General features: G+C 38.8%; 6 protein-coding genes and 2 pseudogenes across 8 annotated transcripts in view; 7 read left to right on the top strand and 1 right to left on the bottom strand.

Annotated features, from left to right (window-relative positions):
* LOC143534946 (clathrin light chain 1-like) overlaps positions 1 to 1,710 on the top strand; it is a 3,808-nt pseudogene extending 2,098 nt beyond the window's left edge. The window contains exons 2-3 of the transcript XR_013135631.1: positions 878 to 1,031; positions 1,122 to 1,710. The product of XR_013135631.1 is annotated as a clathrin light chain 1-like (transcript). The remainder of the gene's footprint in view (positions 1 to 877; positions 1,032 to 1,121) is intronic.
* Positions 1,711 to 2,556: 846 nt separating this feature from the next.
* LOC143534920 (putative serine/threonine-protein kinase) lies at positions 2,557 to 7,452 on the bottom strand (annotated as a pseudogene). The gene is made up of 7 exons (XR_013135625.1): positions 7,386 to 7,452; positions 5,941 to 6,048; positions 4,919 to 5,031; positions 4,630 to 4,840; positions 3,857 to 4,094; positions 3,591 to 3,740; positions 2,557 to 3,014 (listed from the first exon to the last, which is right to left on the bottom strand). The product of XR_013135625.1 is annotated as a putative serine/threonine-protein kinase (transcript).
* Positions 7,453 to 18,074: 10,622 nt separating this feature from the next.
* On the top strand, positions 18,075 to 23,167 carry LOC143534919 (uncharacterized). Its single transcript, XM_077029287.1, has 12 exons — positions 18,075 to 18,503; positions 19,862 to 19,946; positions 20,040 to 20,170; positions 20,261 to 20,363; positions 20,861 to 20,875; positions 20,966 to 21,111; positions 22,054 to 22,240; positions 22,336 to 22,410; positions 22,481 to 22,594; positions 22,693 to 22,737; positions 22,949 to 23,047; positions 23,144 to 23,167. Exons 1-12 carry the CDS (start codon positions 18,217 to 18,219, stop codon positions 23,165 to 23,167), a joined length of 1,311 nt encoding a protein of 436 aa, XP_076885402.1. The 5' UTR covers positions 18,075 to 18,216.
* Positions 23,168 to 27,647: 4,480 nt separating this feature from the next.
* LOC143534918 (CBS domain-containing protein CBSX5-like) lies at positions 27,648 to 31,349 on the top strand. The gene is made up of 2 exons (XM_077029286.1): positions 27,648 to 28,122; positions 30,470 to 31,349. Exons 1-2 carry the CDS (start codon positions 27,815 to 27,817, stop codon positions 31,251 to 31,253), a joined length of 1,092 nt encoding a protein of 363 aa, XP_076885401.1. The 5' UTR covers positions 27,648 to 27,814; the 3' UTR covers positions 31,254 to 31,349.
* Positions 31,350 to 39,060: 7,711 nt separating this feature from the next.
* LOC143534917 (E3 ubiquitin-protein ligase AIRP2-like) lies at positions 39,061 to 42,430 on the top strand. The gene is made up of 5 exons (XM_077029284.1): positions 39,061 to 39,262; positions 40,439 to 40,589; positions 40,692 to 40,758; positions 40,866 to 41,124; positions 41,900 to 42,430. Exons 1-5 carry the CDS (start codon positions 39,171 to 39,173, stop codon positions 42,108 to 42,110), a joined length of 780 nt encoding a protein of 259 aa, XP_076885399.1. The 5' UTR covers positions 39,061 to 39,170; the 3' UTR covers positions 42,111 to 42,430.
* Positions 42,431 to 43,839: 1,409 nt separating this feature from the next.
* LOC143534945 (allantoinase-like) lies at positions 43,840 to 48,782 on the top strand. Its single transcript, XM_077029311.1, has 15 exons — positions 43,840 to 44,105; positions 45,251 to 45,344; positions 45,534 to 45,654; positions 45,789 to 45,862; positions 45,961 to 46,037; positions 46,128 to 46,164; positions 46,300 to 46,385; positions 46,499 to 46,558; positions 46,659 to 46,795; positions 46,900 to 47,026; positions 47,135 to 47,290; positions 47,594 to 47,704; positions 47,790 to 47,900; positions 48,016 to 48,114; positions 48,364 to 48,782. The coding sequence occupies exons 1-15, from the start codon at positions 44,013 to 44,015 to the stop codon at positions 48,487 to 48,489; spliced, it is 1,509 nt and encodes a 502-aa protein (XP_076885426.1). The 5' UTR covers positions 43,840 to 44,012; the 3' UTR covers positions 48,490 to 48,782.
* Positions 48,783 to 55,142: 6,360 nt separating this feature from the next.
* LOC143534916 (stem-specific protein TSJT1-like) lies at positions 55,143 to 57,638 on the top strand. Its single transcript, XM_077029283.1, has 4 exons — positions 55,143 to 55,375; positions 56,140 to 56,380; positions 57,208 to 57,328; positions 57,424 to 57,638. The coding sequence occupies exons 1-4, from the start codon at positions 55,176 to 55,178 to the stop codon at positions 57,621 to 57,623; spliced, it is 762 nt and encodes a 253-aa protein (XP_076885398.1). The 5' UTR covers positions 55,143 to 55,175; the 3' UTR covers positions 57,624 to 57,638.
* A 1,264-nt stretch (positions 57,639 to 58,902) lies between these two features.
* On the top strand, positions 58,903 to 62,692 carry LOC143534944 (monothiol glutaredoxin-S17-like). Its single transcript, XM_077029310.1, has 4 exons — positions 58,903 to 59,179; positions 60,432 to 60,506; positions 60,612 to 61,319; positions 62,040 to 62,692. The coding sequence occupies exons 1-4, from the start codon at positions 59,015 to 59,017 to the stop codon at positions 62,553 to 62,555; spliced, it is 1,464 nt and encodes a 487-aa protein (XP_076885425.1). The 5' UTR covers positions 58,903 to 59,014; the 3' UTR covers positions 62,556 to 62,692.
* The last annotated feature ends 8,061 nt before the right edge of the window (positions 62,693 to 70,753 follow it).

Here is a 70,753-nt window from a genome sequence, read left to right as displayed (position 1 = left end):
TGACTTACGGGAGTGTATTGAAGTTGTTGTTGACTTTTTGTTTAAGTAGATATTAGTTTGATTTTGATTGTGTTATTTACTTATTTGCAGCATGTTAATCATTTAGGTTGAAGTAACAGATGATTAATATTGAAAACTAGATTTGTAGGAAGTATGTGGCAGGATCAACACATACTTCTTATAAATCTAGTTTTCAATATCAATCATCTGTTAAATCTAAACAAAACAGTAATGTTTATTTGTGCATGGCTTGCGGCTATAGTTATTGATGGCCATTAATCTGGTTTGATAATCTTGATAAGTCTTGGCGATCATTAATCCGGGTTGGGGATGAACAACAGTAATACTTAATCACAGAATGCCTTGAATCATGAAAATGCCTTGGGTCTCTTGGGCGTTGAAACAGAACTAGATAAAAGGGATTAGGGAATTATCTTAAATCGAATCATGAATTCTCTTCAATACTTCTAAGCATTGATGTTGTGGGTCATGTCTCTTTTTATAAACTTGAAGAAACCTTTCTATTAGTCACATAACAAGAAACTATAAGAAGTCTTAATACTTAAAAATCTCACATTCTTAACGAAGAGATCAGGCAACTAAGTAGCCTTAATACTTGAAGCTACTCTAATATCTATTTATTAACTAACTTATCTTAGTTACCGACTTAGTTGAATAAACGAGAAGTTTTACAGAAGTTTGTAATATTACTAAATCGTTCAGTGGCGATCACAAATATACAGTCCCTGAAAATGTATAAAATACGGCCGTAGAATACATTTTTTGTCAACTGCATAAGCTCACATAATCACATGATGGTATCCAATCTTGAATGTCTGATAGATCTTCCGATGGACATCGCTTTTTTCATGTGCAGGCTAAATGCAATTCGACTGGAGGAGAAGGAGAACAAAGAGAAGGAGTTAAGAATCCAGATCATTCAAGAAGGCGAAGAGTATGTTAAAGCTTTCCATGAAAAGAGACTCAAAAGCATCGAAACTAACAAACTCACCAATAGAGAAGGCGAAAAGGTAATTAATTCTTTTTTTAGAATTTTTTTTAATCTTTACAACATTGTAGTTAAACTGAACTTCATGTGTCGGTAACATTGTTTGTAACAGATGTACGTAGCCAAGCAAGAAACATTCCACAAAGAAGCTGACAAACAATACTGGAAAGCAATCGCCGAGCTGATCCCTCGTGAGGTTCCCAACATCGAAAAACGAGGCAAGAAAGATAAAGACAAGAAACCATCCATTACAGTCATTCAAGGACCCAAGCCTGGAAAACCAACCGATCTCTCAAGGCTGCGTCACATCTTGGTCAAACTTAAGCACACTCCGCCCGCTCACATGGTCCCACCACCGCCACCTGCCAAAGACGGTAAGGAAGCCGCCAAAGATGATAAAACAGTTGCTAAAGATGGAAAAGATGCGACTGCTACCGCTACCACCTAACGAATGGTACTGCTGAAGCTCCCGCTGCTGCACCAGTTGAACAAGCTGCCGCCTAAATACAAAATCTTTTTATGATTAAAAGATTTTAGGATAGTTTTTTTCGTATAATTTTCTTCTATGTGTGTGGATGCAGAGATTTAAACGATTTTACTATGTTGCTGTGTTTCGTAGAACCGCGTATTTGTGTCAAAGTTTGTTATTACTGTTTGTTTTTATTTTGATGTTAATGATGCTGAGACATGGTTTAATTTCTTCCACTTGTCTGTGTGGCACTTGTAATAATTTATTTTTCTAGCGTTATAAACATGACAGATTCAATTTTTATTCAAATTTAAGTCGGTTTTTGTCGGACATGCAAATTTCTTGACCCATTCTAGGGTCGTCCAAACTGCTTGAAAAACGCTCGCTCGTATTTTTGCTCGATTGTAAACGAGCCATTTTGCTCGGTTTGGTTTGTAAACGAGGCAAGCAACGAGCAAAGGTCTGCTTGGTTCGGTTCGGCTAGAATATTTTTATATATAGTTATATATAACCAAATACATAAATACATAGACAACAAATATAACATATACGTATACAATTTTTTAAACCCTTTTAAATTTTTCTTATTCCGTCAATTTTATGATTTTATTAGTTCGATTCAAGTTTTGAGAATATTAAAAGTTTGTTTACATGTTCATTATATCTCACTTCAAACTTCTTTCTCTTAAAAATTTATAGCCTATTATACGTTTGTTTAAAAACTACTAATTTGTTTACAAAATATATCATTTATAGAACTACAGCCTTTAAACTTGTTTCTTAGTGAAAATTTTAAAGTAAAAACGAAATAAAAAAATGCTCGAAATCGCTCGACGTTCTATCGAAAAATGCTCGATTCGATTTTGGCTCGTTTCGATTTTGGCTCGTTTCGGTTCTCGCCCTGTTCGAATTTCAGCCGTTCGGTTCGGTTGTAAACCAGCCAAGCAACGAGCAAGCCTTCGCTCGATTCGGCTAGTGAACAGCCCTAACCCATTCACAAGAACTAGTTATTACACTCTAAAATCTAAATAACCCGAAAATAGGCAATGCTACTCTCATACTAATTAAACGATAAATATCGAGTAATATACGAACATGGAAACCTAAACTGTATATAAAAATTTAAAAATATATATTAGCCGTCGGCTACAAATGACAGTTAAGACAGTTATCGCGTCTTAACTAACTTCTGTCATTCTATATACTGATTCTGCTTATTACTAGAGTTCATCTAGGAACCACTTGGGTAATGGTGGAAGGGAAAGAACTTATTATGCGGCTCGTGGAAGCACCCGACACCTCTTTGTTGTCGCTAGAATCCTGGTAAATTGATGGCGCTGTAATTTCCTTTTCGTTAAGTTTAATGTTTCTTGTCAGCATGTTGACAACTTGACTCATCATCGGTCTTCGGTTTGCAGTCGCTTGAGTACAAAAAAACGCCACTTTTATATACTTTACAACATCATCCTTAGGATATGTTTTAAGGCTCGGATCCACGAGTTCTAATAGTCTCCCCTCTTCGTAGAGCTCCCATGCCTATGAAACGAGATTTATGTTTTTTAAATTATATATATATTTATAGGGTAAGGATCCTAAGAGAACTACTTGAAAATTGAGAACTTTGAGAACCATTTGGACCACTGAAAAACCTCTAAAAAATATTTTAAAAAAACTATAAAACAAAAAAAAAACAAAAATTTTAAAAAAGTAAAAAAACCAAAATTCTTATATTTAATTCCGGTTTCATAAAAAAAAACTCATATTATACACATGAATATAATTTCATTTAATCTCTAGTTACGTAATGTACACATATGCACATTATCATTTACCTTAAAGTGTACATATGTGTATAATAAAAAAACATGTATGTACATACTATACATATATGTATAATTTAGCTAAACCGAGACTTTTTTTTTCTATGAAACCGGGATGATAAATAAGAATTTTGGTTTTTTTACTTTTTTTATTTCTGCGTTTTTTTTGTTTTATGATTTTTTTTGTGGTCCAAAATGGTTCTCAAAGTTCTCAATTTCAAAATAGTTCTCACATGATCCCAATCCTATATATATATATATAATGTATTAAATATCGTTTAAAGTGACTTACCCATTCTAATAGAACCTTTTGCATTGTACCCCAGCTCGACGATGAACTACTTCTACCGCTTATTGTCTCGGCATGAGGACCCCGAAGCTATAAACATCGGCTTTCAAAGTCAACCGACCACCCAATACATATTCAGGAGCCAAATAACCGCTGAAGGGTAAAACGTAATTTCATCAAGCAAGATTCATGTAGTAAACATAAAACATTAAAACAATAAAACCCTCATAAATATTTAAAAGAATATGATATTAGTAATGCGAACTCACGTTGTGCCGGCTAGTTTTGTGCTAATATGAGTGATCGTATCCGGGAAAAGTTTAGCCAATCCAAAATCTCCAATTTTCGGATTGAAATCTTTGTCTAGAAGTATATTACTAGCTTTAATATCTCTATGCACAATGCGCGGTTCAAGTTCTTCATGAAGATACGCAAGTCCCCGTGCAGTACCGATCAATATCTTCGATCTTTGTTTCCATTTGAGTTCTTTAATATTGCTCTTTTTTCCTGTAATAAAATTATAGCATACTTGTTAACATTAATCTAAAAGGGTAACGCGCGTTTAAATGTATATAATATTTAGGGGTGGCAAATGGGACCCATTGGGTTGAATGGGTTGTATATAAAAATGTATATAATGGGTCAGAATGGGTCAAACTAAAAAGAAAGTGATTGAAACGGGTCAAAGCGAGTTGACATTCTTCGAGGTAATTATTATTATTATTTTTTTAATGAGGGATTTCTGAAATCTCAACACATTTTGACCCGTTTCAAAAACCCCTCATTAAAAAATTCAAAAAAAATAATTAAAAAATCATAACTCGAAATATAAATCAAAAACTAAAAAGGTAAAAACACCAGAAAGTTTCCTCCGTTTTTCTCGTTCCATAAAAAAAAAAAACTCGAGAAATGTCAACCTGCTTTGACCCGTTTCAATCATTTTCTTTTTTTAGTTTGACCCATTATATACATTTTTATACAACCCATTCAACCCAATGGGTCATATTTGCCACCCCTAAATTAATATTATTACTAAGCTTACTTAATATTGCATGGTCAAGGCTGTTATTTTCCAAAAACTCGTAGACTAAAATCCGATGAGTTCGTTCAACACAACATCCGATCAACTCAACGAGGTTTTGATGTTTGACGTTTGATATCGCGTTAACTTCCGCTAAAAACTCACGAGCCCCTTGCTTCGATTCGGCACTAAGTGTCTTTATAGCTACTTGTGTTCCATCCTTAAGGATCCCCTAAAGTTTTAATAAAATTTTAATATTAACATAATTACAATATTAAAACTTGAGTGAAGCGGTTTAGGATTAAGTTACCTTGTAAACGACCCCGAAACCTCCTCGCCCTATCTTGGTACTTCGATCAAAGTTATACGTTGCGAGTCGTAATTCGTTATATGAAAAGTTCCTGATGTTATCAAGAGAATAACCTGTGCATTTGTGCAACAACTTAAGGTTAGAGTTACGGTTCGTGAACTGTTCAGTGTGAAGTTTGTTTATGTTTGTTTGATTAACGAAATGAACGAACACGAACAGAGGTGTTCGTTTATGTTCGTTATTGTTTGTTCATTAAAGGTTTTTTTATTATTATTTTTTTATTTTTAATGACTTCTCTGACCGTTTCATATATATTTAAGCAAAATTATTAACTAGAAAACAAAAATATATATGAGTATCATGTGATTAATTTCCAAAAAAAAAAATAACACGAACCTGCTACCCGGAGCTATTGACACTGACCATACTCGGTTAGCCAAATCATATAAAACATCATTTGTGTTCGTGAACCATTCACGAACAAGTTCATTTCTGTAATGAACGAACACCAGTGGCGAAGCTTGGACACGAATGTGGGGGGGGGGGGGGCAGCGAATCCAAAATGTATTTTTAAAAACATAAACGAGGGGGGGGGTCTCAAATTTTTGGCCAGATCGGGTAAATTTACACTACGTATAAAATTTTCGGGCAAAAACGGGTAAATTTACACTGTTGCGTGAAAAAACGGGGGGGGGGGGGGGGGGGCGGGGCCACCCCTGGCCCTCAATATCCTTCGCCATTGACGAACACGGACAAAAAAATTCGTTCGGTCAAGGTGTTTGTGAACCGTTCGTTTGTACGATAAAAGCTTAACGGTACGAACATGAGCATGGCTCTGTTAGTCTGTTTGGTTCGCTTGGGTTCGTTTACAGCCCTATTTATAGTAACATTTTTCTTATAAGATTCCACTAAGAATATAGAAAATATTTAATCTTAAGTAACAAAACAAATGCATATGAATGAATATATAATTGGAGTCTTCTAAATGAGATAATATAAATTTTGATTACTACAAAAACTACCTTCCAATTCCGTATGAGTACTTGTCTCTTTCTTTTGCACACGTGAGGAACCGAAGCAGCTACAACTCATGTCGGTTTGGTTTACAATCCGAAGCTCAACCTCGTGCACTAAAAACAAACATCAGAAAAATTGCAAAGTTGTATGAACTCAAATACTTATATGATTTTACAACATTTTAATATAAGTATGGATAAAATGTATGAAAAACTGTATGGACTATATGATAATTTAATAGATTGTATGAGTCTGTACTATTATATATATATTGCAAGTTGCAATAACACAGGCTGTCACAAGCCAGATTACTATATGTTTCAGTTAGTTAAAATTGTTAGTACCAATAATTTAACTTGTTTTTCATCATTAATAAGTGGCATGAATCATGATCATAACAGTTGATATGTTTTAACCGAACCAAAGCGAGACCTATCGAAAATGTGACCGTGTGATCGTTAAATATCTTATTAGTTAACATGATTTGATCTAGGGGAGTGCACGGTTCAGTTTGGGTCGGTTTTGGGCTAAAACCGAAACTTCGGTTTTCGAAATTTTGAAAACCGTTTGGTTTCATTTTTTTTTTCTTTTTGGGCTATATTCGAAATTTCAGTTTTAGAAATTTTGAAAACCGTTTGGTTTCGTGTTTTTCTTTTTGGGTCGGTGTTGGGCTAAAACCAAACCATAAACTGGAACTTCGCCTTTTGAAAACCGTTCAGTTTCGGTTTGGGTCAGCTTTGGGCTAAACCCGAACCAAAGACCGAGTATTGCTTTTTAAAAACTGTTCGTTTTTTCTTTTCGGTTTGGGTTGTTTTGGGCTTAAACCAAAACACAGTTTTTTAAAACCGTTCGATTTTGGTTTGGGTTCGAAAACTCTGGGCCGAGAAAAAAGCTGGCAAAAAAATAATGAATTTGGGCCTAAATCAATATGCTAACTAATAACCGACTGATTATTATACATTTGAGCTAAAATACTTGACTTCATATTTACTAAATTCTTATAAAATCATAAAAAAATGAAAATCTATAAACTCTTGGTTCAGTTTTTTAATACATGCAAAACCAAAACGTAAACTTGGTTTTTACAAAAACATAAAACCAAAATTTGGATTTTTCAGTTTCCGTTCGGTCTTTTCGGTTTCATGCTAACTCGAGCTCAGATCCGCAATCTCTAAACAAGAAGCAGAGTTATACATTTGAGTTAAAATATCTGAGTCCGTATTTACTAAATTCTTATAAATTACTTTAAAAAAACACGAAAATCTATAAATTCAATTTGGTTCCTTTTTTATTACATGCAAAACGAAAACCAAACTGTAAGTTCTGTTTTTACAAAAACATAAAACCAAACTGTCACCTTTTGTTTCAGTTTGGCTTTTTCGGTTTCGGATCTAATGTATGTTTCAATTATATCTACCACTAGAATCATAACAAGAAGATCATAAGTTACCTGCTTTTAAGGATGAACTGACCGGAATTATGAACAATAAAAACTTGTATTTGATCAGCAGATTAGATTAAAGATTGTGAAGAGGTAGGTCCCAGCAGAGCCCAGTTGGACCCGCAAGACTCACCTCAAACAGGGACGTCTGCGCAGAGACCAACTGGATCCGCAGGACCAACCATGCTCAGAGAAGTGACGTCCTTACGCGCAGTATGCAAGCTGGTCCCGCAGGAAATGCCTCCCATGGTGAAGGACTCCGCCTGTTCCCGCAGCCTCGGATACAAGCCATGAGTGAAGGTCACCCGCGCAGCATGGCTACACGCACTAGGCACTTAACTCTCCCCAGTGTCACCTGAAGGAATGAGCAAAGGCGGGAGGGGGAAAACTCCCGCCTAAATGAGCCAGTCCGTATGATGGAGGATCTTTTGTGTGATACCTGACGAGGTACAGACAAAAGATCTGACCAAGAATGCGACAGCTCACTGACAGCAGCATGGCAGACAGCACGCCACAGCACTGTGACCAATAGCCGCCGCCTACCCACCAACTCCTGCCATACCACGTGCCTAGCCTGTTGTTGGCAGAAGAGGAAGAGTGCACGACACGCCTGCTCTGTGTCAGCCGCTACCTATCCACCACTCACAGGCAGGGCACGTGCATAGGTTACAGTTGGTAGCGTGTTGGGCCGGCTAAACCCCCTGGAAACCTACCTTCGGCTATAAATACCCCAAATGGTATGACCATCTCATCTTATCATATTATCATCATATATACCTGATATCTGCTCTAGCAATCTCTTAATATACTTTTATATTTAAAGAGCAATCTAGTCTGATTCTCACGCCGGAGGGTGGTCACAAGGAGGAACCCCCCCCTTCTCAGTGACGAGCTCACGGTGTCTGTTTTGCAGGTTATCAGAAGAACCATCTTCCAAGGGTCTAACCCCTCGTGGGAAACAGCTCTCCAACCCCTAGGTTACCAGTAATCGGTCGGGGTTCGACTGGTGTTTCTTCATTGGCGCCATCCGTGCATAAAGCTAGAACTTCATTTTTCTCCAGTTTTTTCAAACTTCTAGAAAGATGGTTAAAGAGACTCCGGTAACCACAACCCCAGCTACTGGAGGGAATACCGGCAACACAGTTTTTACAAACACTACCCCGGTTACCCAAGCCGGGGCAAGTGAAGTAAATTTTACGAACACTACCCCAGTTACCCAAGCTGGGGCAAGTGCAGTAAATAATCGCCCACTGGGATTCACCGATACCCAGTTTAAAAAACGAACAAGACTCCCCCGCCAAACTCTCGAGGAAGTTAAGGCATGGGCGGAGGCACGACAAAAGGAATTCCAAGCTGAGTTGGACGAACGCTTGCGTTCCGTCCAACAGGCCGACGAATTCGAAGAATACTTGGACAATGACTCGGAGGAATCCGACTCCGACGCGAACCCTCGCCATAGGGCAAAAGGGAAGCGTAAGGAAACGGATTCCCAACCGAGAAGGCATTTTGGACAAGCCTTCAAACCAAAAAGCACAGGTGGAAGTCCACGAGACTTCTCCAAAACGTACAGACCGAACGTTGCAAATGCGGGAACGTCCAAATTTGCAAGGGACATTGCGGAAGCAATTGCCCCAAAAAGTGCCAAACAAATGCCCAACATAGGCACTTATGATGGTATGTCCGACCCAGACGACCATTTGAACAGGTTCATAGCAGGGGCAACCGTCAGCAACTGGACGGAACCCACGTGGTGTTACATGTTTCAAATGACGCTGGTGGGGGCTGCTAGGGTTTGGTTTGATCGTTTACCGGTTAACCACATTTACGACTGGGCAGACTTCCAGCAGAAGTTTAGCCAACACTTCAGCCAGCAGCGAAAGTATACCGAGGAGCAATGGACAATCCTCAAATGCATACGGGAAGAAGATGAATCTCTACCAAACTTCATCACTCGCTTCAACTCAAAGAAGTTAAGTTTGGGCAATATCAGCGAGGATCTTGTTCGCGCAGCCTTCATCCAGGGCGCGCAGGACCCAGAGCTTATCCGCACCCTAACGGGTAAAGATGGAATGCCATCCACATGGGATGGCATCATGACAGCAGCTAAACGCTATGCGGAAACGGAGAAGCAACTGGGTAGAGACCTTCCGCAGAGCACAAACCTGTACACCCAGAGGACGAGAGAGGACAACATCCTCACCGCCCGATTGAACAAAAAACGGAAGCAAGGCATTTGGCAGTCAAGGGTAAACTTTGACACCTCATCCGGCTTACAGCATCGATTGGGTGAAAGGGATAATGTAAAGCTGCACCGGAACTCCAGATGGACGCCACTTACCAAAAGCGTCACTGACATATTTGCTACTGAAGAGCTCCCATGGCCAAAGCCTCCAGTAATCCGACATCGTCACGATGCTGATCGGAGCAAGTACTGTGACTATCACAGAACAAAAGGCCACAACACTGAAGAATGCATAGACGTAAAAGACATGGTCGAAACATTCGTCAGAGATGGGACGCTCGCACACCTCGTGGCGAAATAAAAGCTAAGCAGGCAGGTGCGTGTGGAACCATGGCTGGGGTAAACATGAATAAAAAATCAGCTTCAATATGGAGACTACATGCTGCATAAAGAACGAGATCCCGAAACAGGTGCGTGTCGGCTCGATGGCACTCCTGTCCCAACATGGAAGGGAGTTCAATTACACAGTTTGCATGTAATCAATTCCAATTTGTACAGAAAAGGCCAAGAGCCACTTCTAATGGAAATGATTCTCTTTCAAACGTCGAAGCTGATGATTTACATTTATACTTTTGTACACACTAATATGCCGGTTTTCACCGCATAATTACAAAAAACGTCATTGCATGGGAAGGCGGTCCTACCCGCACGAACCCAAAAAGCATGATAAACCTTCACGCAGGTCAGTTGAAGGAGAAAAAAGTTACCATATGAAAGTGCTGGCCTATCCGCATGAATCATTCGAGGGAACTGCACCAACCTATCAACAACCGCGCGTGGGACAGTTCAAAGTTCTTAAGAGGAAAAGGTAAACCTATACGCAGGTCAGATATGGGTAAAGTTATGCCATCCTACTAAGTGCAAGTGACGGGTCTACCCGCACAATCACGAAAGAGGAAGCAAAACTTCACACCTATTATCAGCCACGTTCAAAGGTTAACTTATCCTCAACAGGCAAACCTTCACGCAGGTCAGTTGAAGGAGTTCAATTATTCCATTAAATGAAAGTGCCGGTCTATCCGCACGAATCATGAAAGGAAGATGAACACTAACCTATCAACAACCGCGCGTCGAACGGTTAAAACTATCCAACACTGGTGACGGCATTCACATTACGTGAAGTCGTTGCATGGGAAGACGGTCTTACCCGCACGAACCCAATAACGTGGCAAACCTTCACGCAGGTCAGTTGAAGGAGTTCAATTATTCCATTAAATGAAAGTGCCGGTCTATCCGCACGAATCATGAAAGGAAGATGAACACTAACCTATCGACAGCCGCGCGTCGAACGGTTCAAAACAAAATTCTTAAAAAGGTAAGAAAAACCTACACGCAGGTCAGGTATGGGTAAAAGTTTTGCCATCCTACCAAGTGCAAGTGACGGTTCTACCCGCGCTATCACGAAAGAGGAAGCAAAACTTCACACCTATTATCAACCACGTTCAAAGGTTAACTTATCCTCAAAAAGTAAGAAAAACCTACACGCAGGTTAGATAAAAGTTAAAGTTTAGCCATCCTACCAAGTGCAAGTGACGGTTCTACCCGCACAATCACGAAGGAGGAAGCGAAACTTTAACCCACTATCAACCACGTTCGAAGGTTCTTATTCTAAACACTTGGAAAATTGCTATTTTAAACTAAGTATGCAAGTCATAAGTTTATAAAGCAAAGAATCCAATGAAAGGAATAACAATCGTATATTTCAATGATATATTACAACAGTGGCCGGGTAACTACCCGCCTAAAAGAAATCTATACAAAGCTAAGTCTATCCTAGCAGTGGGAAGGGATCTTCAGGATCAGGCTTCAGGGCCACCTCCGCTTGGACCAGCACCGTCAGAGCGCGGCTGCCCAAGGAAAGCCTTAAGGATGTTTAGCCCATCATCAGCAGCAGCAGCTTCGTTCACCTTCTCCACCACTGGATGCGGGAAGGCAGCGTACTGGTTCACAGCTTGGTCATAAGCAGCTTCAGTATTAACATTGAATAAAGGGAAGTTGGAGGGCGGAAAACCTCTCTCAGCAAACCCTAGACCAAGCAGGAAGCCAGTCTTCTCCCCATCCTCATGAGAAGCGTCGAGGGCTGTGCTCATCGCATCGTCATAAGAGGTCTCCGAAAGGACCCGACGCACAACCTACAAGAGAATACAAGTTAGAACATTTTCTAATTACGAGCAGAAAGCGTAAAGAAAAAGTTAAAGATACCTGAGGCAACGCTTCTCGAAGCAGCCATTGGAGGGTAGCTTGACTTTCTTTGTAAGCACGTTCGGCTCCGCTCTTATCAAGGTTGGCAAGTTGAACTTCCTTGGCGGCAGCCTCTTCGACGCTTTTGAGTTTCCTTTCAGTGCGGTCAAGCACCCCCCTCTGGTCAAGGATCTCCTGCAGCTTCTTGGCATCTTCCATTGCCAAGGCGTCATGAGCATGCTGAAGAGCCTTTAATTTGCATTTAAGCTGCTCATTCTCTTCGCGAAGCGGCTCAGCAACAGCTTCAGCCTTGGCAGCCCTCTCAGTTGAGTTTCGCGCAGTCTCCTTGGCCAGCCGAAGCTGTTCATTCACAGCTTGGGCAGCCTTGGAGCGGGCCTCGAGTCGCGCCTGGACTTCAACCTCGAGGGCCTTGAATGCCTTCTCCTTCTCGGCTGCGGCAGCGGCCAACTGCCGGTTCTCCTCCCGAAGAGCCCGCGCTTCAGATACATCTTTGGCGCGAGCTGCTTTTAACTTGTCTTTCACGACAAAGCAGCTCGACGCGGGGCTGCGTCCGGGCCTGGAGAACCCGAAGCTCATTGGTTAGCCTACCCTCCTGGTAGCTAGCCATGGCTTCCCCCAACGCACCATGAGGAGCAGCGTGGCGAGCCCAATCCACGCACTCCACAGGGGTGCGAAGGGTTGTTCCTCGGCGTATGTTCCATCTTGGAACATACACTTCATTGGAATCCGACACTGCAAAAGAAACAAAGGCAGTTAGGAAAAGATGACAAAAATATACAAAGGAAAAAGAACCCTACGTACCTGTAGGGTCAATAACAGGCCGATAGCCGCCAAACCCATCACCTGAACCTAAAGGAAATCCATCCAACAGGTCAGGCAGACGGGAAGGTGGCATAGATCAGCGGGAAGCCCGGCGCGTACCTGATGGTCCGGCCGTCGCTGCCGGTGGCGCAGGTATAGTGTTAAGGCAAAACCCTTCACATACCTAGCACCCGCAGGGAATTGAAGCCAAGAAAACCTTGGCGAACAAGTAACCATAAGACGGATGCGGGTACAGTGTAAAGGCAAAACCCTTCACATACCTAGCACCCGCAGGGAATTGAAGCCAAGAAAACCTTGGCGAACAAGTAACCATAAGACGGATGCGGGTACAGTGTTAAGGCAAAACCCTTCACATACCTAGCACCCGCAGGGAATTGAAGCCAAGTACCTCGGCAACCAAGTAACTATAAGACAGGTGCGGGTACAGTGTAAAGGCAAAACCCTTCACATACCTAGCACCCGCAGGGAATTGACGCCAGGAATACCTTGGAAGTAAAGTAACCGTAAGACGAGCGCAGGTACAGTGTTAAGGCAAAACCCTTCACATACCTAGCGCTCCGCTGGGAATTGAAACCAAGAAGGATCTTCTGGGCAATGCTTGCGGAAAAGGAAATAACATCCCCGCATAGCGGGAACGTCGAGAACTACGTTGTTTAAAGCTCCAGGATGGAATTGGTGGTTTAAACATAATTGATCACTATGTTTAAAACTACCAAAACCTCATGGAGAATCCACACAACTGGGACTCAATGCTCCTGACTTGCGAGGAGGTTACAGACCTACCCGCATCATACCCAAAGACCAAGCAGGAAACTCGGGCATTTCTGCAAGTGACAAGGACTTCCCATGGAAAACCTTACAAAACCCTTTTCAAAACCCCTTTTAAGTCCAAAAGTTCACCTCACTTTATTAAACACGCATGAGAAGAACATTGGACTGGGGGGACTTGAAGAGGTAGGTCCCAGCAGAGCCCAGTTGGACCCGCAAGACTCACCTCAAACAGGGACGTCTGCGCAGAGACCAACTGGATCCGCAGGACCAACCATGCTCAGAGAAGTGACGTCCTTACGCGCAGTATGCAAGCTGGTCCCGCAGGAAATGCCTCCCATGGTGAAGGACTCCGCCTGTTCCCGCAGCCTCGGATACAAGCCATGAGTGAAGGTCACCCGCGCAGCATGGCTACACGCACTAGGCACTTAACTCTCCCCAGTGTCACCTGAAGGAATGAGCAAAGGCGGGAGGGGGAAAACTCCCGCCTAAATGAGCCAGTCCGTATGATGGAGGATCTTTTGTGTGATACCTGACGAGGTACAGACAAAAGATCTGACCAAGAATGCGACAGCTCACTGACAGCAGCATGGCAGACAGCACGCCACAGCACTGTGACCAATAGCCGCCGCCTACCCACCAACTCCTGCCATACCACGTGCCTAGCCTGTTGTTGGCAGAAGAGGAAGAGTGCACGACACGCCTGCTCTGTGTCAGCCGCTACCTATCCACCACTCACAGGCAGGGCACGTGCATAGGTTACAGTTGGTAGCGTGTTGGGCCGGCTAAACCCCCTGGAAACCTACCTTCGGCTATAAATACCCCAAATGGTATGACCATCTCATCTTATCATATTATCATCATATATACCTGATATCTGCTCTAGCAATCTCTTAATATACTTTTATATTTAAAGAGCAATCTAGTCTGATTCTCACGCCGGAGGGTGGTCACAAGGAGGAACCCCCCCCTTCTCAGTGACGAGCTCACGGTGTCTGTTTTGCAGGTTATCAGAAGAACCATCTTCCAAGGGTCTAACCCCTCGTGGGAAACAGCTCTCCAACCCCTAGGTTACCAGTAATCGGTCGGGGTTCGACTGGTGTTTCTTCAGATTGATATTGAAACAATTGGATTGAATTGATAATAATAATAAAATTAATTAATAATATGGGTGAATGAATGAATGCATGCTCCAATGTATAATTTTAAGTTAAAAGTTTTGAGTTTAGTTGAATGATTGTAACGTGTGAGGGAAACGGTCATACGGTGACACGCTTTAGTCTTTTGCCCCTATCATTTCCTTTCTAATTATGATATGAATCGGGTCGGGCAGGAACTGGTTTTTGAGTATAGTCAGGTATTTTTTTCGATTTTTGGTCGGTTGGGTTTAGGTAGAGGCTATGTAGTCAATCTCAGTGGTATCTCGGTTATCGGTCCTCATATGAAATATCTGTCAGAATACCAGTACAGATAATATCGGCGATATTACCGATATCAATGTTAGTCATAATTTTCAACATTTAGTGTTTAATATTGGTTTTTTGAGTCTTAATCAATTCTTACTTCCTACAATTGTTACTGTTTTGCAAGTTACAAACGGATAATTTTTTAATAGCAGGAGAGTATATTGAATTATTAGTGTTAAAGTGCTATATATAAATTTTGCATGATATCATAATTACCGATATCTCACCGTGATAACCGATATATCAAATATTGGTCCTCGACCGATATCTGATATTTTTCCGTATTAACTGCTTAGGGTAGAGATAGAAGCAGTTTCGGTGGTTCCAGTTTGGTTTTGGGTCTGAATACGATTTCTCTGTGAAAATGGAACCTGGTTTTTACCCGCGAGTCAGATAGTGCGGGTCTGGTTCCGGGTCAGAATAAAAATAAAGTTTTATGCCCAAGTATATTATAGACTATGATTCTTTAAACTTAGAGATCCACTATAAGATATGCCAGGGAATTTTCCTTCTGAAACTGCGTTTCAAGTTTCTTTTATTTTTGAATAACGATTTTTTTGTGTGTTAGGTCATCGTACTTTTTAAATTTGAAGAACCCCTTTATTCCACTTTGGTTAGACTAAACTAATTTAACTGAACTTACACTAACTTTCAAAGTTCCTATTTTCTTGCTTGGATATATCTTTTACAAAAATTATATCATATTAAATTATTAATGCCACTTCAATCTTTACTACTTTAAATATAAACTTTATTGTAAAATGCTCATGTTCTTATCACACTCCATAATGCTCTAGAGGATGGTGTAAACTGTATGAACTTTATATACCCATACGCTCTTATAGCGTCTAATTACACATGTCCTTAAGTTAAACAAAACTTATAGAAATATAATATTTAATTAAATTATAAATATGAACATGGAGATTCAAATATTGACGCTTTTAATCTAATCACAAAAACCAGATGAAGTCATTAATAATTAAAAAATTAAGTATCATATCATTTAAATAAAAGATAAGAGTTATTTATCATTCAGTCTGGTTTTATAATAATAAAGCATAAAAAATAGAATAAACATAAAGAATTGTAAGATTAAGTAGAAATGGTCAAGAAATTTTAAAAGATTAAAATTTAAAATAAATAATGAAAATGTTTTGGACTCTGGTCCGATAAGGTCTGGTTCACCGGTTCAACCCCTCCAACTTGTTTTAAAAAAACATGTATCTAAGAAATCCATAACGAACGTCAGGTATTATCATAATCATCATGTATACAATTTTTGGGTCGACTGACCGTAGCCCGACACCCTGAATGACCCGGATTTCTTTTCTTTAAAAATATATATTTTTTTAAACAAAAAATATGTATTCTTAATGTTTTAACCCAATTACTCAACTAATTTAAGGTCCAAAATTTTTCGCCTTCGACTCAAAATTTTTCACAATTCTTGAAGACGGGCTGTTAATACAAATTAACCAACTTAGGTTGATTTTTTATGATATAAAATTATAAATCCATCGTTTATGAAAACAATGAAGACCACAATTCATCAAATGTAAACAAAAGAGAAGAAATATAATATCATTTATAATATAAACAATATTTATTTTGTTTATAATCAATGAATGGTGACAAAATATCATAACAATATCCCAATCTACTACTTCCAAATGTGTAAACCTACACGTTTGATGTGGTCTAGAAATTAGAATTTAACGTGTGGTTCATACTTTATAATATTTGTCTTTGATCATCATGTTCATGTGAACCATGTCACAATCTTGCTTATAGCTTCGTCTACAAAGTGCCAAGTCTTATGTTGCTATGTTCACACATATCATACAACATTAAATTTATAATCAATATAGAGTACGAAGACGACCATCACAATCTTTCTTTTTCACTAATGACCTGACGCTTTCAATACGCATTGTTTTGGAAAGTAGAACGAAACCAACCATCTAATAGGTTTAGTTTGCATTATATTAGACGTAAGGGGCTACGTCATTCGATTTCCTTTTTGTTTTCCGATTTTAAAAACTTATTTTATGTTTAAAATGCTTATTATTTTAATTTTTTTATACGTTGATATCAGCTTTTGTTTTATTAATTTATTTCAAGATTTTATGTATTATTTTTGTTTTAATTCTTTAACTTAATTAGACTAACTAATTTTCCAAGAGGATAAAAGTCCTAAACTATATGAACACCACTACCATACTATATACATATTATAATATTATATTATAATATTGATAGTTTATGGCTTACATAATATTTTTCATATATCATATGACCCGTATAATTTTATATGACTCATGTGATATAGAGAATTGTTAGTGTGTTATACGTGTCCATATAAAAATAACATAAAATTTATATGAGCCTTTATGAGATGCGAGAAATGTTATACAACATGATACATGAAAATTTTAATGTGTATGATATACTTTAAGAGTTAGACATGGAAATAGTGCATTCTGAAGAAGTTAAAACGGTACATGTAGTCTCGTATGTCTCCTGTAATATTTATTATAGGTTATACGACTCATATAATATTTTTCACATATATATAATATGACCTGTATAACCTTATACAACTCGTATGATATAGAGACATGTTATACGGATCCATACAAAAAAAAAAGATTTTTATACGAGCCCATATAAGATGCGAGAAATAGTATACAAACAAAATGATATATGCAATATTTAATACATGTATGATATATTTTAAGAGATAAACATGACCATATTGCGTTATAGTCTCATAGGTCGCCTATAATATCTATTATAAGTTATATTCACATAATACTTTTCACATATTAATATATTATATGACCCGTATAACCTTATACAACTTGTATGATATAGAGAAATGCTATACGCGGCAATACAAAAGAAATTGTTTATACAAGCTCATATGAGATGCGAGAAATTATATACAAACAAAATGATATATAAAACTTCTGATAAGTCACACGTGCCATGATATATTTTAAGAGATTGATAGGCATGACAGTACTGTGTTCTAAATAACTTAAACGCGATACGTATAGTCTCATATGTCGCCTATAATTAATATCTAATATTCTAATGTGACACATTATATGTTCACTTTTTGCTCAATAATTTCAACTTTGACAATTTCATTGATCCGAAAGAATAGATTCATCAAGCCATATATCTTTATTCACAACAAATACCTTTATACATATATTTGTCCAAAACACAATATTAATTTACAAAACAATACCTATACTATTAAACCACACAACTTCACCCCCTATATTTCCCATCTTCTTCCACTCTCATCCAAACCTTCATCATCTTCACCATGAGCAACACACAGTCATTGCATTCCTTGGCTTTCCGGGTTATGCGGCTATGTCGTCCAACGTTTCACGTCAAAACTCCACTCCAATTCGACCCATGCGATCTCGTTGTGGGCGAGGATCTGTTCGACAGCCCCTCGGCTGCCCGTCGCCACCTTCTTGATCAGGATCATTCCGGTTCTGGTGATTCGTTGGCTAATGATCTTACGTATCGTAATCGCTTTGTTCTTGGAGATGAGTCTGATGCCATGGGTGTGCCTGGGCTCCTTGTGCTTCCTCAGTCATTTGGGTTAGATTAATATATATATATGATTTATGAACATGCATGCGTTTAGCTATTTAGGGTCTTCTTGTTGTTCGTGTTCATCCGTTAAGCTTTTATCAGACATGCAAGCGGAAGTTTGTTCATGTTCATTCATTTAATAAAGGTATACTGGTTTTTATTAGTCCCAACTATCTCCTTTTGGTCGTTGTCGGTCCCAACTCACGAATTGGCTCATGACGGTCCCAAATTTAACGCATTTGTTCCCAACGGTCTGCAACTAACGAAATCCTAACACCGTTTAATGCAGGTCGCCGGAAAAACATTTTTGGTCGGAAAAGTCACATTTTTTTTTCCAGAATACACCACCCGAACACCGCCACCACCACCAATCAAACACCACCACTTGAGCATCACCAACTGTTTCCAACGATGGTTCTAGGGTTCCGATGACCTTAATAATTGGGGGGTTTTTACTTGAAAAAGGTTCCTAAATGTGCGATACAAAGTTACAAAGATGTTTGGACAAAAATGTCGAGTTTTCTGAAAAAAATGTGAGTTTTTCGGCCAAAAACGTTTTTCCGGCGACCTGCAACTAACGGCGTTAGTATTCTGTTAGTCGCGGACCGATGGGAACGAATAGGTTAAAAGTTGGGACCGTCAGCAGCCAATTCGTTAGTTGGGACCGACATCAACCAAAAGGCGATAGTTGGGACTAATAAAAACCAATATACCTTTAATAAGCGAATGCACATGAACAAAAAAGTTTGTGTTCACTTAATTAAATGTATGGACATGAACACACCATGTTTCATTCATTCATTTATGTTCGTGAACGTTTACGTTCATTGTTGGATGAAACTTTGGATGAATCAAGTATCAGCTACTTAATGTTTTATATATGTTCGTTTGTGTTCATTTAAGTGCGTTTGTTTATGTTTGCTTGTGCTCATTTACGTTTGTTCATATATGTTTGTTTATCCTCGGATACCAAGTTTGTGTTAGTGTTTTAATTTTAACATTCACATTCATATGTTAGTTTGAATATAACTTAAATCACATAAAACTCATATATTTTTGTTTTATAGTTATTAGTTTTGCTTAAATCTATTATCTACATAACCGGATTGTAGCGAGTGTAAAAGGACACATTATCAAAGTTCACGAACACAACTAGACGAACACGACCCATGTTCATCTTCATGTTCGTTCATTTAGTAAAGCAAACGAAATTTCTTGTTCGTTTTCATTTATTAAACGAACGAACATAAACAAACTTCCCATGGACCAGTTCACAAACAGTTCGCCGAACGTTCAGTTTGTTAACAGCTCCACACGCATTACTCGAATTTCGATACAAGTTATGTGTGTTATATGTTGTGTAGGGCAATATATCTTGGTGAGACATTTTGTAGTTATATAAGCATCAACAACAGCTCAAATTTTGATGCAAGAGATATAATAATCAAGGTGATACTTACTATTTGATTAAATCTATTTAAATCCTTTGCTTTAAGAATAAAAACATGTACTTAAACAAGTAATTAATGAAATTAATTGCAGTCTGAAATACAAACAGAAAGACAAAGAATAATGCTTTTAGATACATCAAAATCACCTGTTGAAAGCATAAGAGCGGGCGGACGCTATGACTTCATCGTCGAACATGATGTGAAGGAACTCGGTGCACACACGTACGCCATATACGATATTACAACTTTAATAATAATTTCATATTTATTTATACAGTGAGATTTTACTGGGTACGTTTGTTTGTTATTCAGACTTGTCTGTACTGCTTTGTACTATGACTCTGATGCCGAACGCAAGTATCTTCCACAGTATTTCAAGTTCATGGTTTCGAATCCGCTTTCTGTTAGGACAAAGGTACCACTTTTGTTAAGTTGTTTGTTTATAAGGCATCGCGTATACCTTATATTCGTTATCATATTTAACAATGTAATAATTTTTTTTTGCTGGATTAGGTGGTTTTACAAAAAAAAAATGATTTTAGGTGGTTGACTAAACTTTAAGTGCTTTTAGGTAATTTGCTATCTCAGATAGCGGATTATGACGACACGTCAGCTAACTTTCCAAGTGGCAATCCATGCCATGCAATTGTGACATGTGGAATCCGCTATCTCAATAGCGGATTACTCAAACCACCATTTTTGGACCATGACATGGACTGCAACTTGGAAAGTTAGCTTATGTGTCGTCATAATCCGCTATCAGAGATAGCAAATTACCTAAAAGCACTTCAAATTTAGTCAGCCACCTAAAACAACTTTTTTTTAATGTAAAACCACCGAATCCAGCAAAAAATGTGTTGCATATGTTTACGATTACAAACATATTGATCATATATGTTTTTTTTTGTGCAGGTTCGCGTTGTGAAGGTGGGTTACAACTGATTAAACACACAAGTATACGTTTTAACGCGATATCTATCGTTTTGTGATTGTATATTATTGTATGATACATCTCAGGAAACTACTTTTCTGGAAACTTGCCTAGAAAACAATACAAAATCAAACCTGTTCATGGACCAAGTTGAATTCGAGCCAGCTCCACGGTGGAGTGCAACGATACTTAAAGCCGATGTCCATGATTCACAAAAGGGTAGTTCTACTAGGTAACGTGTTAAACATATTACTTGTATAAAACTTTTAGCTTTGAACAGTTTAAAATGACATTACACTAATGCATAATATTATGGAAAAATGGCAAAAATGTCCATACAAATCCCACTGGCTCCATTATGTCAAGCCTAAACCAACCGGGCCGCCTTTTTCTTATTCTAACCCAATGATCGAGCGACACCTGTCAAGGCGACGCCCAAAATGTTCCAGGTGGCGCCTGTTTTTTTTAAATCGAGGCGCCGGTGGATTTTTTTTGGCGACGGGTAAAATCCACGCGGCTATCAGATTTAATCTAGGCGCCGCCTGGTTTTTTAAATTTTGATTTTTTTATTTATATTTTATATTTTGATATTTAAATGTCAAATGTATGGACTTGTCCAGAGGCGGGGCTGGGCATAAAAAGGCACGAAATTTATCAAAGTATTTGAAGTCACCGTATGTACCACTAGGTAGTCGTCTTAAACATGTAAAACAACACGGTTTCTCGAAGGATCTTATTAAAGAGTTACCTTAATAAAACAATCAATTTTTCTAAAAAACAAAACCAGGCGACGCCTAGAAAAATCCACCTGGCACTTAGATTTGATAAAACCAGGCGTCGCCTGGAACATATTTGTTGGGCGGAAAACGAGGCGCCGACAGAAACATTCTTGACAAGTGTCACTTCGATCATTGGGTTATAAAAAAAGGGTGGTACGGTTGGTTTTGAGCTGGACATAATGGAGCCGGTGGGATATGCATGGACAATGGACATTTTTGTCATTTTCCCTAATATTATTATTTATTATTTTTTTATTAACATAATTCAATTTTATTAACATTTAACACAAACCATGCTACATCTGGATAATGGGTAAGCGAGCAACAATTATCTGAAGCTACAATAATATTATTATCTGAAGCTACAATAATATTATTATTGTTGTGTGTAACAGAGAAATATTCAAACCACCTATTTTTATAAGATCAGGAGGAGGAATTTACAACTATCTTTATGCATTGCAAATGTCACCTCCACCTACAAAATCCGAGGCGAGTAATGTTCTCGGTAAGCTTCAGATAACATGGCGTACGAATTTAGGCGAGCCCGGTCGCCTGCAGACACAACAAATAACTGGCAATGTAACTCAACCATCTTTTTTTATTAAATATATTTATTGGAATATAGTATTTAAGGTTTCAGTATCACAGGATTAATATTTTTTTCATTTGTGTAGGCGGTCACGCGAAAAGAGATTGATTTGATAGCAGTGAAAGTGCCATCTGTTATTATCTTAGAAAAACCTTTTCTGGTAAGTGGTATTTTTGTAAGTTATATGGATCAATATGCGCACACATGTAAATGATGTAACGCGTTCATAGGTGCACTTGAGCCTCACAAACTTGACAGGAAAGAAGCTCGGCCCGTTTCGAGTTTGGTTATCTAATGATTTAAAAGAGGAAAAGGCTGTTGTGATTAGTGGACTTCAAAGGATGGTAAGTTTGTTAATAAGTGTTCAATATAGTATGCTCTTTTTTTTGAATTTTTTTTTAAAATTAAATTATGATAATCATGTTTTAACTAATGTTTGCAGGATTTACCTGAGGTAGAGGCATTTGCATCCTTGGAGTTTCAACTGGTAAATATTATTATTATTATTATTATTATTATTATTAATCTTACTGCTGCTACTACTACTGGAATGTATAATTAAATTAAGGCACATGGGCTAACCCAATAAGCCCGTGGGCCCTAATTATACATTCCAGTAACTATAAAAAAATATTAAAACATTTGTGTGAATTATGATATTTCTGTCTTTTTTTTCTTTTTCTTTTTTTTTTTTTCAGAATTTGATATCTTCAAAACTTGGAGTACAGAAAATAATTGGCATAACAGTGTTTGATGCGATGGAGAAAAAAACTTATGAACCGTTACCCGATCTAGAAGTCAGTTTTATGCTCTTTAGAAATATGTTAATAACATTATTTTTCAGCCTTTCAAACCTTAAACACTATTCTAAACACTCCTTTGAATAACTGCAGATATTCGTGGAATCGGATATATAAGCTACTAGCCAACACTTTCTGAAAACGATTATCGCCACGCATATTATTAACGAGCCGTTGAAGGCTAAGAATTGTTGCAGCTATGTTATCATATTCGTTTTATTTACTTGTTATTTGTATAAAGGCTAATCAAACCTGAGGCTGTGATTGTGAAGCTACTTAGTCGAGTCCAACTGGCCATGCATAGTAGATCTATTATTATATCTATAGATAGCGTTCACAAATGGACTTGTATACTTTTATGTTATTTATTTAAGTTTATAAATAACTATTATATTAAATATGATTATAAAGTTTTACTATTAATGTAATAAAATGGCCACTTAAAAACTTGAACTCAAACACTACTATCAAGATGAATCAACATCCATAATCTAATTCTCTTGAATAACTTAACTAAGCATTGTATACATCTTTGAAAAGTTACTAAATATTAAAAATGTATTTAAACAGAATTTAATAATTATTATAATTAAGTTCACTAAGACTTAAAAAAATTATTTTATTATATAGTCCAAGAATCCTTAGAAAGATATTTCATATATGTGCAATATCTCACAAAACTCTCGATATTAAATAATAATAAAGTTTTATATGATAATATACAATTTGTATAGAGTAATAAACACATCTGGTTCTATGGTGTACTGGTTAGCACTCTGGATTTTGAATCCAGCTACCTGGGTTCGACTCCTGGTAGGACCTTTATCTTTATATTAATATTATTTTATGAAAATGTTATGTTAACATGCGCTTGTTGTACTTATCATACGCCTTTCTAGAAACAAAAATAAATTCTATAAATTAAATATAATATTAAACCAATCATTTTCAAGTTATAACCATCATATTATTATTTTTGCACTCGTTATTCTAGTACTAGTACTTATTATATATTTTTTAACTAAAGTTTTAATGCTAAAAAAACCGGACTAACAAAATCTTCCAATAAATACTATGTCGGATAAATAATAGGTAAATAACAAGGTTGTCAAATGTTAACCCGTGATAATAGTTATATGTCTGCTAAATAACAAGGTTGTACGTTATAACATTTTTACCTAGTATTGCCAATCTTTTATATTGTCTTTTGAGGCATGTCGTGTCTACCAGATCTTGAGTAACTATTAGAAAATGAAAATGTGAAATGCAATTGCTGCGCCATGATGTTAGTTGGTGTTATTTGGCTACGATTGTGATGATCTGACCGGACATAATGGACGGTGTGTAATGGGTCAAATTGAATTTGATTTTCAGATAAAGACCGGTACTTATTTACTTATTTAGGACTATATGGTATATACTTTCCGCTGCAAATTTAGAAAAATAAAGTAAACAAATAAAGTTCTAATAATAATATTTTTTTAATAGTGCATGGTTTTATAGTTCGTAACAACGTGTGGAAGAAATATCATATAATAATAAAATAAATAAATAAATAAATTTAGTCTTTCTTGAAATACCGCAACTACTCAGGTTGAATTCAGAAGCAAGTAAACAACGGTTTTGAAAGTCAAATACTAACTTTAATGGTTTTTAATATATTTATTATCACATTAAAAAATTAATTCTTTGGTAAATAAAAATGCAAGAACTAAAACGATAGAATTACAAAACTGGTCCTCCGACTCATGTTGGCCTGTATTTCCATTTTAAACATATAATTTTGAAATACGAGTGTTTTAATCAGTGTAATTTTATTAAACGAAACTTTGTGATCGGATTCATCACATGTTAATGTATTTAAATCATTAACAAACATCGTTTATATTTTCACGAGTTGAGGCTTTGCGATGTAAATTTGTATGCAAATACGTATTTACACAACACCTCTCTCACACAAAATATTATATGACTTTGATGACAACTAGTGTGTGTGTGCTAAATCTCTTTCTGAAAAATACGGAGCTCGAAGGGTCTATTCTTGTAATCATGTTCTTATATTTTGATGTTTTATTTCTTGTTTAATTAAATTTATATGAAAAAATAACTTGGGTAGTTTTCAAGAACTTGTTCTTTTATGATTGGTTGTCAGATTGACACGCTTTATGTTTTTTAGTCACGATTGATGTATGAAGAATTGAAGACTGTGTTGCGTCGAATTAACAAGATTAGTTTGGTCGACTACATATTGAATTCTCGACCCTACTTGAACATTTATGTATTCATTTATAACGTTAGTGTAATTTTATTAAACGAAACTTTGTGATTAGATTCATCACATGCTAATGTATTTAAGTCATAACAAATATCATTATGGTTTCCACAACTCCACATGTCATGATGGTTTATGTTTTCACGAGTTGAGGCTTTGCGATGTAAATTTGTATGCAAACACTTATTTACATAAAACCTCTCTCTCTCACACACAATATTTTTTTACTTCGATGGCAGCGACCGTATAAAATGTCTTTCTGAAAAATACGGAGCTCGAATGGCCTATTTTTGTAGTCAAGTTCTTATATTTTGATGTTTTATTTATGGTTTAATTAAATTTACATGAAAAAATAACTTGGGTAGTTTTTAAGAACTTGTTCTTTTATGAAAAAATAATGAGGAGTCTTTTCGTGTTTCACACAAAATAAATTTAGTGGTCCCAAACTCTTTAAGTACTCACGTGACATCAAATACCTCTATGATTTAAATACTATAAATGATCCATTGTAACTATACAAGATTCGAATATGATATGGTACATTGGTACCTACCTCCTTTCCAATTTAGAAAGGACCAAATTGGATACTCTAGAAAGATTGTGCCAAATAGTGGTTTTATAACTCATATCACTAACTAGTTGGGTTGGCGAGTCGGTGGCTCGCTGACAAAGGCTAAGCCTTTACAATATAAAATGGTTGGAGATCTTGAGTTCAAGTTTTCCAAATAACAGAAATTCGTCGTTCAAAAGAAATAGCATAGCTCATATTACTGGGTTAAGTATAGATTCTAGCTCTTTTTTATGCTTATGTGATATCGATTATCGTATAAAAAACAATTAGATGATTTGAAGAAAATGGAGACGATTGGTCAGGATCTTGAAGAGTGGATGACCACAATCTAAGCACCGTGTTGGAGCAGTTATATACTCGTATGTTAGTTAATCTGGTATTTCATTCGCACACTTGCATATAAAGATAAATTTATGTTACGTCTTGTATGGTAATGGGTTGGAAGGAGCTCAAGTTTAGCTCATGCCGACAAATGCGAACTAGTCTTTTCTTACATATGAACGAGTACCATTATGCTCCAAGCTTCACATGGTGTCACATCCTTAGTTTGTGTGATAAGAGTGTAGCTAGTATAGATGTGATAGGTTTAGGTGTTAACCCATTGAGCTTTAGGTACCGGTTGTTTGTTTATATATAGTGTAACATTGTACCTCTCTTGGTAATACAATATAGATCATTTTATGTTTCTAAAACTTCTATATTGCACACTAGTGAATAAAAAAATGTCCTTTAATTAGTTGGATACAAACCGGTAAAGCCAAGTCAAGCTTGAGCTTGAATAGGCTTGAGCTTGACTCGTTTCAACCTCTTTTCCTAAAGTTCAAGTTCAGTTTGTGAGTAGATTTTCAAGCTCGGGATCAACTTGTTTATTACTGGTTAATCAATTTATATACGTTTTTTTTTAATTATTTTTTACAATAAAATCCTTAAACGAGCCTAAACTCGACTCGAGCTTGTGTAGTACCTGAAACGAGTCAAGCTCGGCTCTAGCTCAATTGTGTAGTGTGAAACAAATACATAGAAGTCCAGAAAAGGTAAAACCATAAAAAAACACCAGACTCGTTAATGCTTGACTAGTCTAAACGAGCTCCCCATCCAAGGTAGCCCGATAACTAAAACGAGCTTTATTTGAGGCTCGGGCAACTCTGCTCGTTTCGAGCTTTTCACCGACGTGATCTCAAGTAACTCGGCTCATTTGCACCCCAACCAAAAATCCTATATAGTGAGTAATTCAACCTATAACTTGTGTCAAAAATGTTTGAATAAAACCATGTACATCCTTAAAAGCAGTGATGACAGAACCCGAACTTGACGGAAAATCCCAAAACCTAAAATAATTGGGACGATAATACCCGACCCATCAGGGTTTTTGGACGAGTTTGTGATTAATTTTGAAATTCTCGTGGGTTTGTGATTAGTAATATACCCGATTACCCGATTACCCGATAACCTTGACCCATTTACCCGACATAATTTTTTTAATATTATATATTTAAATATTCTAAATATATTATTCATCTAAACTTGTTTATAACAATTATTTGAAACATTTTACGGTAATCATTATTTGTAATCTATTAGTTATATTTTGTCAAAACCCGATAGGTTTGGGCCAGGTCTACCCAACCAATAACATATCAAAACCCAAAACCCAACAGGTAATTACTCGTTCAAAACTCGACGAATTTACGACGAGCTTTAATAACTGAATATGAGTTCGAGAAAAAAATTATAAAAATTGTCATTATCAAACTTCATGGTAGAAAGTGCACATATCTAAACACCAAAGGACCTTAAATTACGGATCCGAATATTCCTCTACACTATAAATAGTTAAATACCAAACCATTAACACACGTTACATTTCCAAATATAAAACGTATATTCCGTTACCGTTAAAACCCCTCATACCATCCATTGCATGGCAATAAGCTTTTTTGCAACCGAGATATCCGACTTGTGCCTTGGAAAGCCACCGTTGAGGTCGTTGCCAACCACCGCTACCGTTGCCGAAGCCGTCACGTCGTTAAAACAATCCGGAGAGGCTTATGTTACCATATGGAGCAATAATGATTGTATATGTGTAGGCAAGATATGCATGGTTGATGTTATTGTGTATTTATGTAAGGAGGATAATTTGTTGAGTCCGTTGGAGGCGGTTAGAGCGAACGTGTTGGATGTTGTTTCGAAGGTGAATGGGCAGATTCGGCATTTGGAATCGAATTCGAGGTTCGTAGTTTGTTGATTAAATTGGTTTTAATTTGTTGAATTTGATGGTGGGATTGCGGAATTAGGTCTAGAATTGATTCCGGAATGAAAAAATCGACGTGGTTTGATCAAATTTGATTAAAAGGTTGAATTGAGTCGAGTTTAAATGTAGGTTCGTTTGATAAATGAGCTTGATCTTCAATTAGCTCGAGGTGGCTCGTAAGCCTAGACGAACCTATTATATATTTATTATTTTAAATATATAGTTTTATAGTTTGGTCTAGAATTGCATCCGGAATGAAACAGTTGACGGGGAAACACAAAAACCAGTAATAACGTGAATTAAAAAATAACGTTGTGATACCATATTTAAATTAAAAAGAATAAATAATGTATGAAAAAGTTATGATAATTTAGAATACATGTAACGACAAAGGAGAAGTTAGTAAAAAGGTCCACAATATGTTATAAAAATTGGAATTACTTAACTTAAACTTAAAATTATGTAAAATCACTTTATTGTACTTATTATTGTAATATAGTAATGATTAAGTTATGATAAATATAACTAAATAATATATATAAAAAAATAGTATTAAGTATAATTGGTAACTTTTTTTTTAATTAATTCTTATTTATAGAAATTTACTATAAAACGATTACAATAAAGTGACAGGTAAACGGGCAACAAGCTACATAGGCTGAGCATGGGCAAACGATTACATAAGTAACAAATAAGTTGAACATGGGCTGAGCTCGAGTTTGAAAACTACTTACATGCCGAGGTTGAGTTTTAGAAACAAAACTTTAAAAATTACTCACGAGCCGAGCCCATGCTTGGCTCGCACGTTTACACTCTCAAGTTAAGGAAACTCATAATTGTTTATGAAAATGAAAATTACTAAGTTTAATCAAATAATTTTTATTTACAATTTGTGCATAGCCATGTGTCGATTTTAAAGGGGCAGAGGTATGTCTTTAGCATGCTAAGGTTTGCAATTCAGAAAGGGATAGCGGCGCAGCTTGTTGTCCGCCTACCTGCTATGTTGATGTAATATCTATGTTTCTATATTATATATTATATGATTGAATTTAGTTGATAAAAAAAAATTATATTTACAGTTTTGAAAATAAGTCAACACACACCATAATATGTTGGTAAGAAAGATAAGATGATAACCGTGATTCGCATATAACATATTCAAAGTCAAAGCTAGGATTGTTAGGTTGAAATATATGAACTAACATTTGTGATCCATCTTTAATTAGAAAGTGAAATGGACAAGTTGGTGTTAGGTGGGTCTTGCTCTTACCCGTGTGGGTCAGGTTTTATTAAATGTTTCAATCTTATAATATTATCCGTACCAAAATGCATAAGCAGATTCATATTATTAGTTATTTACAGTCAAACTTAAGAACCAACCTTTTATATTATATCTTGATGACTTGATGTAATCAGATCATGTGATTTTTATAATTTTCTTTTGAGAAATTTACGTTTTTTGTTTACGTGGTTTGTCTAAATATATGGTTTTAGTCCAACAGTTTTAAATTTGTGATTTTCGTTCTTGTGTTTTCATTTCACTTGCGATTAAACCCGAATTCATTAACCCCGTTAAATGTGGTCGTTAAACGGGTTAATGAATTCGGGTTTAATCGCAAGTGAAATGAAACCACATGGACGAAAATTGTAAATTTAAAACTATTGAACTAAAACCGTAGATTTAAACAAACCACGTAAACGAAAACCTCAGTTCACTCTTTCCTTTTTAACTGTGATGTAAATGAGCCGAGTCTAAGCTTGGCCCATGAGTAATGTTTTAAGCTCAAACTCGGTCGTTTATTATTTGTTAATTATTTTACTTATATTTATACTTAGTTTTGTACATATTTTAGTTATAATTACACACACACACTAACTTATTTTTATCATATATTTTCATATATTAGTAATCATTATAAAAAAGATATATAATATGTTAAATAAAATGATATAGATAATAGACTCGCTTAAACTCGCGAGCTGGTTCGAGCTTGCAAGTGAAGCTTGTGCTTAGGCAATTTTATTAAACAAGTATTTTTAAGCTCGAGCTCGTTTATGCTCAACACGATTCAAGCTTTCAACAAACCGATCTCGAGTTGCTCACCACTCTTTTAACTATTAATTATTTTTTTTTACTCATTACACCTTTACATTTATCTATTCATTATTCTACTTTAAGCTCCAAAAGTGTAAATAAAATATTTATGGTGGTTACTTGTAATGGGCCTAAGACTGATAAAGATACATAAGACAATCTAATAAACTTATATCTTCTAGTATTATAAAAGTAACTAATATTTCATGTTTTAACGTTTTTTTTTACAGTTTGTTAGAGGCAATAGATTGCATACTTGAAGGTGCTCAAAACTTGATCATACCAATATACACTAACTCAATAAAAAACCAACAATTTTGTTGGCTAACACAAGAAGACGTCGTTCGATATCTTTTGAACTCAATCGGTATCTTTTCCCCTCTACCCACATACACCATCGAAGCGTTAGACATTATCGAAAAGTCAACGCTCACGGTCAACTACAACGACCCCGCAATTACCACATTACCCTTAATATCATGCTCACTTCTTGACCAAACCTCTATAGGAGTACTTAACAAAGATAACCGTTTAATCGGTGAAATTTCCCCTTTTACCCTTGCGTGTTGTGACGAGACCGTTGCAGCCGCCATTGCCACTTTGTCAGCCGGGGACCTCATGGCCTACATTGACTACTCGGGCCCGTCAGACGATTTGGTCAACTTGGTCAAAACAAGGTTACACGAAAGAAACTTGACCGGGATGTTGGACCTTATGGATGAATTTTATAACCCGTTGTCTTCGCCTTCATCTTCGTGTTGCTCGTCGGATGAAGAGTCCGGGCCCACTAGAAATGGTTGTGTGGGCCGGTTTTATCCTGGGAGACGGTTTGAGGCTATTGTTTGTCATCCTTGGAACTCGTTGATCGCGGTCATGGTTCAAATGATCGCGCTTCGTGTAAGTTATGCTTGGGTGGTTCAACAAGATTATACATTAGTCGGCATTGTAACGTATGCAGAGATTTTGAAACAATTTCGGAGTATCGCAGGTGCTCGTAATAATAGTTTGATTTAGTAACAAAAGTTTGAGCATTTTTATATGATTTAGTTTGAAACTTAATTATTGTAATGTGAACTTATTTTGTACTTTAAAGGACATTTTTGTATCTTAACTTTCTTACCATTGACTTTATGATATGCAAGTCAAACATTGATTCTTATCATTGACTTTGATTCTTAGCACCTTGTTTTGAAATCTTGTCTTAAACCTTATTTAGTTACTTAACGAGCTCGCGCTTTATGCTGAAGTCACTTAGATTTTACGCTAGCGAGTCTAAACGGGCTTTTTTAAAATTTAAACAGCCTTGATCAATGTGTATGACTGTATGCATGACAATATGATAGTCTTGAATCTTGATTATGTTGGCTCGATTGTTGTTTGGTCCGAGAAACGGGGCCCAACCCGTGAGCTAGGGAGTGTACAAACATAACCTTTTATACTCGTATAATTTTATTATTGCGGTACTTTACAGAGTTATACTATAAAAATAAGATTGCAGTTGATGGTATTATTAGTATAAACTTTGACACTGTTGTGATCATTTTCAGATTACATTTTCAAAGTGACAGTTTATAGTTTCGGGACGAAAATATGCCTTTAGAACGTTTTGGCTATAGTTAAAGCCGTTTGCTTCAGTTCATGATCGAGACAGTCCGCGGGGGGGGTACTTTGTTGTCCTCCGTCAAAAAATCAGTATTAATATAGCGTTAAATCCCGACCGACCCCTGTGGAATTTCGAGACGACCCCCATAAGACGTTGATACTGACCCTAATAAAAATTTTTACAAATATAATTATATAAAATGTAATATAAATAATTTTTCTAATTAAATTTGAGTTTAATACTAATTTTTAAGTCTAATAGTCCAATACCGAACCCAATTATATCGCTCATTCAAACTCTGCCCAATTTTTAGCCCAATACCCAACCCAATTCTACTTTCTTTGAAAGGGTAAACTTGACCTCCGACCTTTGACTTCTCGTCTTCACAGGTTCACCACCGATCACTTTTGACTTGCTGAGTGCTGCCGTCGCCCTGCCGTCCTGGACCCAGTCCCTCTCGGCTCTTGTCCAAACTCCAGCTACTTTTTTTGGTTATCTAATATTTTGTTTGGTTACCTTTTCTTATATGATCCGACACGATTCGACCCAACCGGAACGGTCAAACGTACCAATAAAAAATTATATACCGGTTTGACCCAACCTGAACTGCCGAACCAGACATAATATGAAAAAAAATATTTATGTAACTAAGTACCGACCCAAAAATTTCCAACCCCTATAAAAACATCTTGGTCCACCACTAATATTATCTATACATAATGTTATGCTATTATTTTGGACTCAATCTCTAGCCATAGTGTATGGACACATCTATATAACACTTATATTCCCTTCAATAAAATGATTTATAAAAATTAAGAGCTAGCTTATTGAAGAGGTAGGTCCCAGCAAAGCCCAGTTGGACCCGCAAGACTCACCTTAAAAAGGTACGTCTGCGCAAAGACCAACTGGATCCGCAGGACCCACCATGCTCAGAGAGATGAAGACCTTACACACAGTAAGCCAGCTGTTCCCGCAGGAAAGCCTCCCTTGGTACAGTACCCTGCCTGTTCCCGCAGCTGTAGGTACAAACCAAGAAGGAAGGCTACCCGCACTAACAGTAAAGCTACACGCATAAGGCACTAACTCTTCAGCAATGTCACCTGAAGGAATGAGCAGGGCGGGAATATTCCCGCCCAAAAGAGCCAGTCCGTACGCTTCCAGAAGATCTTTTGTACTATACCTACCAAGGTATGGACAAATAGACAAGATATGGTAAAAGCGACCCATGAACCAATCACAGGGTGACAGCTCACCGACAATAGTACGAGGAGGAGCACGCTCCAGTACAAAACGTCGCCATCAGCCGCTGCCTACCCACCAACTCCCATCGTGGCACGAACATAGCCCGTAGTTGGTGGAAAAGGAATATTATACAGCTGGGCGTACCTGCTTGGAAACCTACCTTCGGCTATAAATACTCCAACACCTTGGAACGGTATCATGATCTCATATTATCTTATCTTCTCTCTAGCTATCTCTCTCAATATATACACTTATATTCAGAGCAATCTAGTCTGATTCTCACGCCGGAGGGTGGTCACAAGGAGGAACCCCCCCCCCTTCTCAGTGACGAGCTTACGGTGTCTGTTTTGCAGGTCGAGAAGAATAACCATCTTTGCCGGACCTAACCCTCGTCGGAAACATCTACTTAACCCCCAGATTATCCTTAATCTGCCGGAGTCATTTAGTGTTTCTTCATTGGCGCCATCGATGTGACAGACCCATTTCCCACAGCAGCAGGGAACGTTCAGTTCCTAGTGGTAGCCATCGACTACTTCACCAAGTGGATAGAAGCAAAACCCTTAGCCCAAACAACCGCAAAACATATCAAAAAATTTATTTGGGAATTTATTATTTGTCGTTTTGGACTTCCACAGAATTTGGTGAGCGATAACGGCACCAACTTTGCTGACCAGAAGCTACAAAAGTGGCTGAAAGAACTTCAAATCACCCACACCTTTACCTCAGTGGCACACCCGCAGGGTAATGGTGAGGTGGAAAGAGCAAACAAGAGCATCGTCGACGGCATAAAGAAAAGACTCTTGGAGCATAGATCCGGCTGGGTGTACGAAGTTCCACACGTCCTTTGGGCGAACAGAACGCTAAAAAAGGCAAGCACGGGTGAAACCCCGTTCAGCCTCACCTATGGCACTGAAGCCATGGTTCCAGTCGAGATCGGTCTACCCTCACCAAGAGTCATAACTCAACCAGAAGACAATGATGCGGAAAGACGGTTAGACTTTATGCTAACAGAAGAACGCAGAAACTTAGCCGCAGCGCGTGAAGAGAACTACAAGCGACAAATGCAAAAGTACTACAACACGCAGGTAAAACTGCAACTTCAATGTCGGAGACTACATACTGCGTAACAACGAGGCTTCAAACCAAGAGCGCCCAGGAAAGCTGGCCCCGGACTGGGAAGGGCCATACATTATTAAGGAAGTTTTGGGAAAGGGCGCATACCGGCTCGAAAGGCTCGATGGCACTCCCATCCCAAGAACATGGAATGGAGCTCAATTACGCAGATGTTACATGTAGATCAATTCCAAACTTGTAAAGAAAAGGCCTAGAGCCACTTCTAATGGAAATGATTCTCCTTATCACATTGTGTTGATAGCCTTACCTTTAATACTTATGAACTGACCACACTGATATGCTGGTATTCACCGCATAAATAAGAGAGGGAGGAAGTAAGTCGTTGCGTGTGGAAAGCGGCAAAACCCGCATAAACACAAGAACGGTAGAAAATTTCTAAGGAAAAGATGAGGAAAACCTTCACGCAGGTCAGATATAGGTGAAGTTTGGTCATCCTACTAAGTGAAAGTGACGGTCCTACCGGCACAATCATGATAGAAGAAACTGAACATTAACCTATTATCAATCACGCGTCGAAAGGTTAACTTATTCAAAACACTTAGAAAATTGATAAGTTAAACTAAAATATGCATGAGCAAGTCATATAATGTTTACAAGGCAAGGCGTTAACAAAACATTTATATTCACAATAAAAGTTCAAACATTACAAAATGGCTAGGTATATACCCGCCTACAAAAATACAAATCTACCCTAACGGTTGGAAGGAATCTCAAGGTTCAAGCTTCGGGACCACTCTCTCCGAACCCACTTGAACCCGCACCATCAGTTGGCTGCGGCGGTTCAAGGAAAGCTTTGAGAACAGCTAGCCCGTCATCAGCAGCAACAATTTCATTCACCTTCTCCATAACCGGATGCGGGAAGGCAGCATACTGGTTCACTGCTTGGTCGTAGGCAGCTTCAGTGTCAACATCGTGTAAAGGAAAGTTAGAAGGCGGGATGCCCTTCTCTGCAAATCCTAGACCAAGCAGGAAACCAGCTTTCTCCCCATCCTCATGAGAAGCGTTGAGGGCTGCACTCATGGCATCGTCATAAGATGTGTTCGCGAAAATCCGATGCACAACCTACAAATATATATATATATATAACTTTTCTAAGTATAAAGAAGCGTAAAGCAAAGAAATTAAGGAACTATGCGTACCTGCGGCAACGCTTCTCGTAGAAGCCATCCCTTATTGGCCAGAGCTTCTTGAAGGGTAGTTCAGCTTGATCGCGGGCGCGTTCGGCTTCATTCTTGTTGAGGTTGGCAAGCAACACATCCTTGGCAGCAGCCTCTTCAACGCCCTTAAGCTTGCGCTCAGTGCGATCAAGCATACCCTTCTGATCCAAGAGCTCTTGCAGCTTCTTGGCATCTTCTAAAGCCAAAGCATCATGAGCCTGCTGAAGCTTCTCTAGTTTGGCTTTAAGCTCTTCGTTCTCAGCGCGCAGAGGCTCAGCAACGGCTTCAGCTTTGGTGGCCTTTTCGGTCGCATTACGCGCAATTTCCTTGGCCAACCTAAGTTGTTCGTTAACAGCTTGGGTAGCCTTGGAACGGGCCTCATGCCTGGCCTGGATCTCGACCTCAAGGTCCTTGAAGGCCTTATCTTTCTTCGCAGCAATGGCGGCGAGCCTCTTGTTTTCCTCCCGCAGCGAACGCGCCTGAGCCACCTCCAGGCTACGCGCAGTATTTAACTTGTCGTTTTCACGACAAAGCAACTCGACGCGCGGCTGCATCCGGGCGAGGAGGATTCGGAGCTCGTTGGACAGCCTACCCTCCTCGTAGCTAGCCATTGCCTCCCCCAACGCGCCGCTCGGAGCGGCATGGTCCGCCCAGTCGACACAGTCCGCAGCCGTCCTTAGGGTTGTTCCTCGGCGGATATTCCACCTTGGAGCATACACCTCATTGGAATCCGAAACTGCAAAAACAAAAAAACAGTTAGGAAAAAATGATAAGAATGGATAAAAGGCCAAAGTAACTCCACGCACCTGTAGGGTCGACAACAGGCCGATAGCCGCTAAATCCATCACCTGAACCTAAAGGATATCCATCCAAGAGGTCAAGGAGATGGGAAGGAGGCAAAGGTTGGACTCCCTCATCAACAGAGGTAAGTCTAGAGGCCCCAACTCTAAACATACCTGAAGCACCGGCCGAGGACGAGGTAGTCGCTGGCGCCGAACGCAGCAATGTAGAAGCCATGGAGGCGGAGACCATCGGAGATGAACTCATTTGAGATGAACTCACAACCGTGGTAGCCGCTGCAGCTGTACCAACTGGATCCGCAGGACCCACCATGCTCAGAGAGATGAAGACCTTACACACAGTAAGCCAGCTGTTCCCGCAGGAAAGCCTCCCTTGGTACAGTACCCTGCCTGTTCCCGCAGCTGTAGGTACAAACCAAGAAGGAAGGCTACCCGCACTAACAGTAAAGCTACACGCATAAGGCACTAACTCTTTAGCAATGTCACCTGAAGGAATGAGCAGGGCGGGAATATTCCCGCCCAAAAGAGCCAGTCCGTACGCTTCCAGAAGATCTTTTGTACTATACCTACCAAGGTATGGACAAATAGACAAGATATGGTAAAAGCGACCCATGAACCAATCACAGGGTGACAGCTCACCGACAATAGTACGAGGAGGAGCACGCTCCAGTACAAAACGTCGCCATCAGCCGCTGCCTACCCACCAACTCCCATCGTGGCACGAACATAGCCCGTAGTTGGTGGAAAAGGAATATTATACAGCTGGGCGTACCTGCTTGGAAACCTACCTTCGGCTATAAATACTCCAACACCTTGGAACGGTATCATGATCTCATGTTATCTTATCTTCTCTCTAGCTATCTCTCTCAATATATACACTTATATTCAGAGCAATCTAGTCTGATTCTCACGCCGGAGGGTGGTCACAAGGAGGAACCCCCCCTTCTCAGTGACGAGCTTACGGTGTCTGTTTTGCAGGTCGAGAAGAATAACCATCTTTGCCGGACCTAACCCTCGTGGGAAACATCTACTTAACCCCCAGATTATCCTTAATCTGCCGGAGTCATTTAGTGTTTCTTCACTTATAACCATTGTTTTCATAACGGGACAGTCAAACATGAAACATGTTATATAACTAGTCTATTTGAACCACTAGTCAGAAATACAAGTTTTTTTTTTATTACATTTTTCTTTTTCAAAATCACATTTACTAATTCATTTACTACTTCTTCGTATTTTGTTTATTTTAGGCTTTGTACTTTTCTTATTGTAATAGTTTCTTTTGTTACTTTTAAATTCTTTTACATGATCGGTTTTAGAAACCATACCGACCAATCCTTCCAATGGACTGATAAATGTGCGGTCTAAAGACCAGTCCAGTTATAAAAACATTATTTTGATTACACTGAACGTTATTTTGTGTGCCTTTTGAGAAATTTGATAGCATAGGTCATTTGTAATGGAGGAGAGTCGTCGGTATTGAGGATGGGCTACTATAGCCTCCTCGGGTAACCATCAGTTGTTGCTCTTTTAAACTATAAGTTCGGATTTCGGTTAACAATACACATGTAAAGAAATAATATTTTTTTACATCTAAACCTTTATTTTTGCGTAAATTTAATATATTTCATCTAATTCATTTGATATTCCCGTTCAACATAGAACCACGTTCTCTAGTAAAATGAAAATGAATGGTCCAAACCGATGGTACCCGAGTACCCTAAGAAATAGAATAAATTCATTACAAGACCCTTGTATTTAGTATTATAAAACTGAAAAGTAGTGATTACATTATCGAAACATATGACAAACGAGCAACCAGCTGCGCCACTACCCATTTTTGAATTGCAAAACCCAATCTTTTAAAAACCATGCTGACTGGTCTTGAAGACATCAACCGTCTTCGAGAATTTAAATACCTCAACCGAGCTAAAATAAAAAGGCCCGTAGGCCTTAACGAAATTCTTTTATTTGCTAATGTACATGGATAAAACTTTTATGGACCGATTTATTATAAGCAGAAATCATTCTGAGCATGTAATTATCGCATAAACCATTGCAAATAACCTTATTTTTAACACCAAAAGACATATACTCCGAAACTTATGTATAAAAAAGTTTCTGCCCCCGAAACTTATGTGACCCAGCTGATGATGCGGCTCGCACATAGGGGTGCAAACGAGCCAGGGCTTGGCTCGTTTAACTTACACAGAGCTCGAGCTCGAGCTCGGCTCCTTTCGAGCTACATTTTCAAAACTCGAGCTCGGCTCGTGGGTAGATCTTCAAGCTCGAGCTCAGCTCGTTTACTATTTATATCAATTATTTTTTATATAATTATAATTATTTTTTTATATTTTTTTTCTATTATAGTTTGTGTATAAAATAATATATATTATGTAATTATTTTTATTTATTTTTTCATAATATTATATATATTAATTAATTATTATTAAATATATATTTAAAAAAATATATAAATGGCAGGCTCATTTAGGCTCGCGAGCCAGCTCAAGCTCGATATGTGAAGCTCGGGCTCGTTTATTAAAACGAGCTTACTTTTAGGCTTGAGCTCGGGCTCGGGCTCGATTAAGCTCGGCTCGATCGAGCTTTTTAACGAGCCGATCTCGAGTAGCTCGCGAGCAGTTCGGCTCGTTTACATCCCTACTCGCACACTCTTCAAACCTCCCCTGATTATTATGCATGATTTGTTAAACTCGACTAAATAATTATAAAAGAAAAATAATTGTTATTGTCATAGTCATAGAGGAGTGTATACTAAATACCAAAATTTGATCACTAACACATATTATTACAAAACTACAAATAACGATCCTTCGAGAAAGCTTCAAAGGCCATAGGTGTTACACAATACTCACCTCCACGTGGCATCATGACAGTAACACACTTCGTCTTCTTCAATTACATTTTCAGGGTTTATAATAATAACAATAATAATAATAATAATATTTATAAACCAATCAAGAATCACTAGATGTTCGATCACCGAAACCTTTGTTCAATGAGAACATCTTTTAAGGATTCTCTTAAACTTCTTGAAGCAGATATTCAGCATGCTAATACACTGTAAGAAGCTGTTCAATTTACTCTGTTTTCGTGTTGAGTATTTTCACTATTTTGATGAAATTGATGGTTTTTTTGATTGTTTTATGGGAATTAATTTGTGGGTTTTTTATATTAGATGGTTTTGAACAGTTTGTGATCTGGGTTTGTTTTGATTTTTGGTTTGATATAAGTTTTGTTAAATTGATTGTTTCTTGATTGGATAAAGGTGGCACCTTTTTGCTAGTTGAAAAGAAACCTTAGGGTTTATCTTATGTGGTTAGCTTATTTTGTTATTACTATAATTATTATTATTTTTTTAATTTTTAAAATTTTTTTGCACATTTTTGTAGATTAAATCCTGTAAGAAGCTATTCAATTTCCTCTGTTTTGTGTTAAATTTTTATGAAAATGATGGTGTTTTGGTGTCACCTTTTTGCTAGTTAAAAAGAAACTTTAAATTGAATAGGGTTTTATCTTGTGTGGGTAGCTTATTTAGTCATTATTATATATATATTTTTAATTTTCTTGCACATTATTGTTAAAGGAAAATCCTTATGATTCCCAACAATAAGATTATAACATCTATATTGGCTCAATTGTCGTTTGATCCGAGAAAAGGGTTACTTAATGACCAAGTTAAGATTATTAGGTTTTTTGTTAGCAAAGTTAGAGTTAACATTATGGTTTGAGAGATATAATAAGTTTTTGAGTTATATATTTTGATTAATATACGTGCGAGTTATTCACGATAATCGCTTGCGTGTTTTTCGTTTTGGTTAATTATACTAATTCGTTCTTGTATCTTTAGGCAAATCTTATAAGCCCAACAACTTGTTTTGTCTGCACCGGTTGTTATGATATGCTATGATTTTAGTTAAAATCGGTCAAATCGTTTATGATTTAAGTTTAAAAAAATTTGTTGATATGATCCTACATTTTGTTATGTTATGATGTGAAATTGTATTATATTTAGTATTTTATAATACAATGATCAAAAGTTTCTTAAAAGTATTAAGGATTCGCATAAATCAGTAAGATGACATGTGTTTTGGTTTTGACCTTCTTAATCACTTATCTGTTCATAAATTCGATAGTTTTTCCTATTTCATATGTGAAAGGACTAAAATGACCTTAATATTTAGTTGGATGAACCTAGGTAGTTATGTTTGCTATGTTTTCTTGAACCTTTTTTTGCAGAGCGTCTGATTTAAGACAGGAGTGTGATGGTGCGTGTGTGCAGATGCGAATGTCTTACAGTGCAGCCGCACAGTTTTTGCTGTTCTTTGTGCAGTGGTCCGATTGCCACCTGGCAGGCGCGCTTGGTCTGTTGAGGATCCTAATTTACAAGGTTAAAAATCCTTACTTTTGTTCATAGTAAATACAAACTTATTATTATTATTTTACATTTATCGATTGAATACCATATCTTTCTTGGTTTAATGCATTACAGGTTTATGTTGATGGCACCACAACGATGTCGACACATGAACGGAAGGCAAGCATTCGAGAATTTTATGGTACGGTCAAACTGAAATTTAGTTATGAAATAATCAGTTTTTTACTTTATTTTGTGTAAACTTTATAAAATTATAAAAACAAATTGCGTTATTGATGTCAAAAACAGGTATTATATATCCATCTTTAATGCAACTTCAAAGCGGAGTGACTAATTCGGAAGATAGAAAGCAGAAGAAGATATGCGGCGAACGATGTTCAAAACAAGAACATGACGATTATCTCGATGATGACAATGATGACGGATGTCGATGTTTGGATCATGATATTGAATCGGAAGAAGAATGTGGAATTTGTATGGAAGCTAATGACAAACTTGTGCTACCAACATGTACACATGCTATGTGTTCAAATTGCTATAATGTCTGGTATGATTCTTGATCCATTAAGTGTATTCATAGTTGTACAGTACAAGTTTTCCAATACATTAGTTTCGGTTACCCTGGTGGTGAATCAGACGGGTTAGGTAATCTTATGTAACCCGTTATTAAACGTCGTGTTTGAGTTGAGGTGTTTTAACCCGTTTGCTTAAAATATGTCAACTTGTTTAAAAATAATATATGGCAATTGTGACCCGTACAACTTATTTTGGGTCATAAAAATATCCTTTTGGGTTGATTTGGTGCTTAATGGGTTAAAATGAGACACTAGAAAAAAGAAAACGCTGGAGCGGGTCCAAATGGGTCAAGAGAAAAATGGGAATGAGTCAGAATGGGTTGAAATAAAAAGGCCCCTCAAAAATGAGATTCAAAAAAATTAATAAAAAAATCATAACTCAAAATATAAATAAAACAAAAGATATAAAAAAAACTAAAATGTTTCCTCCGTTGTCGAACGGTCTGATACCTGTTCTAACCCATTCCGACCATGACCCGTTCCGACCCGAACCAAAACAACCCTTTTTTAATTGACCTATTCCGACCCTGACCCGTTCTGACCCGAACCGAAACAACTTTTTTTAATTGACCCGTTCCGACCCATGACCCGTTTTGACCTGACCCGACCCATTTGCCACCCCTATAAGGTCATCCTGTTTTCGACCAATATTTCGCATTTATTTTTACAACTTGATTACAACCCATTTGCATCTTGTCAACCCGTTGGCAAAATGATTACTAAAAGCTGTTGTGGAACAAATTGCAGGCGAACAAGATCATTGTCGTGCCCGTTCTGTCGTGTCAGCCTTAGAAAAGCGGACCCGGGTGAGTTATGGGTGTATGTTAACCGAAAAGAAGTGATGGATATGGCCACAATAACATGGGGAAATCTTAAAAGATTCTTCATGTACATAGACAAGCTCCCACTTCTTGCCCCCAACTCACCCTTTGATGCCTATGATTCATATTTGAGGTAGAATATATATATTTATATGCGTATACCGGACTCATTTGAGTCATTTCTCAGTGTTTTTAAAAGCGAACTTGTGATGAGCGTTAATGTTCTATGCTTGGCGTGTTGGTGGTCATCGTCGACTTTGCTTATGTAAACGAACCGCGGAGGGTTAAGAGTGGTTTTGTAAACAATTTATTTGTTTGTTTGTGGGATTGTATATTTTGATTTTGTATTGAAGATTTGAATATACAAAATATGAATAATAATGGATAATAAAGCATTTTAGGGATTTAGTTTACATGTCATTTTTGGAATATCAAAATGGTATTAAATTGGATTAAAAGTTTATTTGTATTGAAGTTGTGGTTAATATGATTACTGTTAAACTTTGTACTTGTTCATGCTTGGATGTTAATGTTATTTAACAAAACTGAAGTAATGCATGTTGAGGGTGTAAGAATTCAATTTAACAAACAAAAGTTGACAATGATTTTCAATTGACAAAAATGCTATAAATTTTAGCAGAAAGTTTATAATTGTATATGAAAAGAGCCTTTATTTATAGACAACTAGCTTTTGAACCCGTGTATAACACGGGATTAGTCAAATAATAAAAATAAATTAGATATATTATTTTAATTGTGATTCTCAAAATACTTATAAATTAATTTAATATAGATTTAATGGAAAAAAAACAAACAAACGTGTGGTTAACAAAAAATACTAAAATAACAAGGTTTTAATGGAAACGTCAGGTGCTGATCTGCAAAAAATATAAAAAAAAGTACTAAAGTTGGTAATTGGTCAAACATCAGGTATGAAAATGAAACTTAATTCAATAATGAATAAAATCCACACTATGTTATAACCCACTTGATAAAATGGTTTTGACCCATCACCCATGAATAGCTAAAATGAATGAGATGAGAGATTAGGAAATAGGAGAAATGTAAACTTGACACTAAGCTTTAATATTTTCTTTTATTATTATTGTAAGATTATATTAGTCTGGATATAAATTTGCTCACATTTACCAACATATAACTAAATTTAATCAATGTAGTTTCTGCAATTCAAAACGGGTAACGGCGCAACTTGTTGTCCGTTTGCTTTTTTGCTTCGATGTAATTAATACTTTTAAAATAAATAAATCCCTTAATTTAAAAAAATAACTAAAATAAATAATAAGAACCAATATGCGTCGTTTTTTACTCTTCTTTGTTGTGGCGGACCTAGTTTCTTTTTCTTCATGGGCCGGTTGTATCGTTAAATATAAAGAAAAAACTAATTCGAGTCGAGTAACATAATCGAATGCGCCTTATGTAGTATTATTTGAATGAGGGACGTTAAAGTCGTAGCTGCTTGAATATTAAAAATAGGGAAAGTAGGTATACACAATCTTCGGTTTATTATAACACTTGACCTGACATACGCATTCTTACCCAACATTTCTACAAAAGGTTGTTATCAAGACTCCAATCTGTAACCTCTAGGTCACATGACAGCAACTTCAACGTTGCTCCAATGCTCGTCACTTGGAAAACTAGTAAAAAAACCGGATCAAATTTTGATCCGGTTTAAACAAGCCACACTCAATAATAAATTTATAATGGTGGTTCACTTCATCATACTTCCACATTATTCATAAATCATTCATTACCTAAAATAAAACCACTTTAATACTTTCCAAAAGATACCACATTATTATTAAATCCAAAAGATAATATAATTTTTGTCACACTCTTTTAAAAATGGAAAATCAGTGAGTCAGGTCCCACTGGACTACCTGTGCATTATACACCACTTGTACTTATCTCCCATTGGTCACTTGTTCCATATAAACTTAACCCCACTTCACAACACATCCAGATTCCCGGAATCTCATTATCTTTAAGGCTAAAGATACCTTTTATTTTCCGGTGAGATGGAGGCTGGAACATGGAGGTTTCTTGTGTCTTTCTTGCCACTGGTTTTATATTTGCTATACATATTTTACTCTGGTTATAGCTCTCCACAGGTTTGTGTTGTTTGTTTATTGTTTGTGATATTGATATACACACTATTTGATAAGAGTGATTGTTGATTTATTAATATTAATATATGGTTTATGTCAATAATCTTTATGTTGTAACATGATTCCCTAGGTTGTTTTTGGATGTTGTTGGAGAGTGTGTAATGATTGAGGGTTGGGTATAATTTGATTAATTAGGGTCATGCTAGCCCTGTCACATCATACGGGCAATATGATTGGGTGGAAAATGGTCATACGGGTATATTTTAATATTTTATCCTTCATATGACCATTTTCTTTATGTCATACGGTCTGTAAGACACGTTATTGATGTTTGGATAATATGTTAGTGGTATTTGTTTAGCTGCCCCATAGTTAGCGGTGATATAATAGTTTGATGTTAGTTTAATTCGTTACTATATAATATACGTGAATAATATGAATTAACAAGGAATGTCGTGACTTAAATATTGGTTGGTACGAGGGGGCAAATGTTACATGTTTTATGTCCGTATAATTCTATAGTAATTGACCCGTATCAGTTTTTTGGCATGTTTGACCGTTATTGTGTGGTATTATTGTAAGCAGTTTGATCAAAGCTTATTAGTTCTGTTGATTGAACACAAAAGTCTTGTGTTTAGTTGCAGCTTTTTTTATGTAGATGGACTGCTCTCATGACCAGAACTACCACTCTTAAACCTTTTAGCTTGAAACAAGACCGAGAATTCGTAAATCTTTTAGCTTGACTGCATCCAAGGGTGAAGATGATTGCTCTATTGCTATTCATCTTCTATTCCTATATATCTCTTCAAAGATTCGAGTTCTCGACTATTTTAATCAAATATATCGAAACTTTATCTTAAAGATGTGATTTTTAGACAATCTTTACACCCATAAGCACCTAAAGATATGATTTTTAGGCAATCTTTACATCCATAAGCGCCTAATATAGAGAACATGGTAGGTTGGGATTTTTTTTTTTTTTTTTTTTTTTGGGGGGGGGGATGTGATCTGTTTTTCTGTGTCACATGCACTTGCTAGCAATTTGGAACATGGCAATGGGACACTTAATCTGACATATATAAGTTGTCATGTATTGCTGACTTGTTGCATTGTCTTGTATAACATTATATGAAATGTGTATTCAACAGCCGACGACAAGTGGATGCAGCCTTCTTCCTCATCAGCATTATTGGATCGCTAGCAAACGTATCGTGACACCTCATGAGATATTTTCTGGTGCAGGTAACGACCGTGACGAAATTTATGAATATAAATAAGCTGATTATTCTTGGTGGATTCAAAATTACTAAATTACCCCTAAAATATTTAAAACTTGTAATGAGTTTTAAATTTGGAAAAGTAACAGAACTTTAAAAGTCAACTGCTTTTCGCGTCTATTTCGTTAATATTATTGATTTTGCAAATGGGCAGCTGAGATTAACGGCGGGAGCATCATATCTTTGGTTAAAGAAAAGGATTGGCTCGAAAGAGTCAAGAATGAGCCCGTGATTGATTATGGAGAAGCCGTTGTAATGCCTGGTTTAATCGATGTGTAAGAAAATCCCTATAAATTCTATTGATTGAATATAATATCAAAAATATGAACTTTAATGATCAAAGCGTCACAAAGTTTAAATCTTTTACATGTAAAACACGACTGACAATTTGACCGTGTGTTGACCGCAGGCATGCGCATCTTGATGATCCCGGGAGGACAGAATGGGAAGGATTTCCTTCCGGAACGAAGGCTGCTGCTGCTGGTATGTTGATTAGATAATATTTTATTAAAATGTTAAAACAAGACATGATTAAAAATAATACATTGCTAAATGCTAATTCATATCTTTGTTTATATCAGGTGGTATAACAACATTAATAGATATGCCTCTTAATAGTTATCCATCTACTGTTTCTAAAGAAACCTTACGACTCAAGGTGAATAAGGCTTAATCTATACACTACAATCTATTTTATTTTTTAAATTATTTTCTCTAATTTTTTTTATTTTTTCTTTTATCATGACAGTTAGAGGCTGCAAAAGGAAGGATCTTTGTTAACGTCGGTAAACTCCTGAACCTAACAAAATAATAATAATAATAATAATAATAATAATAATAATAATAATAATAATAATAAATTCAGTGAACCACGATAACTTCAACTCATTTACTTATGAATCTTTACTTCTTGTACGCAGGGTTTTGGGGAGGTCTAGTACCCGAAAACGCATTTAATGCAAGCATACTAGAAAATCTTCTAAACGCAGGTGCTCTTGGTCTAAAGGTACAAAACCAACCACATTCATATATTTTCTAAAATACATATGTTCAGAGTTCAGACTCTCGTTTTTCGTTATCTGACATATCGTAAATTGTTTCTTGAATATACATCTTTAGTCTTTCATGTGTCCTTCAGGAATCAATGACTTTCCCATGACAGATGCTACCCATATCAAGGTACTTAAGTAGTCGAAAATGTAGTCTTTCATATTTTATTTTTTTTCTCAAAATTGTGTTTTTTTTTTATGTTTTATGGATATCCGATTTGTTTTTATAGGAGGGACTATCTGTGCTGGCTAAGTACAAGAGACCTTTACTTGTACATGCTGAAAAACAACAAGAAATTGAACTGATAGACGGTGAAGGTGATCCGCGGTCCTATTCTACTTATCTTAAAACCAGGCCCGCCTCGTGGTATGCATACTTTCCTTAACGGTCTACCGCAACATGTATATGTAATATTTGCACTTTTAGATCAGAAAAAAAATTATTTTCTAAAAATATGTTTTTTTATCCAGGGAAGAAGCTGCCATTAGAGAGTTGCTATCAGTATCGAAAGACACTAGAATTGGCGGTCCTGCAGAAGGAGCTCATGTTCACATTGTTCATCTCTCGGATTCTAGATCGTCTTTAGAACTTATCAAGGTAAACACTTTGTGGCATTTACAATAAAGCTAACAAATGGCTATGATAATATATTTTATTATTATTATTATTATTATTATTATTATTATTTTTATTTTTCATGTATAGGAAGCGAAAAGTAACGGTGATAGCTTAACTGTTGAAACATGCCCACATTATCTTGCCTTTTCAGCCGAAGAGATCCCAGATGGTGATACTCGTTTCAAGTGTGCACCGCCCATTCGCGATGAACCAAACAGACAAAAACTTTGGGAAGCCTTATTGGTAAATTCGACTCCCATACACATGCTGCATTACCAAAATATTTACTTGTAGTTTGAAAAGTTAAACAAAAAAAGTTATTTTAGCGGAAAATTTTCATACACACACCACTGACATACTATCCACACATCAGTGACAGGTTATACGGGACGTATAACATTTTTCACATATTATACGGGCCACATAATGTTATACGGCCCGTATAACATTACTGAAACGGACTGATGTGACAGTGGTGTGTTGTGTCAGAAGTTATACGATATGCATAGTAGCATCCTATATTAATGTATGATGAAAACTATGTAGGATGGGGATATTGATATGTTAAGCTCGGATCATTCACCATCTGTACCGGAGCTCAAACTATTTTCTGAAGGTGATTTTTTGAGGGCGTGGGGCGGTATATCTTCGTTACAGGTTAGTTGTTTCTCGGGTCTTTTGATACTAAAACATTTATTGTGTTTGTATAGGATAATGAGCAAAATTTTATATTGGTTTTCAGTTTGTTCTTCCTGTGACATGGTCATATGGGCTTAAACATGGTGTGACTTTAGAGAAATTAGTTTCATGGTGGAGTGAGAAACCTGCTAAACTTGCTAGCCAAGATCTTAAGGTAAACCGTAAACGCTTTTTTTTTTAATAATTTATTCGTGTTAATATAAATACAAATCGTTAATTAGCTTAACGAATGCGGAATGACAAACTGACAATATGATTAATATTTGCAGGGAGCTATTGAAATAGGAAAGCATGCAGATATTGTTGTTTGGGACACCGAAAGCGAGTTTGACCTTGACGAAAATCATACCGTACACGTTAAGCATCCGGTATGAGCTTTTGCTTCTTGACTTTCTTTAGTCAACTTTGACTTTCATAATCAATACCATTGTAGCCAGCATTACTATAAATTCATAAAATTTTTAGAAAATATTGTTAATTATGTTTAGAGTTTATATAAACGGCCAGCGAAAGATGAAAATCGATGTCTGAAAACCCGTATTCGACATTCTTAAAGTAACATATTTGACCATAAAAGTCAAAAATAAAAACTAACCACAATATTTTTTTTTATGCAGAGCATATCTGCATACATGGGCTCAAGACTCACTGGAAAAGTTGTGGCCACCTTTGTTAATGGAAACTTGGTTTTCGAGGACGGAAAACACGCTCCTGATGCATGCGGTACAACCATTCTAGCATGATCAAATAATGAAACTAACTAGTCATTTGAACCATCAACCGACGCAGCCCATACCTACCCGATCATGCTGCATTCAAGCGACTTTTCAGCTGAGTTTTTCGGCTTCTGCAGTTGTAATAGAGGGAAAATCTGATGGTGTAATATTAATATTTGCCTGATTTAAAGAATTGATAATGTCATATGTATATATATGTTAGTTATGGTTGAATCAATAGTTCAACATAAATAACAAGAAATATTGGTTTACATTTCTCACTTTTCGTGTACTTTTTGAAGAATCTCGGGTTTCGGTTTCCTAGTTTTTTTTTGTAGGAACCGAAAACTGAACAGAATTCAAAGCTGGCAAAACCGAACCGAAAAGTGTACTGTCATTGCTGCACAAAGTACAAGAATGCACCGAAAAGTGAACATTTAGGCAAGATTCTCTTAAAAAAATGAATATCATGTCTTATTAATGTCATAAAAAAGAAAAAGGTATAATGACCAAAATGTTCATTTGACTGTTCAGTGTCAACAAAATGTTCATTTGACAAGCCAGCGTCGACATAACGCTCATTTGATCAACCAGTTCTCAAAATGTCCACCCTAAAACCCGTCGACCCGATCACTTTTTGATCATTATTCGATATGATTTTTAACCAACTAGATTCTGCCACATGCCAAAAAACTGTTGGGTCGCTAGATTTTTTTTGAAAAAATCGTCAGAGCCGTAGGGATTATTTAGGCTTAGATTCTTTTGGCTTCCGACGAGATATATTTTGGCTTCTGACAAGATCTTTTCTGACACGTGACAGAATCTGGTTGATTAAACATCTCGTCAAGTAATAATTAAAAAGTGATGGTCAATGAATTTTAGGGTGAAGTTTTTGTGAATTGATTGGTCATGTGGACATATTGGTCAAACTGCTGAATGCCATTAATTTGTCACATTTGCAAGTTAAGTACTTATTTGTTCATGTTACTTAATATTAATACTGGTTTAAAAGATTCCTTAATCTTGATTCTTGATTGAAGAACATTCTAAATATCAAATTAATAATAATAATAATATGGGTAAGACAAGTTTTATTTAGCCTATGTCATTGTAGGGGTATGGTACTAAAACCCGGTTCTACGACCCTAAATCTATTATGTTTGGCTTATTTCATTACATGGACTAATACGATGTTATTGGGCCGATGGGGTTTTGTGGAGGTAACCCTAACTGGGCTAGGCCCTAGCCCATTAGGGTACCATGATGGTGGCCATGAGACTCTATATAAGGAGGTCTCCACCTCCTTATCATGGGTCATGCTCAGTAAGAGCCACCACCACTTTTTGTGTCTGTGAACAAGAAATCCTCAGGATATCTTAGCAGTCGCCTCCACACCCCCGAAACCATTGCAGGTCTCGACATTGCAGGTCGCCGGCGCAGCCGCAGAAGAAGAAGAAGATCAAGACGTGGTTCGTTCATCTCGAAAATCCGTGGAAACATCGTCATGGATCAGGTAAGATTCATTTCGTGCTTCGACATTGGCGCCATCCGTGGGACGGCAACGAACTGCCCTTCGATCTTCATCTCGGCTGTCAGATCTCTCCCAAGAAAAACGCAGATCTGGAAGTTTACAGAAAAAGGCTTCAAAGCTTGTTCTATTTAAAGCTCAAAAGGATCCATAGACCTAAAAAGAGGCTTCCAGATCTTGGCAAGAAGAAAAATCCGTGATTCGAATGATCAGATCTCCGAATCTGTGAATCTGTGATTCAGGATCTCCGAATCTGTGATGGTTTTAATTCTGCTCCGAATCTTCAGATCTGTCCAGATCTGATTTACAGATCTAGGTCTAGATTACAGACCTGGATTTTAGGTTAAAAGTTGCAGATCTGACTCTTAAATTGCAGATCCAGAGGTTACTAGACTTCCGCCGCCATGTACGCACGCCCGGGGGTTCTCACTCCGCAGCCGTGCATGTGCCGCCGCGGAAACCACCATCTGGGTTTTGCGCAAGAGACCTCCGCCATGCACACGCACTTGCGAGTCACCACTCTATCGCCGTGCATGCGCGCATCAGGCTACGCGCCAAACTTCAAGGTTGGGAATCCTCCTAATATCCCATATGGCTACGCGCCAAGGTTGGGAATCCTCCTAATATCCCATATGGCTACGCGCCAAACTTCAGGGTTGGGAATCCTCCTAATATCCCATATGGCTACGCGCCAAACTTCAAGGTTGGGAATCCTCCTAATATCCCATATGGCTACGCGCCAAACTTCAAGGTTGGGAATCCTAATATCCCATATGGCTACGCGCCAAACTTCAAGGTTGGGAATCCTCCTAATACCCCATATGGCTACGCGCCAAGGTTGGGAATCCTCCTAATATCCCATATGGCTACGCGCCAAGGTTGGGAATCCTCCTAATATCCCATATGGCTACGCGCCAAACTTCAAGGTTGGGAATCCTCCTAATATCCCATATGGCTACGCACCAAACTTCAAGGTTGGGAATCCCCCTAATATCCGATATGGCTACGCGCCAAACTGCAAGGTTGGGAATCCTCCTAAGATCCCATATGGCTACACGCCAAACTTAGGGGTTGGGAATCCTCATACCAAGTGTTCACGCATCACATATGCTCACGCATATTACACATGCTTACGCATCACATGCTTACGCATCACATGCTTACGCATCACATGCTCGCACATGTCACAATCTACACGCACGCACACGCAACATCTGCGCGTGGCGCATAACACAAAACCAAAGTCTACGCGCACGTGCATGCAACATCTGCACGTGGCGCGTGACATAAAGTAGCCCGTAAGTCGCCTCACGCGCAGGCCCTTTATTATTCACAACTCATAAGACGCCTCGCGCGCCAGCTGTTAGTATTCTTACAGCTCGTAAGTCGCCTCACGCGCTGGCTTTATTATTCACACAGCTCATAAGACGCCTCGCGCGCAAGCTGTTGTTATTCTTACAGCCCGTAAGTCGCCTCACGCGCAGGCCCTTTATTACTTTCACAGCTCAATTATTATTCTTATAGCTAATAAGACGCCTCTCGCGCGCAAGCTTTATTACTTTCACAGCTCGTAAGTCGCCTCACGCGCCAGCTCAATTATTATTCTTATAGCTAATAAGACGCCTCTCGCGCGCAAGCTTTATTACTTTCACAGCTCGTAAGTCGCCTCACGCGCCAGCTCAATTATTATTCTTATAGCTCATAAGACGCCTCTCGCGCGCAAGCTTTATTACTTTCACAGCTCGTAAGTCGCCTCACGCGCCAGCTCAATTATTATTCTTATAGCTAATAAGACGCCTCTCGCGCGCAAGCTTTATTACTTTCACAGCTCGTAAGTCGCCTCACGCGCCAGCTCAATTATTATTCTTATAGCTCATAAGACGCCTCTCGCGCGCAAGCTTTATTACTTTCACAGCTCGTAAGTCGCCTCACGCGCCAGCTCAATTATTATTCTTATAGCTAATAAATCGCCTCTCGCGCGCAAGCTTTATTACTTTCACAGCTCGTAAGTCGCCTCACGCGCCAGCTCAATTATTATTCTTATAGCTCATAAGACGCCTCTCGCGCGCAAGCTTTATTACTTTCACAGCTCGTAAGTCGCCTCACGCGCCAGCTCAATTATTATTCTTATAGCTAATAAGACGCCTCTCGCGCGCAAGCTTTATTACTTTCACAGCTCGTAAGTCGCCTCACGCGCCAGCTCAATTATTATTCTTATAGCTCATAAGACGCCTCTCGCGCGCAAGCTTTATTACTTTCACAGCTCGTAAGTCGCCTCACGCGCCAGCTCAATTATTATTCTTATAGCTAATAAGACGCCTCTCGCGCGCAAGCTTTATTACTTTCACAGCTCGTAAGTCGCCTCACGCGCCAGCTCAATTATTATTCTTATAGCTCATAAGACGCCTCTCGCGCGCAAGCTTTATTACTTTCACAGCTCGTAAGTCGCCTCACGCGCCAGCTCAATTATTATTCTCAAAGCTCATAAGACGCCTCTCGCGCGCAAGCTTTATTACTTTCACAGCTCGTAAGTCGCCTCACGCGCCAGCTCAATTATTATTCTTATAGCTCATAAGACGCCTCTCGCGCGCAAGCTTTATTACTTTCACAGCTCGTAAGTCGCCTCACGCGCCAGCTCAATTATTATTCTTATAGCTCATAAGACGCCTCTCGCGCGCAAGCTTTATTACTTTCACAGCTCGTAAGTCGCCTCACGCGCCAGCTCAATTATTATTCTTATAGCTAATAAGACGCCTCTCGCGCGCAAGCTTTATTACTTTCACAGCTCGTAAGTCGCCTCACGCGCCAGCTCAATTATTATTCTTATAGCTCATAAGACGCCTCTCGCGCGCAAGCTTTATTACTTTCACAGCTCGTAAGTCGCCTCACGCGCCAGCTCAATTATTATTCTTATAGCTCATAAGACGCCTCTCGCGCGCAAGCTTTATTACTTTCACAGCTCGTAAGTCGCCTCACGCGCCAGCTCAATTATTATTCTTATAGCTCATAAGACGCCTCTCGCGCGCAAGCTTTATTACTTTCACAGCTCGTAAGTCGCCTCACGCGCCAGCTCAATTATTATTCTTATAGCTAATAAGACGCCTCTCGCGCGCAAGCTTTATTACTTTCACAGCTCGTAAGTCGCCTCACGCGCCAGCTCAATTATTATTCTTATAGCTCATAAGACGCCTCTCGCGCGCAAGCTTTATTACTTTCACAGCTCGTAAGTCGCCTCACGCGCCAGCTCAATTATTATTCTTATAGCTAATAAGACGCCTCTCGCGCGCAAGCTTTATTACTTTCACAGCTCGTAAGTCGCCTCACGCGCCAGCTCAATTATTATTCTTATAGCTCATAAGACGCCTCTCGCGCGCAAGCTTTATTACTTTCACAGCTCGTAAGTCGCCTCACGCGCCAGCTCAATTATTATTCTCAAAGCTCATAAGACGCCTCTCGCGCGCAAGCTTTATTACTTTCACAGCTCGTAAGTCGCCTCACGCGCCAGCTCAATTATTATTCTTATAGCTAATAAGACGCCTCTCGCGCGCAAGCTTTATTACTTTCACAGCTCGTAAGTCGCCTCACGCGCCAGCTCAATTATTATTCTTATAGCTCATAAGACGCCTCTCGCGCGCAAGCTTTATTACTTTCACAGCTCGTAAGTCGCCTCACGCGCCAGCTCAATTATTATTCTTATAGCTAATAAGACGCCTCTCGCGCGCAAGCTTTATTACTTTCACAGCTCGTAAGTCGCCTCACGCGCCAGCTCAATTATTATTCTTATAGCTCATAAGACGCCTCTCGCGCGCAAGCTTTATTACTTTCACAGCTCGTAAGTCGCCTCACGCGCCAGCTCAATTATTATTCTTATAGCTAATAAGACGCCTCTCGCGCGCAAGCTTTATTACTTTCACAGCTCGTAAGTCGCCTCACGCGCCAGCTCAATTATTATTCTTATAGCTCATAAGACGCCTCTCGCGCGCAAGCTTTATTACTTTCACAGCTCGTAAGTCGCCTCACGCGCCAGCTCAATTATTATTCTTATAGCTAATAAGACGCCTCTCGCGCGCAAGCTTTATTACTTTCACAGCTCGTAAGTCGCCTCACGCGCCAGCTCAATTATTATTTTCAAAGCTCATAAGACGCCTCTCGCGCGCAAGCTTTATTACTTTCACAGCTCGTAAGTCGCCTCACGCGCCAGCTCAATTATTATTCTTATAGCTCATAAGACGCCTCTCGCGCGCAAGCTTTATTACTTTCACAGCTCGTAAGTCGCCTTACGCGCCAGCTCAATTATTATTTTCAAAGCTCGTAAGTCGCCTCGCGCGCCAGCTTCTTTATTATTCTAAGCTCGTAAGACGCCTCTCGCGCGCAGGCATTATTATTATTTTAGCTCGTAAGTCGCTTCTCGCGCAGATTTTTATTACAACATGTCACCATCATGAAGAAAACCTCTCAAAACTCAGACAATAAGACAAGGCTAAAGAAAAAGGGAAAAAACCGCCTCACACCTTATAAAGTCCAGCGCTCCACCTAGACGCTTGCGCGCCCAGGAGCAACACTGGACTTGGGGGGGCTTGTAGGGGTATGGTACTAAAACCCGGTTCTACGACCCTAAATCTATTATGTTTGGCTTATTTCATTACATAGACTAATACGATGTTATTGGGCCGAGGGGGTTTTGTGGAGGTAACCCTAACTGGGCTAGGCCCATTAGGGTACCATGATGGTGGCCATGAGACTCTATATAAGGAGGTCTCCACCTCCTTATCATGGGTCATGCTCAGTAAGAGCCACCACCACTTTTTGTGTCTGTGAACAAGAAATCCTCAGGATATCTTAGCAGTCGCCTCCACACCCCCGAAACCATTGCAGGTCTCGACATTGCAGGTCGCCGGCGCAGCCGCAGAAGAAGAAGAAGATCAAGACGTGATTCGTTCATCTCGAAAATCCGTGGAAACATCGTCATGGATCAGGTAAGATTCATTTCGTGCTTCGACAGTCATGTTTCAAACTGCATGCACATCAAAGTAAACTCAACACCTGCCACTTGCTAAATATGCTGCCACCTCACCCTACACTTTAAAACTGCTATGAATGTTATCTAATACTTTTGTGACATTATATGGATAAACATTAACATGTGAATCCTATGTTTGCATAGCTGAAATTCTACACAACAAAAATGTTTGCTGTTTTTGGGGAAAAAATTGCTAATCCACCTCAGGAGTTAAGTCTTCCTTTTAAGGGAAGTGGAAACTTAAAAACAAGAGAAGAAGTTGCTGCTTTAATCGGGTCGGGTCGGTCTGATTTGACCATGTACAAGTTTTGTCATGGGGATTTCATGGCTTTGTCTCATCAAGATGAGCATGCAACATGTCCAAGGTTAACTACCATCTTTTGTATACTTAAATGGTCTTATTTTTTTATTATTATTACGAGAACCTGTTACTGAAAAACTCAAGAGACCAGGGGTGTAAATGAGTCGAGCCAGAAGCTACTTGATATTGGCTCGTTAAAAGTTAGAATCGAGACGAGTTTATTTTAAAAAATAAGTTCATTTAATAAATGAGTCAAGCCATAAGCCACTCGAGATTGGTTCGTTAGAAGTTAGAATAAAGCCGAGCTTAATTTAAAGAATAAGTTTGTTTAACAGATGAGCATGTGCACGAGCTCACTTAAGAGCTCGAGTAAGCTTATGAGTCAAAAGAGCTTATTATTTAAATAAGTTATTATTTAATATATTAAATATATGTTTTTATAGAAAAGTTTTTATTTTTGTTGTTATTAGGCAACAATAAAAGGATCCATATTGTGATATAGAGGCAAGTAAGCGGGCAACAAAAGAAACTAGTAATATATTAATCATAACTAGTAATATACTAATCATGATTAAAAAAACTAAATAATGTATATTATGTTAAATATAGAAACTATGATCATAAATTTATATATAAAATAACTGTAAATGGGTACAAATAAAATAATAAATAATAAATGAGCCGAGCTATAACTTAAATAGCTACTAACGAGCCAAGTTCAAGCTCTCAAACTAACGAGTCAAGCTTGTGCTCAGGTCGGCTCGTTACGCCCGAGACACGTCAAGATTCGAGCATCACCCTTTTTGATATATGTTTTTGTGGTGGCAGGTCAAGTGTTGTCATAGATGACATATTCTGCATGTTCAATGGCTATCTACACAACACTTGCGACTTACGTCGAACGTATGGGCTGTCAAGACAAGCAACAGAAGCCATGGTTGTCGTCGAAGCTTATAAAGTCTTGAGGGACCGAGCACCGTATCCTGTTGATCAAGTCATTAAAGAGCTCGACGGGAAGTTTTCGTTCATTTTGTATGATTCTAAAGACACAAAACTCTTTCTAGCCCGGGTAATATTTTACATGTACAGTTTTAAATAAATAAATAAATAGGGTTTGGGTCAAATACAAATGAAATTAACGTGCTAAACGTGAGAATCAAGTAGAATAATTATATATATAAGTAGAGTAATTATGTAATTGTAATTATGTAATTACTCTATGATGAAATTACATAATTACTCTACTTGTATATATAATTACTCTACTTGATTCTCACGTTTAGCACGTTAATTTCATTTGTACATTAACTTCCCCCTAAATATATATATATATATATATATATAAGGATCCTAAGAGAACCGCTTGCAAATTGAGATTTTTGAGAACCATTTTGGTCCACTAAAAAACCTTTAAAAAATATTTAAAATAATTATAAAACAAAAAATAACAAAAATTTTAAAAAAGTAAAAAAACCAAAATTCTTATATTTCATTCTGATTTTATAAAAAAAAAATTCGTGTTATACACATATGTATAATTTCATTTAAGCTCTAGTTACGCAATGTACACATATGTACATTATTATTTACCTTAAAATGTACATTGTATAAAAAAACGTGTATATACATATATGTACATATTATACATATATATATAATTTAGCTAAACCGATACGTTTTTTTTTAACCGAGATGATAAATAAGAATTCTGGTTTATTTTTTATTTTTGCGTTTTATTTTTGTTTTATGACTTTTTTTATTTTTGGGTTTTTTGTGGTCCAAAATGGTTCTCAAAGTTCTCAATTTCAAAATAGTTCTCACATGATTCCAATCCTATATATTATATATATATATATATAAAGCAAGATTAATATTCAAATAATAATATTGTTACAGGACCGCGATGGATCTGCAGAACTTCATTGGGGAGTGGCGGCTGACGGGTGTTTAGTATGTTCCGACGATCCTAAACTTGTGAGAAAGAGTTGTGGAGATCGATATACGCCTTTCCCGCCTGGTAATTAATAAATTATGTGCTTATAATATGTTGGAGTACATTGGTATATAAAGTCAAACATAAAGTCAACCTGAAATATTAACTTTTAACTGCAGGGTGTTTATTTAAAAGTGAAGAAGGGCTGATTAGTTTCGATCATCCGCTTAACAAAGTACGAGGGATAGTGAGAGAGGACGACGAAGGCTACAGTTCGGCTGTGATATTTCAAGTGGATTTGTTCACTAGACGTTTAAGCATACCGTGCAGGGGTAGTGATGCGAACTGGGCTAGTGTTACCGTCATCGAAGGTGACTAAATAACTAATGTCTGATGTTTGTGTAATAAAGTTTGTAATAATATGTTACTTGACTTTCTCTAGTCAAAGAAATATGGTTCTTTATCAACTCACTCGCCATTGCAAAATATGTAAAATTGTTTCACATGTGAACTGATGAGTGATGACAGTTAATACATTTTAACTTTAAATTTACTAATTTGGTTTAAAACAGATTTAGGACCATAGTTTTGGTGTTTATGATCTTACTTTCTCTTACATTAATAAAATGTGCAACATTGTAACGTTGTAATTCCGGAAACATTGTAACGTTGTAATTCCGGACCGTATTGATAAGTCAGTGAATGTGGAAGGACATAAGTTGATTTATATAATAAGTTAATTGAATAATGGCCCTTCTGAAATATCTTCACACCAAAATTTTGGTCCATTTACTAGAATTGATAAAAAAAAACATGTGTTATTTTCATGAGGGAAAAAATAACAATTTTACTCTTTTACTTATAACAAAAACAACAGCACACAAGCTCGAGCTGAGCTTAGGCTATTTTAAGTTATTTTTTTCTTAAAATATGTAAAAGTAATTAAAAATATATATAACTTAATAAATATTAAACGAGCCAAACCCAAGTCAAGCTCAAGTTTAAAACAAACAAATTACGACCCAAACTCTAGTTTTGTAAAAAGTGGAAATGAACGGAGCTCGAGCTTAGACTCAGCTCAGCTCATATACACCCTAAACAAAATTAACGTATGATACAACATTAGCATCGTTAATGTTAATATAGTTCAAAAAACAATATATTTTTAACAGCGTTTAAAACTACCCTCAATACCTAATGAGACGTGATGTTAACCTTCCATACTGATTCTGACGCTCCAAACATTTCTCAACGTGTCAGCTGTCAAGTCATGTTGTTGAGATTAGATGTGCATAAATCAAGTATTTTCAGAAATTGAAACCGGGTGGGAACCGGTTCCGGGTATAATCAAGTATTTGCCGGGTTTTATCGTGTCGGGTCAGGGCTTTGACCGGGTAAAGGCGGAACCAGTTCCAACGGGTCCAGGTCAAGTTCAAGTATGACTTTTCTAAGGAACCGATACCTGGTTTGTACCCGCGGGTCAAATAGGACCGAGTTTGGTATGGTTGAAATAAAAAAATAAAAAAAAACCCGCACTTGCTCACAAACCCGACCCGAATAACTAGGTCGGTGCAAATTTGGGCCTCAAAATCAAGGGCCAAGAATAAAAGTCTCAATCTTGATTCTTTATTATTATTATTATTCTAGAAAGCAGCAATCTTTATTTACCCTAAAATTGAAACTCATCTTCTTCTTCCCCAAGTCATCAAAAACACTCTTTTATTAATAATTCTTGTGGGGTTTTGTAAGCTAATAATAATAATAATAATAATGGGTGTTAAAGATTTGAAGTCAAAAGAAGAACTTGATGAAGTTGTGAAAGATGGGTCAGCTGTTATCATCCATTTCTGGGCTTCTTGGTGTGAAGCTTCTAAGCACATGGATCAAGTTTTTAATCATCTTTCTTCTGATTTCCCCAATGCCCATTTTCTTAGGGTATGTCCTTAATCTTCTTTCATTCATAACTTATTATTATTATTATTATTATTATTATCAAAAAATAGTCTTTTTTTTTTTTTTTGCAAATGAGTATATGGTTGTTATATGGACAATTAGGGTTTATGATGGGTTTTAATTGTATATATATATTTTTTGTGAAAAGGGTTATTTTAGGCTCGTTTAACTTATACAAAGCTCGAGCTCGGCTAGTTTCGAGCTCTATTTTCAAAGCTCGAGCTTGGCTCGGGAATAGATTTTCAAGCTCGAGCTCGGCTCGTTTACTATTTATCAATTATTTTTTATATAATTATAATTATTTTTATATATTTTTTCTATTATAATATTTTTTGTATAAAATTACATATATTATTTAGTTATTTTTATTTATTTTTTCTTAACATTATATATACTAATTAATAATTCTTAAATATATATCTTAAAGAATTACATAAATGACATGCTCGTTTAGGCTCGCGAGCTCAATAAATGGAGCTCGGGCTTGGGCTCGTTTATTATACGAGCTTACTTTTAGGCTCGAGCTCGGGCTTTTTAACAAGCCAATCTCAAGTAGCTCGCGAGCAGCTCGGCTCGTTTGCACCCCTATTTTTGCTTAGTTATGTTTAAAAAGGATTATAATCTCACTTAGACACCTCTATTTTAGAACGTGTCTAATCGGTACAATGTTAGAACTAGATGATCACATAATTATCCTATGCTTACTGTATCTTTTGATAATAAAGTGTTGCTAGGAGTGTAAACGAGCCGAGCCGAGCCAGCTTGAGCTCGAAAAAGCTCGGTCTCGGCTCGTTTTGACTTGCGAGAGCTCGAGCTCGGATCATAAGTTGTGTTTCAAACTTCGGGCTCGACTTGTTTATTATATGTTAATTTATTTATATGCGTTTTTAGTTATATTTTGAGAAAAACCTTAAATGAGCCTAAACTCGTCTTGAGCTCAAAGCTCAGCTCGAGCTCAACTGTGTAGTCGAAAAGTAATACATATAAGTCTAAAAAGAGGTAAAACTTATAAAATACTCAAGGCCCAGCGAGCCTAAACGAGCTTCTTATACAAGGCTTGAGCTCGGGATCAATAAGTAAATGAGTGTTATTTGAGGCTCGGGCTCGAATAGGCTGTAGAAATCGGTCTTTTTTTTCCGTGGTGGTATTATCTTTTTTGTATATACTTGGTTCATAATCATATGATCATATCATACTTGTTATTTATTAATCTTTTCTTGTTAAAATTTTATAGGTTGAAGCTGAAGAACAACCAGAAATTTCCGAGGCATATTCGGTTTCCGCCGTGCCTTATTTCGCTTTTGTCAAGGCCGGTCAACACTTTCTCATTCTTACCTCTTTCACATCATTTAGAATAAAATTGTTATATCATGTCGTGTACGGTAATTATGATCTTTGTAAATTATTTGTATAGGATGGCAAGACGGTTGATACATTAGAAGGCACGTATCCATCTGAGCTGGCAAACAAAGTTTCAAAAATCGTGGGATCAATCCACGCTGGCGAACCGGCTGCACCTGCCAGCCTCGGGATGGCTGCGGGACCCTCGGTTCTCGAAGCAATTCAAGATCTCGCCAAAATCGACAACTCTGCGAAAACTCAACCGCCACCGCCAGCTGGCATTACCGAGTCGTTAAAAACTCGTCTTGAGCAACTCATCCGTTCTCACCCCATTATGCTATTCATGAAAGGAAACCCCGAAGAACCCAAATGTGGATTTAGTAAGAAAGCCGTTGAAATCTTGAAAACCGAAAACGTTAAATTTGGTACCTTTGATATCCTTACCGACAACGCGGTTCGTGAAGGGTTAAAAAAGTTTTCAAACTGGCCCACGTATCCTCAACTGTATTGTAATGGGGAGCTTCTTGGAGGGTCGGATATTATAATTGCAATGCATGAGGGTGGTGAACTGAAACAAGCTTTTGCCGATCATGGGGCCGGGAATGATGATGTCAGCAAGTCAACTGTGGTGGGAACTGATGGTCAACAGGCTGGAGTGACCAATTCAACTGGGTTGAGTCTGGCTTTGACTTCCCGTCTTGATAGTCTCATTAAGTCGGCTCCGGTTATGCTTTTTATGAAGGGAACGCCTGATGAACCTAGATGCGGTTTCAGCCGAAAGGTGAGTAATTCTTACATCCTTATACATTAAATTGTTTTGATCATTAGGAAAACTATAAATATGTTTTAGGGGAAAGGTATTTTAGATCGAGTTCTATGGAACTAGATTTTGCGCATCATAAACCGTAGTAATCAAATTTAGTTAAGTTTACGAATTTGGTGAAAAAAAAAAGTTTCAACTTTTGTTTATTATCAGAAAATTTTTATAGAAGGGTATAATGGTCATTTTAGCACTTCCAATGCGTTTTGGACAAATTTAGTAGGCGAAAACATTAAGGGTATAATTGTAATTTTACCACTTTTAATGCCTTTTAGCCAAATTTATTAGAAGAAAACGAGGAGGGTATAATGATCATTTTACATTTTTACCACTTCCAATGTGTTTTGGCCAAGTCTAGTGGCGGAAAACGAGAAGGGTGTAAAGGTCATTTCACCCCTTCCAAAGCATTTTCGTCAAATTTAGTATAGGGAAAAGAGGAGGGTATAATGGCTATTTTACCACCTCCAATGAATTTTGGCCAAATTTAGTAGACGAGAACAAGGGTACGGTATAATGGCCATTTTACCACTTCAAATGCATTTATGCTAAATTTAGTACACGGAAACAAGAAGGGTATAATGGTCATTTTACCACTTTCGATGCGTTTTGGCCTACGTTAGTAGTTGAAAAAGGGTATTTTTTTAACAAAATGAAATCACCAAACCATATTATCTTTTTCAGGTAGTTGAGATTCTCAAAGAAGAAAAAGTCAACTTCAAGACTTTTGACATACTCTCGGATGATGAAGTTAGACAAGGCCTAAAAGTCCACTCGAACTGGTCAAGCTACCCTCAACTCTACATAAAAGGCGAACTCATCGGTGGATCCGATATCGTTCTGGAAATGCAAAAAAGCGGAGAACTTGAAAAAACCTTGGTCGAAAACGGCGTCATATCTCTCAACGACCGTTTGGGGAAGCTAGTTAATTCCAAGCTCGTTATGCTCTTCATGAAGGGTACCCCAGACGCCCCAAGATGCGGGTTTAGCTCAAACGTCGTAAATGCCCTTAAGGAAGAAGGTATAAAGTTTGGATCTTTTGACATTTTGAGCGACGATGGTGTTCGACAAGGGCTGAAAACGTACTCGAACTGGCCGACTTTCCCGCAACTTTATTATAAAGGCGAGTTGATTGGAGGGTGTGATATTATTATGGAGCTTAAAAGCAGTGGTGAACTTGCATCTACCTTATCAGAATAAAGGGTAAAATTGTCAGTTTTTTTTAATCCTTATGAAGTGGAAGATTGTTTTTTTAGAATATTTATGTGGTGTTTTGTGACTATTGTGTGTGTATTTTTGTACTTGAAGTTGCTCATGGTGGATTATCTTTTGCTTAGTTAAACCATAAACCTTTATAATGTTTCAAGTATTTTATAAAACTGTATGCATATATAATATATAACCTCATAACTGAGAATTAGAACCTTAAGGGGTAATTTGGAATTTTTTTTATATATTTTTTATATAATGATTCAAGGATTTTATATATAAATGTGTCGGGTTAGAATGATTCGTACTCGTTTTACCTAACGAATAAACCGTCGGGCGTTGCTTTAGTTTAAGCAGTTGTTTTTCATCTAAACATAATGTATAATGAATCAAACACAATAACAAACCAGAAACTAGAAAATACAGAATAATAATCAAGTTTTATAAATGTTAAATTTAGGTATATTGGTTTTTATTGGTCCCTCCTATCTCATTTTGGTCGATGTCGGTCCCAACTAACGAATTGGCTGCTAAAGGTCTCAACTTTTAACGTATTTGTTCGTGACGGTCCGCGACTAACGGAATTCTAACACCGTTAATTGCATGTCGCTGGAAAAACGTCTTTGGTCGGAAAAGTAACATTTTTTATCCAGAAAACACCACCCGAACACCGCCACTACCACCAATTGACTCACCACCAACCGTTTCCGACGATGGTTTTAGGGTTTCGGCAACCTCAATAATTGGAGCTCTTGCTAGAAAAAAAATTCATAAAGGTCTGACACAAAGTTACAAAAATGTATGGGACAAAAATGTTGAGTTTTTCAAAAAAAAATGTGAGTTTTCCGGCCAAAAGCGTTTTTCAGACAACCTGCAACTAACAGCGTTAGGATTCCGTTTGTCGTGGACAGTTGGTAACAAAGGCGTTAAAAGTTGAGTCCGTCTGCAGCCAATTCGTTAGTTTGGACCGATATCGATCAAAAGACGATAGTTGGGATTAATAAAAACCAAGATACATTTAAGTCAAATTGTTAAAAAAAAGGGGGGTCATTAGATTCATATATGTTTATTTGGTTTACTTAATTTTAGTCTTTTTTTTAGCATTTATAAGAAAAGAAAAAATGATTAAACACGAAATGATGGAAGTTGGTTGAGTTTTAATGTAAGAAAACACTTTAAACGGCGAGTTTTAATGGAAATAAACACGTTAAACGACTATGATGTGATACGCTTATTTTGAAAACAAAAGGGTAGATAATAGGAGGGTCGGGGCCGACTTTGATGTGATACGCTTGTTTTGAGAAACAAAAACATAGATATTAGGAGGGACGAGGCAACATAAATTCGACAACAACCCCTTAACCCAAGTGTCACATCAGAAATTCGATAACAACCCGGTTATATACTACTTGAAGAGGTAGGTCCCAGCAGAGCCCAGTTGGACCCGCAAGACTCACCTTGAACAGGGACGTCTGCGCAATGACCCTCCAGCAGGACCCACCATGCTCAAAGAACCTTACGCGCAGTACGCCAGCTGTACCCGCAGGGAAAGCCTCCCAATGGTGAAGTACCCCGCCTGTTCCCGCAGTTGCGGATACAAGCCATCAGGGAAGGCTACCCACACTAACAGCAAGGCTACACGCACAAGGCATTCGTTACTTCAGTAGTCACATGAAGGAATGAGCAAGGCGGGAATACTCCCGCCTAAATGAGCCAGTCCGTATGCTTCTGGAAGGTCTTTCGTACTATACCTACTAAGGTATGGGCGGAACAGACAATTTGACCAGAGCAGCCCGTGAACTAATCACAGGGTGACAGCTCACCGACAACAATACGAGGAGGAGCACCCTCTAGTACTGTTTTGTCACTATTAGCCGCTGCCTACTCACCAACCCTTACGAGGGGACGTGCGCAGCCTACAGTTGGTGGAACAGTGCGTAGCCGGCAGTAAAGGAACAGTATACAGCCGACCTTATTACTGTTGGCCGTAACCTATCCACCAACCAGCATGGCCTGTGCGTACGTCCACTGTTGGTAGAACAGGAATACTATTCAGCCGGCTGTACCTGCTTGGAAACCTACATTCGGTTATAAATACTCCAACACCTTGGAATGGTAAGGACATCATCTGATATCTCAATCTTATCTAGCAATCTCTTAATATACACTTATATTCAGAGCAATCTAGTCTGATTCTCACGCCGGAGGGTGGTCACAAGGAGGAACCCCCCCCCCTCTCAGTGACGAGCTTACGGTGTCTGTTTTGCAGGTCCATTGAAGAACAACTCTCTGCCAGACCTCATCCTCGTGGGAAACATTACTTAACCCCCAGATTATCTATAATCTGCCTGTGGGTTCACTTAGTGTTTCTTCATTGGCGCCATCCGTGCATAAAAGCTAGAACTATTTTAGTTTTTTCAAAATTTCTGAAGAAATGGTTAACGTTACTCCGGTCCCAAGGCCAGTAACCGACCAAGAAACCCCGGTAACCACAACCCCAGCAACTGGGGGGAACACCGGCGGTTATACAAATCTTACGAACACTACCCCGACTACCCAAGCCGGGGCAAGTGCAGTAAATATTCCACTGGGGTTCACTGATGCCCAGTTGGAAAAACGAACGAGGGCCCCTCGCCAAACACTAGATCAAGTGAAGGCGTGGGCCGAAGCACGTCAAAGAGAGTTCCAAGCTGAATTGGATGAACGCTTGCGTTCAGTTCAACAGGCTGACGAATTCGGCAGTACTCGCCAACAGCTCAATATGAACAGCGAGTGCGAGTACTCAGACGAGGAGAGAGAAGAATCCGACACCGACGCAAACCCTCGCCATAAGGCGAAAGGGAAGCGTAAGGAAACGGACTTCCAGCCAAAAAGGAATTTTGGGGAAGCTTTTAAACCAACAAATGCGGAGAGAAACCCGCGTGACTTCTCAAAAACCTTTAGGCCAACTGCTACAAATGCAGGAAAGTCAAAGTTTGCAAGGGACATTGCGGAAGCAATCGCCCCGAGAAGTGCCAAACAAATGTCTAACATTGGCACTTATGATGGTCTATCCGACCCAGACGACCACTTGAACAGATTCATTGCGGGGGTAACCGTCAGTAACTGGACGGAACCCACGTGGTGTTATATGTTCCAGATGACTCTGGTTGGAGCGGCCAGGGCATGGTTCGATCGTTTACCGGTCCACCACATATATGACTGGGCGGACTTTCAGAACAAGTTCAGCCAGCACTTCAGCCAACAGAGGAAATACATCGAGGAACAGTGGACAATCCTCAACTGCGTTAGAGAGGAGGATGAATCTTTATTAGACTTCATCACCCGCTTCAACTCCAAAAAGCTAAGTCTCGGCAACGTAAGTGAAGATCTTGTTCGCGCCGCTTTCATCCAAGGCGCCGAATACCCGGAGCTTATCCGCACATTGACGGGTAAGGATGGCATGCCATCAACATGGGATGCCATCATGACGGCGGCCAAGCGCTTTGCCGAGACGGAGAAGTAACTGGCAAGGGACCTCCCCCAGAGTACACACCTCTACACGCAGAGGACAAGAGAGAACAATGTCCGGATCGCCCGGCAGAACAAAAAGAGGAAGCTAGGTATCTGGCAGTCAAGGGTAAACTTTGACACCTCATCCAGCTCTCGCCCTCTTGTTGGCGGAAGAAATCACACACACCCTTCAAGCCAAAAGCACCGGTGGACGCCACTCACCAAAAGCGTCACGGAGATATTTGCCACTGAAAAGCTACCGTGGCCAAAAGCTCCAGTGATCCGGCACCGACCTAATGCGGATCAGAGCAAATCCTGTGACTTCCACGGGACAAAAGGTCATGGTACGGAAGAGTGTACATCCTTGAAGGATATTGTTGAAGCATTCGTCAAGGATGGAAGATTGGCACACCTGGTGGCATCAATCAAGAAGGGAGGACGGAACGACAACCGGTACCGGGGCAACGGACGAAAGCCCGTTGACATCAGCATCAACATGGTTCATGGCAACATCAGAGGAAGAAAAAGGCGAACGCCAGAACCATGCGCGTGGAAGGAAGCTGAGGTGCGCTTTCCGCGAGTGCCAGGAGGACCCAGCAAAGAAGGCCCTATCGTCATAAAAAGCCAGCTGGGGCACTACATCACTTCTCGCACTCTTGCTGACAACGGCGCCTCGTCAACGGTGATGTACAGGCAGTTCTTCGACAAGCTAGATGACGAAGACAAGGAGCGCCTGGAAACGATCTGCGCCTCGATGGAAGGGTTTGATGGCAGCACAAACACCCCCCTGGGTATCCTATCTTTCCCCGTCACTCTTACAGATGGAAAACACTCCCGCACAGAAGATGTGGACTTTGTCGTGATGAGGAAGCCACACCACACGTACGACATTCTCTTCGGGAGAGACGGGATGGCAAGATTCAACGCCGTGGTATCCTCAGTCCACGTCATGATGGGATGGCCAACAGCTAAGGGTGTAGCGATGATCACCGGCATTCCCAGAATTTGGTGAGCGATAACGGCACCAACTTTGCTGACAAGAAGCTACAACAGTGGCTGAAAGAACTTCAAATCACCCACACCTTTACCTCAGTGGCACACCCGCAAGGTAATGGTGAGGTGGAAAGAGCAAACAAGAGCATCGTCGAAGGCATTAACAAAAGACTCTTGGAACACAGATCCGGCTGGGTGGACGAGCTTCCGCACGTCCTTTGGGCAAACAGAACGCTGAAGAAGGCCTGTACGGGAGAAACCCCGTTCAGCCTCACTTATGGCACGGAAGCCATGGTCCCGGTCGAAATTGGTTTACCCTCACCAAGGATCTTGATTCAGCCAGAAGACAATGATGCGGAAAGACGGTTGGATCTTCTGCTGACCGAGGAACGCAGAGACTTAGCCGCAGTGCGTGAAGAGAACTACAAGCGACAAATGCAAAAGTACTACAACACGCGGGTAAAACTCTGCAACTTCAATGTAGGAGACTACATACTGCGTAACAACGAGGCTTCGAACCAAGAACGCCCAGGAAAGCTGGCCCCGGTCTGGGAAGGGCCATACATTATCAAAGAAGTCCTGGGAAAGGGCGCATACCGGCTCGAAAGGCTCGATGGCACTCCCATCCCAAGAACATGGAATGGAGCTCAATTACGCAAATGTTATATGTAGATCAATTCCAAAACTTGTAAAGAAAAGGCCTAGAGCCACTTCTAATGGAAATGATTCTCCTTTCATAATGTGTTAACTTTACCTTTATACTTATGAACTTCCCACACTGGTGCCGGTATTCACCGCATAAATGGGGAAGAAGTAAGTCGTTACGTGTGGAAGGCGGCAAAACCCGCATAAACACAACGCTAAAAATAAGGAAAACCTACACGCAGGTCAGATGTAAGTAAAGTTTAGCCATCCTTGTAAGTGTAAGTGACGGTCTTACCCGCACAATCACAAACAAGGAAGCAAAACTTCAACCTATCATCTACCACGTTCAAAGGTTATCCTAAAAAAGGATGAGGAAAAGCTACACGCAGGTCAGATATGGGTAAAGTTTAGCCATCCTACTAAGTGCAAGTGACGGTCCTACCCGCACAATCACGAAAGAGGAAGCAAAACTTCACACCTATTATCTACCACGTTCAAAGGTTAACTTATCCTCAAAAGATGAGGAAAACCTACACGCAGGTCAGATGGTAAAGTTTAGCCATCCTACTACGTGCAAGTGACGGTCCTACCCGCACAATCACGGAAGAGGAAGCAAAACTTCACACCTATCTACCACGTTCAAAGGTTAACTTATTCTAAACACTTGGAAAATTGCTAATTTAAACTAAAGTATGCAAGTCATATAACGTTTATAAAGCAAGGAATCCAATGAAAGAAGCGGTCTTAGCCGCACAAAGATTTATATTTCATAAATATTCGTTACAAGAATGGCCGGGTAACTACCCGCCTACAAGAGTAAATCTATACAAACTAAATCTGTCCTAGCAGCGGGAAGGGATCTTCAGGATCAGGCTTCAGGGCCACTTCCACTTGGACCAGCGCCGTCAGTAGAGCGTGGCAGTTCAAGGAAAGCCTTAAGGATAGCTAGCCCATCATCAGCAGCAGCAACTTCATTCACCTTCTCCACCACCGGATGCGGGAAGGCAGCATACTGGTTCACTGCTTGGTCGTAAATAGCTTCAGTATCCACATTATACAAAGGGAAGTTGGAAGGCGGGACGCCTTTCTCAACGAACCCTAGACCAAGCAGGAAGCCGGCCCGTTCCCCATCCTCGTGAGAAGCGTTGAGGGCTGCGCTCATAGCATCGTCGTAAGATGTCTCTGAGAAGACCCGATGCACAACCTACAAAAGAAAATATACAAGTGTCAACACCCTTTCTATTTACAAAGAAGAGCGTAAAGACATGAAAGCTTACCTGAGACAACGCTTCTCGAAGAAGCAATTCCTTGGCAACCAGAGCTTCTTGGAGGGCAGCTTGAGCTTCGTTACGGGCGCGTTCGGCTTCACTCTTGTTAAGGTTGGCAAGCAACACTTCTTTAGCCGCAGCCTCTTCGACGCCCTTTAGCTTCCGCTCAGTATGGTCAAGCACCCCCCTCTGGTCCAAGATCTCCTGGAGCTTTTTGGCGTCTTCCATCGCCAAGGCATCATGAGCCTGCTGGAGAGCCTCTAATTTGGCTTTAAGTTCTTCATTCTCCACGCGCAGAGGCTCAGCAACAGCTTCAGCCTTGGTGGCCCTCTCGGTTGCGTTCCTCGCAGTTTCCTTAGCCAGCCGAAGCTGTTCATTAACAGCTTGGGCAGCCTTGGAACGGGCCTCGAGTCGAGCCTGAACTTCAACCTCGAGGGCCTTGAAGGCCTTCTCCTTCTCCGCAGCCACTGCGGCAAGTTTTTGGTTCTCCTCCCGAACAGCCCGCGCCTGAGCTACTTCCTTGAGGCGAGCTGCTTTTAACTTGTCATTTTCACGACAAAGCAGCTCAACGCGCGGCTGCATCCGGGCCAGGAGAACCCGAAGCTCATTGGTTAGCCTACCCTTCTGGTAGCTAGCCATGGCTTCCCCCAACGCACCACTGGAAGCAGCGTGACGAGCCCATTCCACGCACTCCACAGGGGTGCGAAGGGTTGTTCCTCGGCGAATGTTCCATCGTGGAACATACACTTCATTGGAATCCGACACTGCAAAAAACACAAAGCAGTTAGGAAAAGATGATAAAATATATATATGTAAAATGGGCCAGAAGAACCCTACGCACCTGTAGGGTCAATAACAGGCCGATAGCCGCCGAACCCATCACCTGAACCCAAAGGAAATCCATCCAAGAGGTCAGGCAGATGGGAAGGTGGCAAAGATTGGCGGGAAGCCCCATGCGTACCTGATGGACCGGCCGTCGTTGCCGATGGCGGGGGCATGGTAGCAGCCGCCGTGGTCGCCGTCGCGGTCGCTACCGCGGAATCCACAGCAATAGTAACCGCCGGCTCGGTGAAGGATGCTGTAAAAATCGCACTCACAGCCGGCGGTGACGTCATCTCGGCTGGAACAGTCGGCTCAAAGGAGTGAGCAACTGAACCAGCGGAAGCAGGCGCAGGCGCCTGGGTCGACGCCTCATGTAGGCTGACCAAGCCTACCGTCATTGGCGGAGAGGTACTACTCGGCGCTTCACCCTGGAATGCGCCAACATCCACACCTGCGTAAAGAAGAAAAGTGTTAACAGATTAAGCTATGAAGATAAAAGCTAAAGGAAAGCTGTACTTACGGGTTTTCTTGAGCCTAAAGGTACGGAGAGGCGGGGACGGACCCGATGGAGCCGGCCTCTTTGCGCCGGTCACCGTCGTCTTCTTTGGCTCTCCGGAGGTGACAGTCGCAACCTCCAGAGCTGTGGTCTTATCACCACCGGGATTCCCCGCCACCTCTTCGCTCTCGGTCTCCGAATCAGACCGAGGCGCTGGATCGGCAGTGGAGGCCTTCTCCTTCCCCTTCCCGCCGGCAGCCTTCTTCTTCCGCACCAACGGAGGACCATCTGCGGATTCCTCATCAGAACATACGATTAGAGGAATTCCAGCAGAGGTTTCAACATTGAGGGGTCGAGGGTCGAAGAGCGCCTTACCTGGCCGACGGGCGCTAAGGATCTCATGGCCTAGCGGATAGACCTCCACGAACCGATCCGCCGTTTGATCTAAGATGGGCAACTCGTTCTCATTTAGA

The sequence above is a fragment of the Bidens hawaiensis genome, unplaced genomic scaffold (assembly GCF_021521415.1).
Source record: "Bidens hawaiensis isolate Kalapana, Puna unplaced genomic scaffold, B.hawaiensis_p1.1 tig00010382_1, whole genome shotgun sequence".
NCBI lineage: Eukaryota > Viridiplantae > Streptophyta > Magnoliopsida > Asterales > Asteraceae > Bidens > Bidens hawaiensis.
The sequence above is the reverse complement of the archived record's forward strand: the minus strand, read 5'-3'. Positions and strand labels throughout refer to the sequence as shown.

Bases quoted from the DNA above. Each gene is read 5' to 3' on its own strand.
- LOC143534919 (XM_077029287.1), top strand. From the start codon at position 18,217: ATGAGCAACACACAGTCATTGCATTCCTTGGCTTTCCGGGTTATGCGG. The intron at 22,595-22,692 runs GTAAGTTTGTTA...TAATGTTTGCAG, and splicing joins TTAGTGGACTTCAAAGGATG to GATTTACCTGAGGTAGAGGC. The intron at 22,738-22,948 runs GTAAATATTATT...TTTTTTTTTCAG, and splicing joins CATCCTTGGAGTTTCAACTG to AATTTGATATCTTCAAAACT.
- LOC143534918 (XM_077029286.1), top strand. From the start codon at position 27,815: ATGGCAATAAGCTTTTTTGCAACCGAGATATCCGACTTGTGCCTTGGA. The intron at 28,123-30,469 runs GTTCGTAGTTTG...TTTTTTTTACAG, and splicing joins CATTTGGAATCGAATTCGAG to TTTGTTAGAGGCAATAGATT.
- LOC143534917 (XM_077029284.1), top strand. From the start codon at position 39,171: ATGTTCGATCACCGAAACCTTTGTTCAATGAGAACATCTTTTAAGGAT. The intron at 40,590-40,691 runs GTTAAAAATCCT...AATGCATTACAG, and splicing joins TGAGGATCCTAATTTACAAG to GTTTATGTTGATGGCACCAC. The intron at 40,759-40,865 runs GTACGGTCAAAC...TGTCAAAAACAG, and splicing joins AAGCATTCGAGAATTTTATG to GTATTATATATCCATCTTTA.
- LOC143534945 (XM_077029311.1), top strand. From the start codon at position 44,013: ATGGAGGCTGGAACATGGAGGTTTCTTGTGTCTTTCTTGCCACTGGTT. The intron at 44,106-45,250 runs GTTTGTGTTGTT...TGTATTCAACAG, and splicing joins CTGGTTATAGCTCTCCACAG to CCGACGACAAGTGGATGCAG. The intron at 45,655-45,788 runs GTAAGAAAATCC...TGTTGACCGCAG, and splicing joins ATGCCTGGTTTAATCGATGT to GCATGCGCATCTTGATGATC.
- LOC143534916 (XM_077029283.1), top strand. From the start codon at position 55,176: ATGTTTGCTGTTTTTGGGGAAAAAATTGCTAATCCACCTCAGGAGTTA. The intron at 55,376-56,139 runs GTTAACTACCAT...TTGTGGTGGCAG, and splicing joins GAGCATGCAACATGTCCAAG to GTCAAGTGTTGTCATAGATG. The intron at 56,381-57,207 runs GTAATATTTTAC...ATATTGTTACAG, and splicing joins CAAAACTCTTTCTAGCCCGG to GACCGCGATGGATCTGCAGA.
- LOC143534944 (XM_077029310.1), top strand. From the start codon at position 59,015: ATGGGTGTTAAAGATTTGAAGTCAAAAGAAGAACTTGATGAAGTTGTG. The intron at 60,507-60,611 runs GCCGGTCAACAC...TTATTTGTATAG, and splicing joins CTTATTTCGCTTTTGTCAAG to GATGGCAAGACGGTTGATAC. The intron at 61,320-62,039 runs GTGAGTAATTCT...TATCTTTTTCAG, and splicing joins GATGCGGTTTCAGCCGAAAG to GTAGTTGAGATTCTCAAAGA.